The 71,500-nt window shown below is 48.6% G+C and overlaps 1 protein-coding gene across 1 annotated transcript; it reads left to right on the top strand.

The window, feature by feature from the left end:
• Positions 1 to 34,714: 34,714 nt before the first annotated feature.
• On the top strand, positions 34,715 to 62,082 carry CALB2 (calbindin 2). Its single transcript, XM_060084544.1, has 11 exons — positions 34,715 to 34,811; positions 45,895 to 45,971; positions 49,141 to 49,230; positions 50,191 to 50,271; positions 55,327 to 55,383; positions 55,976 to 56,053; positions 56,586 to 56,641; positions 56,977 to 57,016; positions 57,171 to 57,224; positions 58,005 to 58,076; positions 61,966 to 62,082. Exons 1-11 carry the CDS (start codon positions 34,715 to 34,717, stop codon positions 62,080 to 62,082), a joined length of 819 nt encoding a protein of 272 aa, XP_059940527.1.
• The last annotated feature ends 9,418 nt before the right edge of the window (positions 62,083 to 71,500 follow it).

Below are 71,500 nucleotides of genomic sequence, written 5' to 3'. Positions count from 1 at the left end.
ACAATGAATAAAGCAGCTCCAATGGTCCAGCAAGCCACATCTCTGGGGACCTTAAGTTAGCACTCCAAATATCAAAAACACTGAGTCAAAACTTCAGTCGGACACCTGGGGTTTGATCTACCTGATGCTAAATAACCAGGCAAATTCTTTTTCCCTGCAAGGCTGATAAATTGAAGAGTACTACCGAAAAGTTGGTTCATCAGTAGGAGTGCTTATGAACTGGGGCGCCCTCTACAGATGCATCTGCTTTAGAATACCAATCTGGGTGAGAACAACCCAGGAGAGGCACTGGGAAGCTTGTCTTGGCCTGAGACCACAGAAAAGTTTCCTGGAAAACATCTTGCCAAATATCTCTTCTCACAAGTTACTCAGTAAAAGAGCTGAAGATGGGCCCAGTTTGCAGCCAAAGAAGCATGACAAAAATCAGGGCAAAACAACCCAGCATTCATGACCCAAGGAAACAATCTCACTTAAGAGGAATCACAGGGTTGGGAACGTCTGCCTGGTTCAGAGTAGGGAATCTAATGACTGTCAAGTCAATGAATGAATTAATGAACTAACAGCTTCCCAGAAAAAGATACAGGAGAATGGTGAACCTGACCTATGGCCTACATATAACCCAGAGCTAGGCATACTCTTCTTTCCTCAGGATTTAGACCTAATGCATTCCACTAATGGCATGCAAAATAAGTGTAATTAATACATGGACAAACATTTACAAAACTGTAATGCTTATGTAATTTATCATACTGTATTGTTCCCTTCTATTTATGGCAAGTAATAATGGTAGTGAGATAAATTTTCCTTATAAAATAAGTTATTTAAGCAAAAATAGGGGTCAGAATTTTTTTAATATTTATTTATTTATTTATTTGGTTGCACCAGACCTTAGTTGCAGCAGGTGGGCTCCTTAGTTGTGGTATGCAAACTCTCAGTTGCAGCATGCGTGTGGGATCTTAGTTCCCTGACCAGGGATCAAACCCGGGCCCCCTGCATTGGGAGGGCAGCATCTTAACCACTACTCCACCAGGGAAGTCCCTGGATCAATTTTTTAAAACTGTGTAGATAAGAGCGCAGGTGGTACAAAGCTGTGGTAGGAACCATTATGGCAACGTAAGAACACATGACCTTTAGGAAATACTGTGTTACACATGGTGAGCAAAGAACCTAAATTCAAGATCAAGACGTGAATCTTGGCTTCTTCTTGGTCTCTCTAAACGTAGCAGCCCATCCTCTCTCCACTTTGGTGTCTACAGCCACCAAATAGGGTATGACAATGCTGGTAGCATTTACCCATTTGGTGTGACGGGCGGCGGCACCTAAGCTCAGCCGCAAAGTGGTACAGAAAACCTAAATAAGGCGGCAAATCGAGATCCCACGTCCTTCACACACAGTCCACGGAGCAGCTGTTGATGTTTACATGTTCCACACAGTTTGCCTTCGGCTGGATTCAATTCAGTGACCTAGACATGAAAGACTGGCTGTGCCCCAGTTCTAAGGTTCTGAGTTGTGTTGTCCTGTCCCTCTGCTCTTACTGTTCCTATCAAAGTGGGCTCCAAAAGCCCCAAGAGGCGGGCTTCCCTGGTGGCGCAGTGGTTGAGAGTCCGCCTGCCGATGCAGGGGACGCGGGTTCGTGCCCCTGGTCCGGGAAGATCCCACATGCCGTGGAGCGGCTGGGCCCGTGAGCCATGGCCGCTGAGCCTGCGCGTCTGGAGCCTGTGCTCCGCAACGGGAGAGGCCACAACAGTGAGAGGCCCGCGTACCGCAAAAAAAAAAAAAAAAAGCCCCAAGAGGCTTCCTATAATACCTTTCTTTCTGACTTTTTTCTTAAACGAGGTAGCTTTAAAAATGAAAGTAACACCCAGATAGCTAAATGCATGTTCATGCCTGCATCCTCTAGGTACACTTCAGTAATTTCACTAGACAGTAGGCATATTTCAGAGAAATTATTCTTAAGCAGTGATAGTTACAGGGCTAAAGTCCCAATTTGAATTTTTAAAAAGATCAAAGAGTAGCAAGGATGAAACAGTATCTCTTAAATGAGCACTGTCACTCTAGGTAATCCACAGGGTTGCTATAAAGCAAAAATTGCAAACCAACAGTGCCTAGCCTGGATCAGACCCATAGATGGGGGTGGGGGGAATGCTGGGGGCACAAAGAGGGAGGACAGGCAGGGGAGGATTTATTAGAATGAATTCCCTAAATCTTTAAATTGGGAGTTCTCACATTAAAATGTTAGTTTCCACCTTCTTTCTGACAAAATACAAATATGTGACAACACTGGGCCTTGGGACCACATTCAGGTGGAATTCAGGAGTGGCTGTCCCCTTCAGGTGGGCCATGTACTTTCCAGTAAACCCGAGTCCCTGCTTATCCTTTTGTGCTACACCCAACCCCTCTGCCTTCCTTATATTACCTGCCTGAGACCAGAGGACAGTGAAAGGTCACTGTCACCTTTCACCATAAAATTGGCCTCCTCTGTCCAAAGGTGCTCAGGAAGGCGACTAAGTTTTATGAGGGCAGGCATCCACTGTGTCCATTTTCTATTGTATCCCTAGCATGTAACACATATCAGGCACTCTGTATGTTTCTGGGATGGATGGATGGATGGATGGATGGAAGGCAGGAAGGCAGGAAAGAAGGAAAGATCTTGGGCCCCTCATTGGAAAAGAGGAACCTATTAAGCACCTCAAAGTCATCAGAAACTATTGCCTTGTTTATGTGGCTCAGGAGAAGTATGGTGGCTCCACAGCCCAACCACAGAAAGGGTTATCAGCTCACACTATATTCACTGTTCTAAAGACTCTTCCTCCTGAAGAGGAAAGAAGCAAATGAAGGAGAGAGAAGAGGGAATTTCCCAAAGATTTAAAAAAGAGTATATTGGCTAAGAACATGGACTTTGGTGTCAAAAGAACCTGGGTTTGAATCTTGGATCCGCCACTCACTAGCTGTTTGACCTTGGCTAAGTTGCTTGATTTCTCTGGCCCTCAGTTTTCTAATATTTTAAATGGGGATCATGTTTACCTTGTAGGGGTTTGTGAGTAACTGATTAGATGGTACATGGAAAGCAGTTACCAGTTAGCAACTAGTAAAGTCTCAATAAACATTGTAGGTATTGGTCCTCACTTGCTACTGAATCATTGGTTTTTTCTTTTCACTGGGTTATTCCCATAAGCATAAAACACACAGTAATAGATTTTTTTTTAAAAAAAGGATAAGGTAAGAAAATGCTCAAAGGAAAAAAAATAATTGTGATAGGGAAATGTCAAAAAGACACAGGAGCCAAATGAAAGAGCTCTCAATGGTCGAAGCTGAAACAACTTCAGCAACAAAATAAAATAGTACTAGATTATAACACAAAGTATAAAGTACAAATCCATGGGTCCATACTAATATACATGACTGAATGAATAAGTAAATAAGTAAGTAAATGAAGGAGACTAGCTAAAGGCAGAAGAATTTCAAATAATTTATGAAGATACTTTGCCCTCAAGGAGGTGAAGCATAGCATGTCTTAAGTTTAGACTGTGCAGAATGACTTCCTTTCAGAGAGTACAGCCTGGAAAGGGGGTAGAAGAGTGACTTTAGAGTAGAGAAGCCTGGAAAACACTATCTTATTCAGATTATCAAGCTGAACATCAACATGATAAGTCTTGATAGAATGTACTCTTGATGTGATATGATGAGAAGAGTACTTTCTTTTTTTAAAAAAAACATTTTTATTGGAGTATAATTGCTTTACAATGGTGTGTTAGTTTCTGCTGTATAACAAAGCGAATCAGCTACACATATAATCCCCATATCTCCTCCATCTTGCATCTCCCTTCCACCCTCCCTATCCCACCCCTCTACATGGACACAGAGCACCAAGCTGATCTCCCTGTGCTATGTGGCTGCTTCCCACTAGCTATCTATTTTACATTTGGTAGTGTGGATATGTCCATGCCACTCTCTCACTTCGTCCCAGCTTACACTTCCCCTTCCCCATGTCCTCAAGTCCATTCTCTATGTCTGCATCTTTACTCCTGTCCTGCCCCTAGGTTCTTCAGAACATTTTTTTTTTAGATTCCATATATATGTGTTAGCATACGGTATTTGTTTTTCTCTTTCTGACTTACTTCACTCTGTATGACAGTCTCTAGGTCCATCCACCTCACTACAAATAACTCAATTTCGTTTCTTTTTATGGCTAAGTAATATTCCATTGTATATATGTGCTACATCTTCTTTATTCATTTATCTGTCGATGGACACTTAGGTTGCTTCCATGTCCTGGCTATTGTAAATAGAGCTGCAATGAACATTGTGGTACATGACTCTTTTTGAAATATGGTTTTCTTAGGGTATATGCCCAGTAGTGGGATTGCTGGGTCATATAGTAGTTCTATTTTTAGTTTTTTGAGGAACCTCCATACTGTTCTCCATAGTGTCTGTATCAATTTACATTCCCACCAACAGTGCAAGAGGGTTTTTTCTCCACACCCTCTCCAGCATTTATTGTTTCTAGATTTGTTGATGATGGCCATTCTGACTGGTGTGAGATGATATCTCATTGTAGTTTTGATTTGCATTTCTCTAATAATTAATGATGTTGAGCATTCTTTCATGTGTTTGTTGGCAATCTGTATATCTTCTTTGGAGAAATGTCTATTTAGGTCTTCTGCCCATTTTTGGATTAGGTTGTTTTTTTGTTATTGAGCTGCATGAGCTGCTTGTATATTTTTGAGATTAATCCTTTGTCAGTTGCTTCGTTTGCAAATATTTTCTCCCATTCTGAGGGTTGTCTTTTCATCTTGTTTATGGTTTCCTTTGCTGTGCAAAAGCTTTTAAGTTTCATTAGGTCCCATTTGTTTATTTTTGTTTTTATTTCCATTTCTCTAGGAGGTGGGTCAAAAAGGATCTTGCTGTGATGTATGTCATGGAGTGTTCTGCCTATGTTTTCCTCTAAGAGTTTTATAGTGTCTGGCCTTACATTTAGGTCTTTAATCCATTTTGAGTTTATTTTTGTGTATGGTGTTAGGGAGTGTTCTAACTTCATTCTTTTACATGTAGCTGTCCAGTTTTCCCAGCACCACTTATTGAAGAGGCTGTCTTTTCTCTATTGTATATTCTTGCCTCCTTTGTCATAGATTAGGTGACCATATGTACGTGGATTTATCTCTCAGCTTTCTATCCTGTTGTATTGATCTATATTTCTGATTTTGTGCCAGTACCATACTGTCTTGATTACTGTAGCTTTGGAGTATAGTCTGAAGTCAGGGAACCTGATTCCTCCAGCTCCATTTTTCTTTCTGAAGATTGCTTTGGCTATTCAGGGTCTTTTGTGTTTCCATACAAACTGTGAAATTTTTGTTCTAGTTCTGTGAAACATGCCATTGGTAGTTTGACAGGGATTGCATTGAATCTGTAGATTGCTTTGGGTAGTATCATCATTTTCACAATGTTGATTCTTCCAATCCAAGAACATGGTATATCTCTCCATCTGTGTGTATTGTCTTTAATTTCTTTCATCAGTATCTTATAGTTTTCTGTATACAGGTCTTTTGTCTCCTTAGGTATGTTTATTCCTAGTTATTTTATTCTTTTTGTTGCAGAAGTAAATGGGAGTGTTTCCTTAATTTCTCTTTCAGATTTTTCATCATTAGTATATAGGAATGCAAGAGATTTCTGGAGCACTTTATTTCTGAGGTCTTCCTCCAGAAAAACCACAGCCCTAATTACGAGGGGGAAAAAAATCACACAAATCCTAATTGAGGGATATTCTACAAAATACTTGACCGGAACTCCTCAAAACTTCCAAGTTCATAAAAAAGTTTAAAAAAAGAAAACAAGGAAATGCTGAAAAACTGTCACAGCCAAGAGAAGCCTAAGGACACATTATGGTTAATGTAGTATGATATCCTGGAACAGATCCCGGAACAGAAAAAGGACATTAGGTAAAAACCAAAGAGATCTGAATAATGGATGGACTTTTGTCAACAATAATGTATCAATATTGGTTCATTAATTGTGACAAACGTATACCAATATACGTTAAGAATAGGGGAAACTGGGTGTGAAGTATATGGAAACTCTCTGTTATCTTTACCATTTTTCTAGGTATTGAAAACTATTCTAACATTAAAAGTTCAATAAAAATTAAATTCCTGTCATAATAAAATTCAGTGTTTCTCATCTCAATAAATGGAAATTCCATTTTTCCAGTTGCTCAGGCCAAAACTTTTGTTTTTTTACATATTTATTTATTTACTTTTGGCTGCGTTGCATCTTTGTTGCCGCGCGCAGGCTTTCTCTAGTTGCGGCGAGCAGGGGCTACTCTTCGTTGCGGTGCGCAGGGGCTACTCTTCATTGCGGTGCGCAGGCTTCTCATTGCAGTGGCTTCTCTTGTTGTGGAACACGGGCTCTAGGCGCGCGGGCTTCAATAGTTGTGGCTCGCGGGCTCTAGGGTACAGGCTCAGTAGTTGTGGTGCATGGGCTTAGCTGCTGCGCGACATGTGGGATCTTCCTGGACCAGAGCTTGAACCAGTGTCCCCTGCGTTAGCTGGCAGATACTTAACCACTGCACCACCAGAGAAGTCCCCAGGCCACAACTTTTAGAGCCATCATTGAGCCCATTCCCTTTTTCCCATGCCATACCCAACATCAAAGCACGCCCCCATCTCAGAGCCTTTTCATTTGATAATCCATCTGCCTGGAATGCAATTCACTCTGACCACACAGCCTCCTCCTCCATATCCTTCTAGTTTCTGTTCAAACGTCAAATTCATCAGTGAGGCCTTCCCTGAAGAGGCCTGTAAGATAAAAGCACACCCAACGACTATGCCTTATCTCCCTCAAACTGACTTACTTTTCTTCATAGAATTCATCACCAGGAGGAAGAGAAAAGCATCCTTAACAGCCAAGAATTTACCTGGTACCGTAAGCCGGGCCATGGTATTCTCTCGTTGACCATAAGGAGTTTCACAGGAAAACACCACCAGACAAGGCCACTCTGTGTCTGTGATGGGTCAAGAAAAAAACAAGCCCACTCCCTAATCATGTTTAAACACAGACAAAAATACGAACATGGTCCAAAACACAAAAAAGTCCAACCATCCCCATATTCTGGCTAATATGAGTGGTTGCTGCTGCTTTACCAACTACAGCTCTGGCTTTGCTCCATTCCTCTTGACTCCTGGATAAGAATTATGAAGATACTGTGGTAGACTGAATAATACACCCCACCCAGGTGGTCCATATCCTAATCCCAAGAACTTGTGAAAATGTCACCTCATATGGCAAAAGGGAATCTGCAGATGTGATTAAGTGGAAGATTTTCAGCTGGGGAGATAATCATGAATTATTTAGGTGGGCCCAATATAATTTCAGTGGTCCTTATAAGAGGGAGGGAGTAGGGTTAGAGTCAGTGGAGGAGATGTGATGACACCATGCTGCAGACTTTGAAAATGGAGGAAGGGGTCACAAGCCAGGGAATGCAGGCGGCCTCTAGAAGCTGGGAAAGGCAAGAAGACAGATTCTCCCTTGGAGCCTCCAGAAGGAACAACCCCTGCAGATGCCTTGACTTTTAACCCAGTGAGACTGATTGTGGACTTCTGACCTCCTAATATAATGAATATTTGTTGTGTCACTAGGTTTATGGTGATTTGTGACAACAGCAATAGGAAACTAATACAGATACCACTTGCAGAATTATCCCTACTTCCTTACAGCATTCAGTCTGGAACAAAGCTCCACTTCCTTGAACTCTCCCCCAAATCACCCAACACAGCCCCAAATCCTGTAATTGGTCCTTTATAACATCTTACTGAGAAGCCCCATGGTCCTCCAGTATACATTCTCCCTCATTGCCAAGGGCCAATAAAGCCAACCTTGCTCAACTACAGTTGTACCTCTGGTGGTCTTTGGCTGTAGGGCACTGAAAACCATCTTATGTTCCAAGTATTTAACTGTTTGTTTATTGTCTGACTAACCCAGCACTGCATCCCCCAAGCCAGGATGATAGTAGCATACAGTAAATAAATCATCAACCATGAATAATAAATTATTATTAAGGATACTCAGACAAATATGATGAAAGAGAAGCCTACTAGAGTGGTATATCAGGTAAGCTAAGCCAGTCAAATGAGTTTATGGTAGGCAAACACTTATTTGCTTAATTTTTTATTTTTGGTCATTAGAAGGGTTCATCAACCCTTCTTTTCTTAATGAAGTTCCACTAGAAAAATTCTGGCTTCGGAAAAACAGGAAAGCATAAGGTCTATACTGAGAACCTGGCTGGATTAGGGGTGAAGGTGGGGGGGGTGGGCAGGAGTGAGTGACCCAGAGACTTACTGTGGTGGTGATGTCACAGTAACCATTATTATTTATTGACCCTCTTATTACTAGGTGCCGGGCACCCTTCACATGCATTGTCTCAGGCAATACTATAAATCCAAGAGTTAGGTACAACTATTGCTCCATTCTGCTGATGAGCAAACTGAGTCTCAAAAAGATGAAGTGACTATCCTGAGGTCACACAGCTAACAGGTGACAGAGGCTGGATTTGAACCCAGATGTGCTGGATGCTGAAACTCACAGTCTCAATCACCATGCTATAGCCACCAGAGTCTAGGAAACCTGTGTGTGATGGGACAAGGGGTCAAGTAGGTCCATGCTCAGTGAGGAGAATGCCGGGAACACCCAGGTGCTGGTTTCTTAAGCTCACACTTGTCTCAACTCCAGTACAGCGGATGATTGAATGTGAGTCCTCAGAGTTTCCTGCAGAACTCTCTGGCTTGAGTCATTTGTTACCGTATTGTTCACGTACTCATTCATGCAGTTTTTATTCATTCAGTGCCTAGGATATGCTCCCAAATTATTTATAACTGGAAAATATTCCCAGTAGGTCTGCTTTGCCATGGAAATCCAGGAGTGGGCAAGATGACTGTAGCATTCCTTTCCAGCTTTGGGTTTGCTGATCTGGGGTGCTCCTGAAACGGATCAGGTGGCCAGTGAAAGCTTCTGAGTGATGGACAGGACAGATAAGCTCCAGAGCTGCATTTCAGCCCAGCAGCCCATGCATCCCAAATGCCTGGCTGGTCATAGGGCTCAGTCCTTGAACAAGGCTGGGGAGTCTTGAAATAGCCCCGTGGTGCTCCCTGGGGGGTCTCCAGGAAGCTTTGCTATGGTCCAGTTGGCATTTTCTATAAAGATCTCTTAAATCCAGGCCTTCATCCTACAGCTAAGACTCTGGGACAGCTGCCCCTGCCAAACAGTGGGGAAGAGATATTGAAGTCACACCATGGGTTGTGCCTGTTTGGTGCTGGCAGAATGATAACTCCATCTGCTGCCTGCTTTTCCTTGGGGGCCACTGCAAGGGCTGTCCTGGAGTCACAATGCTGGAGGACAGCAGCAAATTCAAGAGCTACTGTATGCAGGGCATGGCAGAAAAAGCCTTCTGTGGCTCTAACCAATTTACTCCTATTGATTTTCAGATCAAAGGGGTTTAGTTCACAAATCAAAAGATGCTTCTCACTCCCTCCTGCTAAGTCTGCAGCCTCTCCCAGAACCTCACCAGTCCTCCTTTGGCCTTGATTAGCCTGGATGCCTCTAGGTTAGAATGGCATGGATGGGGCAGGGATCTAAGGATAATCTGGGCCACATCAGTCAGTGTGCCCAGGGTGGTACTCTGAGGTCCTGGGCCATGAGGCCACGCAGCTCAGTGGCAAGTGCTGGGAGCCTGGGTCCTGACACCGTTACCACCCACTTGTTTTACAACCTTTTCCAAGTCATTTTAACTCTCTCAGGGTCTCTTTTTCCCAAAGGGGAAGAAAAGCCACGTTAGCCTGATGGTTAAGGAGCAGGGGTTTCAAAATCAAAGAGAACTGGGTTCAAATCCCAACTATGTCCTTTGTGACCTCAGGCAAGTGAGCTCACCTCTCTGAGCCTCCATTTCTGCATGTGAAAAATGGGCTTCGGGTAGTTGGGGCCTCCTAGGCCACTATGAGAATGAAGTGAGATGAGGCCTTAAAAGCGCTCAGCCTTTCCATGGCGTATCGCAAAATCCACAAACACTACCTGTGATGTTACCCTGAAACCAGGCTTTGGTAAGAATAAAACAGAACCATGAGTGTAAAAGCACTTTGAAAAGTAGAGAGTAATTATTTGGAATCACATTTTGGAGTTGGGGACTTGGGAGGGGAAGATCTCCTTCAAGAAGGGGTCCAAAGCAGGGCACTCCAGAGCAAGAAGACATGCAAGACCAGAGGAAACCACTGCAGTGCAGGACAAGTGACTTTTCAGGACTCCAGGATGATTTCTAGGTGACATTGATGCTCCCCACCTCACCCCACTGACACCCCCAGAAGTGCCTGTTCTATGCCAGCTCCTGTTATAGGTAAGAGCAGGTATAGGTAGCCATGCAGGTAACACTGCTGTTGGCAGAGCCTTCCAGCTGAGGCAGGGGCTGCTTGATGCTTATCCCAACAACCTCCTCACCTTCCTCCTTTATAACAGGATGCCAGTTGTATTGGGGCAGCAATATTTCCCAGACTCCCTGGGATCTACGTAGAGCCAGGTGACTAAGTTCTGGCCCATAAGATGTAAATGGAAATGTTGTATGGGACTTTTGGAAAGACTCTTTTTGCAGGAAGGCATTCCCACCACCCCACTTTTTTTCCCTCTGTGACCTGGCCCTACAGGTTGGCATGGATAGCTAATGGCTATGGTGCATGAGGTGACTTAGGATGGCCATGCGCTGGGAGGTGGCAAAGCCCTCATTAACAGGCCCAGACCACCACCTCTGGACTTTTTCTACATGAGAGAATGAGCCCTTGTATGTTTTAATCTGCAATTTTTTCCAGCTTTTAGATGATGGGAAGGAGTCATACTACCTTGAATTGTTTAAAATTCTGCTCAAGGGCCTAGCATCTGGGTAGGTTATCCCCACCTTGAGCCCTGACCCGAGACTCATTTCCAATGGTTTTCAAATCAGCAGGAAACAAGTTTGGGACCTGTTCATCACCTGTATTGGTAAGGTATTGACTAAGGTTCCACCTGTGCCTTGGAGCTAGGAGGAAATGGGAGCTTCTCCACTGAGGCTTCCATCGCCCAGGAAATCCTCACTCCTTACTCAACTGGGGAGGGGCAAGCAGTTAGGCTAGGTCCCAAAGAATGAGTAGAATTTCAACGAGCAAAAAAGGAGAAGGGGCACCAGACAAAGGGAATGTGGTAAGCAAATGTACAGGCAGATAATCTTTGGAGAATGATGGAGTAGCATGGGTTATAGACAGCTTTGGAAGTTATACCGGATAATTCAGGCTTTATTGTATAGAACTGTCCCTCTGAGAAGTTCAGTGAGGGATCACTACTTTTTAAAAAATTGTCTCAAGTCAGAATTGTTAAGAGTGCAATAATAATTTCATAAAAATATTTATTCTATGTATATGCATGTAATACACAGGTTATATGTAATACATATATACATAAGTTCTTAAAAGATTGGAATGAGCTAAAAATAGCTAACATACTGAACATTTATTACATTCTGGGTATTCCTCATGCATTATTTAATTTGATCCTCATGACAACTCGCCAAGAGAGGTATTATTTATTATTATTATTATTATTATTATCCCCCCCTTTGCTGATGAGAACTTTACTCACTTGCCCAAGTTCTCACCTTTAATACTTGCCAAGGCCAAGATTTGAACACTGCTGCGTCTGTTTAACTCCAAAATCTACTTCTTCACCACCAAGCTCAACTCCTTCCAAAATGATTCACACCAAAATGTCACCTGTGGTTACTGTCATATGGAGTGATCATAGGTGGCCTTTTTCTATTTTCTACTTTTCCCTATTTTCCTAGTTTTCTACTGGCAAAGTATATTGTTTTTATATTTATATTGTGAAATATTACACATCTAGAAAGACAAATTTGCAGCTTTTGTAGAATAAACACCACATAACCACTCCCCATATCTGTACCTCAGAAGCCCCACCGTGTCCTTTCCGACCATAGCCCCATCCACCTCACTAAAGATAACCATTCTCCTCACCGTCTTGTTGTTCCTCAAAAATCATCACTTAGGGCTTCCCTGGTGGCGCAGTGGTTGAGAGTCCGCCTGCCGATGCAGGGGACGCGGGTTCGTGCCCCGATCCCGGAGGATCCCACATGCCGCGGAGCGGCTGGGCCCGCGAGCCATGGCCGTGGAGCCTGTGTGTCCGGAGCCTGTGCTCCGCAACGGGAGAGGCCACGGCAGTGAGAGGCCCGCGTACAGAAAAAAAAAAAAAAAAAAAAAAAAAATCATCACTTAATCATGTATCTCTAAACCATATAGTTTTACTCTTTTTGAATTTTATATAAATAGAATAATATCCTCTGTATTCTGTTGTATCTGGCTCCTTTCACAAAACATTATGTTTTTTTCATATTTTTTCATATTTTTCATAATACGTTATTTAATAACATATGTTATTAAGAATATGTTGTTTTTATAATCTGAAGAAAAAAAACATCTGCATTACAAAATATTTTAAAGCTGGAATCACACAAGTGCCTCCAGAGCCAAATTCAGTTGATCCCTTCCCAGTGACACCTTCTAAGTAGGATTATATTGCCTTAAAAAATAGGATTTGTTCCCTTTAAAAGCCATGGCCAGAGAAAAGAGGGAGCAGGCCCATAGCTGGTCCCATTCCTCAGTTCTCTCTGCTTGTGCTCCCAGCTGCCCCTCCACCAGGCCAGCTCAGCCAGCCGCTCTAAATGGATTATCCAACTCCCTGCCATGATTTCTGAATCACTGCCTAGGTCACCAGTCACGTGTCCTTCTGCCCGGCAGGCACTGTGACTTCTGGGACAGAGGGAAGGGCTTGTGCTGCGTGTGTGGAGGTGCCTGGACTGCTCTCTTTGGGGATAACCTAAGATTCCCTTGATTGGGGAGATGTATGGAATCCCCTCCTCTTTCTTCTCCTACTCCTTCTTTCCTTTCCATTTAAAGCAATTTTTCATGGAAATTTTCAAACATATGCAAAAGTACAGAGAATAGGATTGATACAATGAACCCCCATGTAATCAATGATCAACACATGTCCAATCTTTTTTCTTCTATACCTCTCCCCATTTTTCCCCCATTCCTACTGGATTATTTTGAAGCAAATCCAAGAGCTGTCATTCGTGAATACCTTTAAATAATAAGGTCTCTTTTTAAAAGCATAGCCAAAACACAAATATCATAATTGCTTAATTTCATCAAATATCAAACTGGTCTTCAAATTTTCCAATCATTTCAGAAGTTTCTTTACAGTTGTTCTGCTCAAATTAGGATCTAAAGTTCCACACGCTGCATTTGGTTGAAACGTCCCCCTTCCAGTGTTGAATGGTATTCGGAGACTATAAACTGAGTCCCGAGCTTCTCATTGCTATGGAATTGGTCATTGTTCTAGGTTTTGGGGGCTTACAGATGTAGGAAATGCAAACAGTGTATTTTGTGTATGTTATATGTATATTTTAAAAGGGAAAATATATCATAAAACTAAACTATTTCCGAATCACATTTTAAATTACAGAATTTTTATTTGAAGTCTTAAATTTATATTTGCATCTTTTCTTTCATGCTGAAAATCTTGGTTTCTAGTAACATCGTTATTTATTTTACTGTGTGTGTGTGTGTGTGTGTGTGTGTGTGTGTGTGTGTGAGAGAGAGAGAGAGAGAGAGAGAGAGGGAGGGAGGGAGAGAGGGAGGGAGGGAGGGAGGGAGGGAGAGAGGGAGAGAGGGAGAGAGAGAGAAAAATCGTTTTGAATAATCATACTAATATTATTTCTAATGATATTTTTACTGAAAAAAGTTTAAGATCTATTTTTTAGTTATTTTGTCCTTAGGATATGTTCTACTAGGTTTGTACAGTTAAATACTGTGTTTTAAAAGTCCTATGAAGTAATTTCTCTTTGTGTGCCTCCAACTTGGTATACAATCAGGTTCCAACGTTTCATGTTTTGTTCAGTGCTCAGGGATTGTTATTTCCATCTTTCAGTTACTTTGGGGCTTTTTTCCCTTTTTCTCAGTTCATTTCGTTTTGTAATCATGTAAAATACGTACACTGTTTCGAAGTCAAATCTACAGAAAAGGTACATTCTGAAAAGTCCAGCTTTGGACCCTGTCCCCCCAACCTATTCCTTCTCCCCCATAGGTAACTAGTTTATCACTATCATCATGATTTTATTACTTCATCTGTTAATATTAAAGAATGAATTTCTAAGTGCCAAAGACTCCTTTTTAAACAGTAATCACGGAATGTTTTTTTAATGAATAGCATGGCTGTATGTTTCTTTTAAGATCTTTCGTCTGAGGATTTCTGAGTGTTCAGAGTCACTCCCAAGAAGAGAGACTCACTTTTATAAATAATGAAACAGGAAAAAGAATAAGAAATTTTCCCAAAAGCACACAGCAAATTCAACAAAGAAACATTCTCACTGGCTACTTTTTAGGTACTAATCTAGACCAGACCCACCTGAGATAGTCTGCTTCTCTAAGCCTAAAAGCACACATGTGTTTTTACAAGCTCCCTAAGTTTTTCTAAGAAGCAGCCCTGGTGGATAATACCAATATAAGCCAGTGACAGCCAATCAGGCTTTCTTTTTGTAAATCTTGAAGCAATTTTTATGGCAGGAACAGATCTTGTATCCCAGCTCAGGCCTGACTGCAAGAAACATTACCTTGTTTTTCTTTAATGTAACTTAACCTCTACTTTGATCTCTCACCCCACCAGAGAACAAATACCAAATCGTGGCCAAATTGAGGATCCCAGCTCCACTTCCCCACATACTTGCATCTACGTTCCCAGGAGTGTCTAGGGCTGGGGGTGGAGGAAGGTCCAATTCTGGCTGTCCCCCGTCCACTCAGGCCTCGGATTCAGCCATCACCCCATCCACCTTCCTCAATGGTCCACACAGAAGACGGCCCAGAAAACTCACCTGGCCCCAGGATCGGTCAGTTTCAACAACTCCTTGGCCAGCTCGGATGCTATGCCCACAGCACCAAAGTCATCCCACTGCCCCTCACATTTGGAGGTCCTGTCTGCCTAGAATTACCATGCAGCCCTTTCTTTTCTGGAGCTCCACAGGGATATGGGACACACCCCTTGATTCTGCAAACTGACTTAAGGTTCTTGCCACACCCTCCTGCCCTAACCAGGGCTTGGCCCAGGGAGCAGAGTGCAGGGTCCTCTTCCCAGTGAGCCAATAACTTCTATGCACTTGTCTCTTCTCCCTCTGACAGCCCAAGGAATCTTCCTTTAGACTGAGGCTGAAGAATCCTTGTTCTTAGTTATCCAACATTCTCTCATCCTTTTATCGGAACTTGGAGTTCATTTTGTTCCCCTAGGGCCAAGGCTTTTTTTTTTTTTTTTTTTTCTTTCCATTTTTTTTTTTATTTTACAAATTTAATCAGTTATACATATACATATGTTCCCATATCCCCTCCCTTTTGCGTCTCCCTCCCACCCTCCCTATCCCACCCCTCCAGGCTGTCACAAAGAACCGAGCTGATCTCCCTGTGCTATGCGGCTGCTTCCCACTAGCTATCTACCTTACGTTTGGTAGTGTATATATGTCCATGCCGCTCTTTCACTTTGTCACAGCTTACCCTTCCCCCTCCCCATATCCTCAAGTCCATGCTCTAGTAGGTCTGTGTCTTTTGAATGCAAAAATCCCTGAGGCAGGTCTTCTTTTGTTGTTAAATCCCTTTTCAGGGCCATCACACTGCACAGTTCAGGGAGCACCACGGAACTTATGCAGTGCACAACCTGAACAGCTGTATGCATATCCACAGCTGTATGGGTTGCAAAATATTGACCCCACAGTCGTACAGTCTGAATGGGGAGGGGAAAAAATGCCATGGGGAGATAACATTAGTTCATGTTTCAGAAATACTGCCCTGCCACTTCAGAAAGCTCCAGAAGAAGGAGGTACCCATGAGGCTGGATTGTTACTTGGAAGTTAGACTGGAACAGAATATTAAAGGTGTCTGTGAACCTTCATCCCCCTGCTTGACCAAATCCTTTCCCCAGTCTTATCACCTCGGTGTACCAAGGAAAATCTCAGCCTGCTGCATCTGAGCCCCAAACAACCTGGGATCCAAGAGGATAAGATGAGGATGCCACAAATACAATCAGTGAAAGTCCTTAAAGATCCCTTCCCAGAGGGAGGGAAGCACAGAGTCCTGGCATAATGGGGCACTTGGACAGTCAGTTCTCACGGGTGAGTTTCCAAACACTAGCACCGTTCAAAAGGAGCTCCTTAAAATTTGTCTGATCTCTGGTCTGTTCCTAGTCCCCAAGTTCTAAGATTCAGCCTGTTGCCATGGCAGCTGCTGCCCGATTGAAATGTTCACATTTATAGAAACTGGCTAAAGCATTTGAATCTGACAGGGCTGGCGCACCAAGCAGAGAATGTCACTTCCCCAGACACATAGGATGCTTTATCCAGAAACCATGGAAGTACTGGACTTGAAACTGAGCAGGACCCTTCCGGACCCTCTCTGGTATACAAGCCCCCCATGTCTTCCGTCTCTTGAAGTAAAAGGCTTCAGGCTTCCCCTGAATCTCAAAAGGCTGGCTCAAGAATTAATGATTAGGGGCTTCCCTGGTGGCGCAGTGGTTAAGAATCCGCCTGCCAACGCAGGAGACACGGGTTCGAGCCCTGGTCTGGGAGGATCCCACATGCTGCGGAGCAACTAAGCCCGTGCACCACAACTACTGAGCCTGAGCTCTAGAGCCCATGAGCCACAACTACTGAAGCCCGCGTGCCTAGAGCCCATGCTCCGCAACAAGAGAAGCCACTGCTATGAGAAGCCCGCGCACCATAACGAAGAGTAGACCCCGCTCAGCGCAACTAGAGAAAGCCTGTGTGCAGTAACAAAGACCCAACGCAGCCAAAAATAAAAATAAATAAATTTATTTTTTAAAAAAAGAATTAATGATTAGGAAAATGTGAACATGTTGTTACAAGAATAGCTGTTGGGCCAGGAAACTGGTAGTAATTTAAACAATAGATCAGCCATACAGCAGAGTCACAGGACCTTTAGTTCCTCCCTGAGGAACACAGATAACAATGTCTGATGCACGTTCCTAAGCTGTTTTTACAGAAACCAGACTCCCACCAAATGAAAACTGCTGGCCACAAGCACACAGACCCCAGACCAGTTGGGACCAGAAGGTTGATGATGCTGACTTCTGAAATATCACCCTGTTACCTCACCACCAAGCCAACAGAGGAACATCCACGAGCTGATCAGGCACCCTGCAACCCACACCCCTAATGTTGCTTTTAAAAACCCTTCCCTGAAAGCCACTGGGGAGTACAGGTCTTTTGAGGACTAGCTGCTTGTTTTCCTAGCTTGGTACCCTGCCATAAACGCTGCACTTTCCTTCACCACAGCCTGGTGTCAGTAGATTGGCTTTGCTGCCCATCAGGCAAGCAGATCCAAATCCAGGTTCAATAAGAGCCTGGGAGACAGAACCTGAGACTCCAGGCCTGGCACAAATTGCCCACGGGACTGTGAGCTGCATCCCGCCCAAGAGATGCCCCTGCTGACACTTAGTGGTGCCCATTTCATCATTAATCCATTCACTCAACAGTGCTGAACACCTTCTCTGTGTCAGGCAAGGCACTGAGGATAAATGGTGAGCACTGCAGAGTCCCTGCGTTCACCCGGGCAGTGTAGTCAGTGAGGCCAATAAGAAAACAGAGAATTACAATGCAGCGTGAGAGAAATGATGAGAACAGAAGCATGGGGGCGGGGAAGCAGCAGACTGGGGAGGGGGTAGTGGGTACTTGCCAGGCAAAACCTAAGCTGAGTCTTGAAGGCTGGGCAAGAGTTAGCTAGGATGGGGTGAGCAAATGGATAGAACGAAGGAAAGGTGCTCCAGGCAGAGAGAACAGCATATGCAAAAGCCCAGAGATAGGAGACAGCATTCAGGGCGCAGCAAGCAGTTCAATGCAGCTGCAGCGTGGAGAATGAGGCTGAAAGAGAGGAGAAATGCAGCTCAAGGAGAAAGCAAGGGCAAGAAAGGGAATGTCCCTTGGTTTTCCATGGGCTTCCAGCTGCCCAACTCCCCTTTAAAATCAAACAGCACAGGTCCATCCATGTTGCTGCAAATGGCATTATTTTGTTCTTTTTTACAGATTGTCATACTGAGTGAAGTAAGTCAGACAGAGAAAGACAAGTATTGTATGATATCACTTTTATGTGGAATCTAAAAAAAGGCTACAGATGAACTTATCTACCAAACAGAAATAGAGTTACAGATGTAGAAAATCTGTACGCCTGAAACTAACGCAAGATTGCAAATCAACTATACCCCGATAAAAATTAAAAAAAAAATTAAACAGCACAGGAAGAGATGAGTTGAGAAGTGGCTCTGCATCTGGGGAAGGAGGGACAGTGCCCCTGAGGTGAAGGGGGCTGAAAGAGGACAGAGAGGGGAACCGTGGCCACACCTTCCCGATGCCCATCAGCCCAGCCAGCCCCAACTCCTGTTCCACCAAGCGCTGCTGTCCCCCAGAGCATCGCCACTGCTCGGACCCCCTGGAACACGCCTTTTCAACTTCTCAGTCATTCCATTCAGCTCTTCTAGGAGATGAATAACAATTTATTGCACATCAACTTGGGGTGGGCACTGTACTCAGTACTTCAAATGCAAAATTCATTCATTCCAAAAATAATGTTTGTGTTCCTTCTATGCAACAGACAATATAATTCAGATACTGGGGACATGGTCGTGAACAAAACAAACTCCTAGCCCTCCAGGAACTTACAGTCTCAGGATGGGGTGGGGCTGGAAGAGAAACAAAAGCAAATAGACATGTCTTATGTCGGGACGACACAGTGGTCTAAGAAAAATAAAACCCAGGAAAGTGACAGAGAGTGACAGACAGGGGATGGTCAGAAAGGGGCCTGACCATCAGAACCAAGACCTGAGGGAACTGAGGAAGTGAATGATATGGAAATCTGGAGGAATAATGTATCACACTGAGGGAATAGCAAGTGCAAAGGTCCTGTAGTGGACATGCCACCGACACATTCCATCAGTGAGGCTGGGGGAGCAGGAGGGGACCAGGCCAGATCAATGGAAGAGATTGTTATTATCACTGATATTATCACAGATTGTTATTATCACTGTAACGTGAAAAAGTCAAGCACTCTTGTTGTTCCAACATTACAGACAAAGAAACTGAGGGTAAGAAATATGCACACGGTCTCAAACATTTTCTAGACAGAGCTGGGAATCAAACCCAGCTGCTCAATCTTTAGAACATGTGCCCTTAATTGCTCCCTTAGACTGTCTTGTCAAGAAGCTGTAGGTAACTAGAACAGATCAATAAGACTCCAACCTGCCAAAGTTACCCAAAGCCCCAGCGATTCCACGCCTAAAATTGTAGGGGATCATCAAGGACCTGAACAAAGATTTAGCTACTTTTTTATAACGGCAAAATAACTGGAAACAATACCTTTTCCCTAATAAGAAGGAATTGGTGAATAAAGAAGTTACGATACATGCATGTAAAGAGTGTCTCATGCATGGCCATTTTAAAAGACGTGGAAGAATACGCAATGACATGGAAAGATGGTCAAACTATGTCATTGAAACGAAGCCATAGGCACAGTAGGATCCCATTTTTGTAACAAATAAATAATGTGTGAATATATGCATAGGCAAAAGGCTGGAAGGAATTAAATCAAAATGTTGATAAATTGCTAACCCAGAGGGTAGGACTGTGGGTGGTTTTTCTTTTTGTTTAGCAGCATTCACTACAATGAATATAAATTATTTTTGCTCAGAAAAAGTTTACACGTACACAACCACACAGAAAGCTGGCCAGAAAGCTTCCTGGGTTGGCGGCCCCTGGGTGGCACCAATCTGGGCTCCTCTATCCCCCACCCCACTCCCTGAGGCGTGCCGGCAGCAAGGATCCGCCAGGTCCCCATCAGAATCACGTTCAGGTTGGAGACCCTCATCATGAAGCAGCTCCCTGGCCTGAGCTGGAAAATTCGGGGGCATACTGACAGCCTCACCTCATTCCTTAACAAAGCCTTCAGGATCCAAAGCTGGGGGAGGGCTCCAAGCCCGAGGGCGGACAGTGGGGGCAGCTCACGGGCCAGGGTGCCGGAGCGGCAGGGTAATTGACACTTCACTTGTCAAAAAATCTGGTGCTATTTTTAAAATCATTCCACCGCACAGTTTCACAAAGGATTCCAGGAGTCCTGCTCAAGTCCACCCAGTGCTTTAGGAAGGCAAATGAACCGATGAATGATTTAGCAGTTATCACCCAGAACTTTAGAGGAGATGCATCACCCCAGCCCCACCCCAGGGATTCGTTTGCTACTCTTCCTTCTGGAGATGGAGGGGAGTTGAGCCAACCAGAACTTTCTCACCTGCACTGTGTTTGCTTTCACCCTGCAAGACACCTGGAGCTTCGTTTACTAGGCCCTGGCTTCGGTGAACAGCTCAGCCAGTGGCCCTGCCACTCACCAGCATGTTACCCTGGGCGGGCCACCCAACCTCTCTGTACCTCAGGTTCTTTGTTTATAAAAATGAGGATATGACAGAGCACCAAGCGTCCAGGGCTGTTGTCTTTAGTCTAAAGCCAGCAAACTATAGCCCCCAGACTAAACACAGCCCACCTCCTGCTTCTTTAAATAAAGTTTTATTGGAACACAGCCAGGAACATTCATTCACAGATTGCCTGTGGGTGCTGTCGAACTAGGATGGCAGAGGTGAGTGGCTATGACAGACTATAAGGCCTACAGAGTCTAAAATATGTATTAAATATTTATTATCTGGCCCTGTTATTGCCGACCCCAGCTTAGGTTAGAGTCTCCCAGAAGTGGAACAAGGATTTGGGGGCAGTGATTTATCAAGGAAATGCTGCCAGGAGGAACCAGTAAGGGGGTGAAGGCAGCAGGATGGGGAAAGGGAGGAGGCCAAGCCAGGGCATGACGTCAGGTAAAGCCTCAGCCTGGGGACTTCCCTGGTGGTCCAGCGGTAAAGAATCTGCCTTCCAATGCAGGGCGTGAAGGTTCGATCCCTGGTCAGGGAACTAAGATCCCACAGGCCTCGGGGCAACTAAGCCCACGTGTCACAACTACTGAACTCGCGCACCTTGAGGAGAAAGCCCGCGTGCCACAAACTACAGAGCTCACACGCTCTGGAGCCCACGCCACAACTAGAGAGAGAAAACCCACACGCCACAACTAGAGAGAAGCCTGCACACCGCAACGAAAGACCCCGCAGGCTGCAAAGAAGATCCCGCATGCTGCAACTAAGACCCGACACAGCCAAAATAAATAAATAAATAAATATTTTTAAATAAATAAATAAAATTATCAAAGCCTCAGCCTGACTTGACCCTGCACGAGCAGTTCCCTTGCAGGTGAAGTGGTTCAGGCGGTCCCTCAGGAAGAGAACAGGTGTGAGCTACTACAAGCCAAGCCCACAGAAGCCATCCCAGGCGCAGGGCACTGTGTCAAGCACTTTGGGTACATTATAACGTTGACGCCTCGCCGCAGTAATAGAGGTGGGAAGTACGTGATGCCCACGTCACAGCTGGGAGTTAGAGGAGGAAATCCACGTGGGGTGCTCAGCCCATCACCCACCACAGAGGAAGAGGTGTTACTGCATCCTGGGTCTGGTCTTGTGCTGAATTCTGGGGCCGCAGAGATAAGTAAAACACGCCTAGGATCAACGTGACTGGTCACGGGGAATCTAGCACGCAACTTCCACTAGAGCTCTGCTTAGTGCTCCTCTCAGGGAGGTCGGAGGAGGTGACGCTGGGAAGGAGTCTTGAAGGAGAGATGGCAGTTGCCAGGTGGGGGAGTGAGCTTTCCAACACAGAACACAACATATGCAAGGGCTTGGCCCCGGGGAAAACACACACTCTGGCAACTGCAAGGAGTTTGGTGGGGGTGGATGAAGGCCGCGTCGGGGGCGGTGGGAGATGAGACCGGGGGCATGGAGGCCACGCAGGAAGCAGATCTTGGATGATGGAGAGTCCATGCAGATTTCAAATCGGGAGTTCTGTGGTTCTGCTGGAGTGTTAGTTTTCTGGGGCTGCCGTAACAAAACATCACAGACTGCATGGCTTACACAAGAGAAATTTGTTTTCTCAGTTCTGGAAGCCAGAAGTCCAAGATCCAGGTGTTGGCAGGGTTGGTTTCGTTCTGACCTCTCTGTGGCTTGTAGGTGGCCACCCTCTTGCTATGTCCTCACGTGGTCTTTCCTCTGAGCACCCCTGGTGTGTGTGTGTGTGTGTGTGTGTGTGTGTGTGTGTGTGTGTGTGTCTCTCTCTCTCTCTCTCTCTCTCTCTCTCTCTCTCTCTCTCTCTTTCTGGTGTCTCTTCTTAGAAAGACACCAGTCAGACTGGATTAGAGCTCACCCTAAGGGCCTCATTTTAATTTAATCACCTCTTTAAAGGTCCTATTCCCAAATGCAGTCACAGTCTGAGGTACCGAGGTTAGGACTTCAACATATGATGGGGGACGGGGTGGGGATGGGGGAGACACAGTTCAGCCCAGACCAGCAGGCATTTCAGAAAGCTCTCCCTGGTGCTGGTAGAGAGGGCAGCCTGGAGAAACCAGAGGCGGCAGGCTGGATGAAACCTATTGTAGCTCTCCAGCCACTTAGAGCCTGAAGTCACGATGGCTGAGTCCGCAGTCTGGGGGATGGCTGAGCAGCGGTGGCCAAGCTGCACTCGCCCTGCCCTCCGGCTGCGACTGACCTTCAGATCCAGGCAGCAGAGAGGAGGACAAAGGTATGCTTCTGCATAAAGGCAAGCAGCTGGTACCCAGAGCACCAGAGCCCGCAGAGCAAGTGTCAAGGCCAACACAGGCACAAAGCCAGCTGTCACCTGTCCCCCGGCCACACCATGGGGGCTTGACCTCCTAGGCAGCACCTGGGGGGATGTGATGCCCCCATTGTCCTGACTTGTTCACATACTCCATGTCCTCCCAGCACTATCTGGTCATCAAAGAAGCCTTGTACCATCCAGGTTGAGGGTTCACATCAGGAAGCATCACACCTTCTCTAACCCACCCTCGGAAGTTCCGGGGGCCACTAAGGGGGACTCACACTGCTCATTCCCAGGTGAGTCCTTCCCAAGGAAGCTACTGATCTACTATACCTTTAGGGCCAGAGCTCTACAGCTTCCTTTGTGATTAAACATTTTTCTCTCTTTATGTCTCTCTCTTTCTCTCTCTCTCTCACACACTCACACACACACACACACACACACACGATCCACAGTTCCTAAAATTCCACCACTCAAAGACTTATTCCTTCAGTTCAATCTCCTGGGAGAAGGAGGGCACAATACATTAAGTCACCAACACCTTAGGGTGAATTTATTAATCAGATTCTTCCCTCTGCCTTAGCCAGGTGTTAAGAAAGTACCAAGCATTTGAAGGGAAGGCTTATTAAAAAGAGATGGCATTGTGGAGGAAAAGCAAATGTAAGCGGGGAGAAGCAACGTTCCTTCTACCCAGTCTTGGTCAGCCTGACGCTCTGAGTCAGAAGTCAGCCAACTTTTTCTGAAAAGGGTCAGACAGTAAACATTTTTGATTTTTCTGGCCATAGAGTCTCTGCTGCAATCCCTGGACTCTGCCATCGTAGCACGAGGGCAGCCGCAGACACCAAGTAAATGAATAGGTGTGGCTGTGTCCCACTAAAACCTTACTTACGGACACTGAAATTTATCATTTTCGTAAAATATTCTCCTTCTAATCTTTTCCCAACCACTTACAATGTAAAAGCCATTCTTAGTTTGCAGGCTATGCAAACATAGGAGGTGGCTGGATTTTGCCTGAGAGTCGCAGCTCGCAGCTCCCTGTCCTTCATGAGACAGAATTTGCACCTTTCCCATCTTGTCAAACTGTCCTCTCCTCAAGGACAGGCCCTTGGCCATTCTTTGCTGCTCGCCATCCTCACCTCCCCTCTCCAGCCCTCAAGAAAAAAAAGCAGCTCCTTGTTCTGTGTGCTCTGTCCACGATCCCTGGGGATCTGCTTTCAAATGTGGAGGAGAAGACAGGGTGACAAATGGGCTGGCATGCAGGCTAGCCACCAGCAGCAGGCTGCTGCAGATTCAGGCCAGCTGACTGAGGGTGGGTTCCATCTGACCGCCCCTCCCTAGCCCACACGTGATGCATCAGGCCCCGAGGGTTCCATCTGTCACACTTCTGGGCCACTCTTTAGGCACCTCTCCCCAGTTACCAAAGGTAATTCTTATGACAACTGACTTTAGACGAACCATCCCCATTAATAAAACAACACTCACTTCGTACTGGGTACTCGGTCTGTGCAGGTGCCATATAAACCTTCTGTGGCTAATATTCCCAGAATGAGCCAGGCTCTGTCGTAAGTGCTTTGCATGTACTTGGGGCTCTCAGGAACCCACGGCTTCAGTACCAGCATTATTTTCATCTTATGGATGAGAAAACTAGGCCGAGAGGGGTTAACAACACACCCAAGACACACAGCCGGTCGGATCTATCTGACTCTAAAGCCATGTTCTCTGTCACCGGCTCCCCCAGCCCTCTCTATCTCACAGCCACACTCCAATATGGTATCACAATCCCAATTCCTCAGATGTAGAAATAGAACCCCTGAGAAGTTAACGTCTTGGTCCAAGTTCACGTAGCTAATAAATGGCGGTGCTAGAACCCTTTGTTAGAACCACTGACATGCTGGAAGTATCCTGCCCTCTTGTGAAAACACAACATTTCTAGATAGTGTCAGAAACTAGAATCCTAGACTGAGAGTGGGGCTTTCCAACAAGTGGCGAGAGAGGAACCTTAGCCTGAGCGCGTGTCTTAGGGCTGATCTAAAAGCAGAGCCCATGACAGGGATTCTGCGCAGGTGAATTATTGAGGTGAGGGCACCCAGGAGGAACCCTGAGAAGGCACAGGTTCAGCTGAAGTCTGGCCTCAGCCTGATCTCTGGGGAGCTCTGGAGCATGAATGGGCCACAGGGTCCTCTCGCCCTGAGGCAAGGGGTCAGGCTGAGATATGCTGTATCTGTCAGTCATTGGCTATGGGTTGTCCCACGGTGGGGTAGGGGAGCATCTCTGGGCAAGGTGGCAATTCTCCAGAGAACGGCGCAGCTTTGAGCCCTAGCAGTCAACCCTCACAGCAGCCGGTGGGCGTAGTACCATCGTTTGAAGGGTCCTCAGCAGGGCACAATTGGCATCTACTATGGGCAGGTGACCCTGTAGGTGCAGACCTCACTACCTGTCTCTGTGACTCCTGGAAAACCACATTCCCTTCCCTCCCCTCCCCTTTCTCCCCCGTTCCTCTCTTGCTTTTGGACCTCCTCCTTTGTCACCCTCCAGCACTGGCTGGGCTGGGCTTGGCCCGGGCTTCTGGCTCCTGTATCAGACCACCAGCAATCACAGCCAGAGCTGAAGATTCCAGGAAGCGCCCCAGTGTGGCTCCTTCCAGCCTGGGCCTGCTCCCTGCCCACCACTGCCCAGCCCCATCCTGTGTTCTGCCTGTGAAGGGATCCCCACTGACGTGATGGGGAAAGCAGGGCAGGGAAGCAGCTATGAGCCAGGCCTGGGAATTAATGAATGAGGGAGAGGACGAGAGCCAGGCAGCTCCTCCTCGCCAGACGGTGCTTCAGCCGCCAGCAGGGCAAGCAGCTGCCCTCCTGAGGGTGACCCTCGGGGGCCCGTTGCCTGGCAATTGATCGCCAGGAGTTGAGCTGGCCAGGTCCATGCAAGGGCTCATTTCTAGAGCTTTCAGAGGGTCGTAATTCTCTAAGTAGAAACATCCTCTTCCTCTCTGCTGCTCTTCATTCATTCACTTAGCAATTATTCATTGAGAACATATGGGCCACAAACTGTGCTGAGAGCCGGGAAAAAGGGATGAACAAAATAGACAAGGTCCCTACCTCCATTCTAGTGGGGGTGACAGAGAAGAACTGAGCATGGTGGGGTCACACATCACTCAGATAGATGCACACCGAAGGTACAGTTTCTTGGTCCTGTCTTCCTCAAATGCCTCCATGCTGCCAGGCAGTAGGGGGGAGGGAATGGGGGAACACACTTTAAAACTGCCAATTTATGGGACTTCCCTGGCGGTCCAGTGGTTAGGACTTCGCCTTCCAATGCAGGGGGTGTGGGTTCGATCCCTGCTCGGGGAGCTAAAATCCTACATGCCTCGCGGCCAAACAACCAAAACAGAAAACAGAAGCAATATGGTACCAAATTCAATAAAGACTTAAAAATAAATTGCCCATTTATGGTACCACCATGCTGTTTTGCTCAGAAGGGCACTTTTGAAGCATCTGGTTTCCTTTGGAGAAATCTTCCATCTTTTCCATCCTCTCCTCACCCCCTTCTCCAGCGTGGTGTCTGAGCGTGAGGGAGGGCAGTGATAATGGGATAACTAATGGTGGGGGGATGGAGGTCACTCGGAGGAACACTGGGTCCTCCCTGCTGGCCGCTGCTCCAGAGTGGCTGGCCTGTCCTCTCGCTGGCTGCACTGCTGCGATGCACCTGTCCCGTCTGGGGCACAGCAGCTGCTCCTGGGGTCCCACTCCATCCCCTTCCCTAACCAGGGCTCCCACCTCACAGCTGCTGCAGGTGTTGGCTGCTGTCACACCTGCGCCCTTCTCCAGGGATTGCCCTTGACGGAAGGAAGGTGGCCACCACCCCTGGAGATGGGCCTTGGCCAATGCCTACCTCTCCAGGGTCACCATCCCACCACACACGCCACCCACCCTATGCTCCAATCCCACTAGTCTTCTTACAGTTCCTCCACCACGGAGCATGGGGTTCAAATCCCAGGAATCCTCCCCTCCTCCCTTCTCCTGGTTAATTCTCTCTCATAACGACCTCCCTTAAACGCTAGATATTTACGGGACTCTTGTTAAAAACTGTTTGCCCTTCTATGTTCCATTATGTGGTTTGATCAATATCTGTCTCCCCCAATCGACTTTAAACTCCTGAGGGGAGGGACTATTTCTGTTTTTCTAACCAGTGTCTCCCTAAGGCCTACTACAGTGCCTGGCACAAAGCCGATGGTTATTAAATATTTTTTTGAGGGCATGAATAATTCAGTTTTAAACGAGCTTATGAATGAATGGAATGCAACCCTGACCTCTGAGCACCTCACTCCAACATCCCTGCTACATCCTGGAAAATCCTGCAAGTGGGACACTTGCTCCTCTAGGGACACTTCACCTATCCTTGGTGAAAGGATCCAAAGTCTCAGCCACCAGGAAGTCCCATTCTGGCAGGAAATGGAGCAGGTTTGTTTGCAAATCGAGCCCAGGGCTCCCTGCCAGGCCCCAAGCAGAGGCCAAGCCAGCCTCACACAGAGGCCCTGCAGGTTTGGATTCATCTGCAGTGATATTTCCCTCTGCCGGCCTTGCCTGAGCCTTAGCTTACTTGATCTCCTTCACCCCGGTCCTTTAGTGATCTTCTCTAACCTTCTGGAGAGAGGAATTATCAGCTCCCAGCTCAGCTCAGAGAAGATGAAGAGACTCTTGTAGATTCATAAAGCAAACTGGTGGACCTAGAATCCAGTTATTCTGAGATCGCACCCAGTGACAAAAAAAATAAAAGCAGCCAATATCCATCTACTCTGTGCCAGACGCTGTGCAGAGTAATTTACATGCATCATTTTACTGAATCATTACAGTTCTTCTGCGTAGGTTCTATTAGGGTTCCTGTTTCATAGGAGAAGAAACTGAGGCCTTAAGAGGTTAGAGAGAGACTAAAATTCATTCTACTTGATCAGGAATCAGCAAACTATGTCCCAGGCCAAATCTGGCCCAGTGCATGTTTTTGTAAATAAAGTTTTATTGAAACAGAGCCATGTTTGTTTACATATTGTCCTTGGCTGCTTTTGTGCTACAATGGCAGAGTTGAGTAGCTGAGACTGCCACTCCGGCCTGAAAAGCTAAAAAAATTTACTATACGGCCCTTTACAAAAAACAAATTTGCCAACCCCTGCTCTAGATAACACCCCCTCCCCCAGTTCTTTTACATTTGCACTCACTGGTCAGAGTGCTTTTTTACCCAGGTTTACAGCAAACATGTCCCACTGCCTATTTGAGTTTTCCACGTTGAGCACCCAAGACTAGAGGTGTTCATTAATGCCACTGTGCCCACAACTCCCTCTAAGGGAAACAGCCGATTCTCTGCACTGTGCCCCCCCTCCACTCCCCTCACCCCCTTCTGACTGGATCCACAGCTGATGGGATCAAGGGGTGGGTGCCATCCACAGCTGGGCAGCAACTTATGATTTGAACAGCCTGACACAAAGAGATGAACTAGACCGATCAGATCCTTCTCTTGGGATTTGGGAAAGGGAAACAAACAGAGGGGAAATGGAAGCTGTGACTCCTGAGGACACGTCAAGGCGAGGTGGCTACGACAGGCAAGGAAAGGTAGTCGTGAGGACAGGTGCTGTGGGAGAGAAGAAATTGGACAAACTGTGCAGACGGAGACAGAATCTGAGGTGGGGTGGCTTGCTGCCCTAAGGAAAAACGAAAGAGAGGAGCCTTGGCCCCTGAAGGTTTCCCAAGTCCAGGTCTCATGAGAACAACTGTCCTCTTCTTGGATTATTAGTTAGGACTTTTTGGTTACAAACGAAAGAAAATCTAATATAAATGGGCTTAAACGCCAATGGTTATATATCAACTCATGTAACTGAAAAGTCCAAGGTACTTCAGACTCAGCTTGATCCAGCAGCTCAAATGATGTTACACGTGACCCAATTTCTTGCGGTCTCTCTGTCTTGCCTTTTGTGATTGGACTGCATCCTCAGTCTCCACTCCGTGCCCTTCTCCATCTTGGGCCACTCTAGACTCTCACTCATGGTGTCAAGGTGGCTGCAGCAATTCCAGACCTCACAGCTGCATACCAGTCTGTTTGCCATACAGAGGGCATCCCTTCCAGCAGCTCCTTCCCATTCTGGAATGCGATCTCTTACTTCCTATCCTTGATTGCACTTTGGTCGGGGGGTGGGCTGCACTGACTCAATGAAACCCCTTAGCATCTGCCTTCAGTTTCCTCACCTATAATAACAACATTTGAGTGCTTCATATGTTCCAGGCCCTACATCACTCTTTACATGCTTTCCAACCCTTTTTTTTTTTTTTTTTTGCGGTACGCGGACCTCTCACTGTTGTGGCCTCTCCCGCTGCGGAGCACAGGCTCCGGATGCGCAGGCTCAGTGGCCAAGGCTCACGGGCCCAGCCGCTCTGCGGCATGTGGGATCTTCCCAGACCGGGGCACGAACCCACGTCCCCTGCATCGGCAGGCAGACTCTCAACCACTGCGCCACCAGGGAAGCCCCTTTCCAACTCTTAATGCTCACAAAGGTCATATGAGGAAGTTACTAGATCTTACCAACGAGGAGAGGAAAGCTCAGAGAGGTTGGAAGCCTTGCCAAGGGTCACACAGCCATCACATGGCAGAACTGCTGATTAGCAGCAAAACCAAGAGCTAAAAGGGGCCTGTGGGATCCTGAAGCCTGAGCTCTCAGCCTCTTCTGTGCCCCTGCCAATTGGGGGAGGGTGTCACTCAGCCCCCAGTTACTGTCATTCCACCTCCTACTGCTATCCTGGTGACCCAAAGCCTTTGCTCAGAGGGGAGTATTTTGTCCACAGATTCTCAGGCTTCAGACTGAGTTTACTCAAAAGTCCTGCTCCCACCTCTGGGTTCCTCTGGACTCTATTCTCCCTCCACCTGATTCGTTTCCATGGAAACTGCTGGGCTCCTGCATCCTTTTCATCCTTCTTTCTGGGAAGCAAAGCCAGCTCTCCAGTAGCCAGGCCTAACCATTTTAAAGAGCAAAGAGGCAGGGGCTTCCCTGGTGGCACAGTGGTTAAGAATCTGCCTGCCAATGCAGGGGACATGGGTTCAAGCCCTGGTCTGGGAAGATCCCACATGCTGCGGAGCGGCTAGGCCCTTGAGCCACAACTACTAAGCCTGCACGTCTGGAGCTTGTGCTCCGCAACGGGAGAGGCCGCGACAGTGAGAGGCCCGCGCACCGCCATGAAGAGTGGCCCCCCCTCACCACAACTAGAGAAAGCCCTCACACAGAAACAAAGACCCAACCCGGCAAAAACAAATAAATAAATAAATAAATTTATCAAAAGAAAAAAAAAAAAAAAGACCAAAGAGGCAATATCTGGAAAAAATATTTCCAGGCAGAGGGAGGAACCAAGCAGGGTTTCTGATTTTTTCTTTGATGTTCTCCAAAATAACACCAGGTGCTCTGAGCAGCTCTGCCAATTACCTCGGCCCAGTGGATACCAGCTAGCAAGTTGTCATCTGTTCTCCTGCATCTCACCACCTGACAGTCAGCAGGCTTCCCTCCCTTCTTGGGGGAGCAAGTCTGGGGTCTGAGGCAGAGGGCAAGTCTTCTTGCCAATCCTCGGTACTGGACTGCAGCCCTCATGATGCAGCTGGTGGCCTGGAGGTGCGAGAGGAAGGATGGCACCCAGTCTGCCCCTTCTGGAGAAGGAGGAAGCAGCCATCAGCCGAACTCCTAGGCATCTCAGAAGCAGTAGACGTGGTGTCATCCCTTGCCACTAGGAGGTTCCCTGCGGTTCCAGCGGTCAGGACGTGGGAGGAACTTTGTACATATTGTCCAGGCCCTTGGTACCTGGTCCACAAGGACTCCACAGACCAGAGGAGCCCAAATGTTCCCTGTCTCCCACCCCTGCCAGGTCTTGGGTGTTCATCTCTCTGAGCTTTGGTTTCCTTATCTTCAAAATAGGCCCAACTCTCGCACTGATAGGCTAGCTGTGAGGACCTAACCAAGCAAGACACAGTAAAAGCCCTCTTTTTAAGTCAACTAAAGGTATGCTTGTGGTCATCATCCTTGCTGTTGTCGTTATAAACATGTGGGGGAGATCCTGGAGGAGTAGCAGAGCCTCAGACATCCAAAAATAATTACAAAAGTCTCAATTCATTGACACATAAACATAAAAGAATTTTGTTTCTATGGTCACTGCTTTCAAATATGCTCACTGAAACTCTTTCCCATCCGTGAGCGATTTCTGCATCCGTGTTTTTCTTCTCACGTTCGGGTATTTAAACTTGGTCAGGGCCAGCTGACAACTCCAGTTTGTTCTGCTATTCAAAGCTCTCCTCCTCCCCCCACTGTAGACTGGAGTCTCAGCTGGGGGCTGAGCGTGGAGAGGAGCCGGGGGCTGGCTCTGAGACGTCTCCTCCCTCGGTGGGCAGGGGTCGGGGCAGGGAGGAGATCTTCCCACCCATCTGGTCACTTTGGGGTGTGGGAACTGCAGCTGGTCTCTGGGGAGTTCGAGGGCACCTTGCACGGTAGAGTGAAGGCTTTCTTGGAGCCATTTTCAGGTCCACCGCGGCCTCCTTCAACACCAAGGATCGACCAGCAGTATCTAGCTCTTGCTCCTCCTTTCAACTCTGTGCACCTTCCCAGAAGCCACAGCAACCTCCAAGGAAGGGCTGCAGAGAACAGGAACGGGGTGCCATCGCCCCCACCTTCCTTCTAGGCCCAGGACAGGACAGCCTGGGCCTTCAGACAGCTCTAACTCGGACACAAGTACCAGTTCTGTCTTCACAAGGGGCCCAGACTCCAGAATTCTGCTCCGGGAGCAGGCGGGCCTGCCAGTGTCCCCTTACAGCAGGCACCCCCCAAGACCTGGTGAGGTCTTCTGGAGTCTCCCCAGCAAAGTGTGGCTTCAGAGGAGCCACACACACTGCGCTCCCCAAAGACTAAGCCTCCTATGCTGCGCTTCCCAGAGACTAAGGCTCCTTCCTCTCCCCCACACAGCTTCCCCTTTCATAGCCCATGGCCTTGGTTGGAAGTAGAGGGCAGCCCAGCAGACAGGAGGTACCCGGCTCCTGGGGAGAAGTTTAACAAGTGGGATACTAAGCCCCTTTTGTGCTACTCTTTCAGAACAAGAAAATTCCTAACATTCTATATTAATAACAATATCCACCTTTTAATTAAGCACTTACAGCTGCTAGGATTCATGCTAACTAACTCCTTGACTACATTATTTTGGGTCGCCTTACACTGACTTTGTGCCACCAGTATTATTATTACCTGTATTTTGTGTGTGTGTGTGTATGGTACGCGGGCCTCTCACTGTTGTGGCCTCTCCTGTTGCAGAGCACAGGCTCCGGACGCGCAGGCTCAGCGGCCATGGCTCACGGGCCCAGCCGCTCTGCGGCATGTGGGAACTTCCCGGACCAGGGCATGAACCCACGTCCCCTGCATCGGCAGGCGGACTCTCAACCACTGCGCCACCAGGGAAGCCCTATCACCTGTATTTTTACTAAGGTTCAAAGAGGTTAAATAGCTTGGCCAAGGTCTCAAAGTAGGTTTTGTACCTGCATCTCTCCAACCGCAGAGCAGGGGCTTGTAATCCTAAACATGGCTGCTTCTGCAGGACTCAGCTTGGGAACAAAGGGATCTGCTTGGGCCCTGCAGCCCTCCCTGGGCCTGTATCTGGGAGTCAGGGATGCGTCTCCCAGAAAGAGACTCCAAGCATGCATCTAAAATGAACGATGCAGGGCTATCCCAATGCAGGCTTTGGAGACCACTGTGGTCAGCCTGCTGTCATACTCAGGACCTCTCCTAGTCAAGCCAACAACTTCCCCCATCTCAGCAGCTCGGGAAAGTAGGAAGCATGAGCTCCACTCTCTCTTCCTCGCCAGGAAAACCAAAGCAGCAAGGGGGGTACTGGCTTGGGTCTTTAGAGAGCCAGAGATGAGATCCCTCACCCCAGATCTGGACCAGGGGAGGGCACAGGAAGTGAGCCAGAAGAGCCCAGATGACAGTGTCAGAGCTGGAAGGGGCTGAGCCTGGCCCCTGAGGGGCTGGCAGCGCACTGGTTAAGAGCTTGTGTCTAGCCTTTCCCCTTGGCCTCACTCTGGGGTTAGCCCCTCTAGAAACTATTGGTTACCTCAGGGGAGGGATGCTGGCCAAGGAACTTCTTGCCACGCAAACCGCCAACCGCTGCTGCTCTTTCTCCACAAAGGGCAGCAGAAGCACGAGATCATTTAATCCTTGGAACAATTCTAAGAGGTAAATACCCACATTCGCATTTTGTAGAAGAGAACAATTGAAGCACAGATAGGTTATGTAATTTGCCCAAGGTCACACAGCTTACTCTGGGATTCAAATCCAAGCAGCCTGATTCTAGAGTGCCTGCTCTTAACCACTGAGCATTCCTGCCTCCCTAGACCCAGCGGTTTTGGTGAATTCCTCAGCCCTGGACCCTTTGCCAGCAGCATGGGGGAGGGGGATGCATACAGGCCTAGAAAGCTAGCTTCTTAATGACACCTCCTCTCTCCTAGTCTGTTCCTGCAAGGAACTCTAAACACTTTTGCTCTGGGCAGAAAAAAAACAAGTGGTTTTGGAACCTTCACTCTGTATTGCCTCTTTCGGGCTCACTATGGGCTCGTCGCTCCCCCTAAGGCACAACCTACCCCCTCTGTCTCCTCCTGGTTTTCCTCTCTCCCCTGGTGACCTCCTTTTCATTCTCACCTCCTTGCCTTTGCTCTCCTTTTGGAAGGCAGTTCAGCTAACACTCATTAGCACATGCTAATGATCATCAATTCATTTCTCACTCAGCAGGAGAGGGGAGAAAGTGGGGACAAAGCTGCCACTCTGGGGGTAACGGTCCACAAGGCCAGGACAGGCCCCCAGGCTCAGGCCCCCAGGGAGAATGGGGAGGGAGCCTAGCCCCCAGCTGGGGAGTCCTGTCTATATTCTCGGGCTGTACCCTCAGCAGCTGCTTCTGTCTTTTCTGAGACCAGCGCAGAATATTCCTAGGTCAGCCATGAGACCTTCTCTGCCCACCAGCCTAAGCAAATTCCCACAAGGTCCATGGGTGGGCGTGGCTACGACCTGGTAGAGGAGGCTTTCATTCTGCAGCTCTCCGAACGAGTGTCTGAAAGCCCCCAGAGCCTGTCCAGGGTGCCGCAGGCACCAGAGGGTGGAGGGAGGTACCCAGGTGAAGGCAATCAGTGGAAGCCCCTCCTCCACTCCCTCCCATCTGGATCTTTCCTGGGGGTCGCTGATTCCAGTCACCCCCAGTAAAGCCTAGAGAACCCTCGACTTCTCCGCAAGACTGGGCCCCATTAAGGAGCTGTGAGAGGGAGGAAACAGAGCTGGGCTGGGCAAGTCATTTGGTCCTTTGAAGTCTCAAGTCCCCTCATCGGAAAAGTGGTCCCTGGTCTTCCTGCTGTGAAAGGGTCAGACGAGAGGAGGCATGAGAAAGTCCTAGAGAACTCCGAAGTCCAGGTGCTAAAGACCTGTCAAACTTTTATTATTATTACTACTGGTGGTGTTGCTGTTACTACTGTTAGTATTATTGCTGCTGCTAGTGATGATACGTGGTGGCTGCACTCAAGATGATCAGAGAGAGGGAGAAGGCAAGGGCAGCCTCTCTCCACTTTGCACCCGAGAGCCTCTGTTTCCCTGACCAGGCGAGGAGTGGTCTCAGCACAGACGGGCGCCCCCACCCCACGAACCCCTGCGGAGCCCCGGGTCGGCCGCCGCCCCGCTGAGACCCAAGCCGATTCTCTGAGCGCGCGCGCCCCCTGCTGGCGGCGGGGCGCGGGCGCAGCCTCCGGATTGTATATAAAGGCAGCGTGGCGCGCGAGACCTGGCCGAGTGCGGGAGAGGAGCCGGCGCGCAGGGAGAGCGCAGTGCTGCCTGAGGTCTCCGAGCGGCTCGCCATGGCTGGGCCGCAACAGCAGCAACCCCCTTACCTGCACCTGGCCGAGCTGACGGCGTCCCAGTTCCTGGAGATCTGGAAGCACTTTGACGCAGACGGTCAGTAAAGCTCCCAACTTGTGTGCCCGCTTGCCCCCAGGGGACCTGCGGTGGAGGAAAGAGGGCAAGGAAGTTGCGGGCAGGGGTAAGATTGCCCCAGGGGGTGTTTTGGGTGCAGGGCCTGCTGAGGTCGGGGTCTGGAGTTTGGGAGACACCTGGCTGCCCTGATGACAACCGCCCGCAAGTTTTCTTCCCTGACAGAGACGACAGAGCCCACCGGCTTTTGCAGCCTCATTCTGGGCAAGTTGGGGCTTTCCCAGAGGGGAGGCCTGGGCTGGCAAGGCTCCCCATGACTCCCCCTGCCGTCTTATCTTCCCCGCCTTTCTCTTCAAGGTAACATCCTGCCTTCAGCTGCGGCAGCCACAGGTCTCAGACGCCCACTCATTTCTTCCCTCAAGTTCCCCTTTTGTTGAATACCAGGTTGGCCCCGTGGGGTCCTGGGGACTGGGGCAAACTGGGGGGTCCTGAAGGGACACTCTTGGCCTCCCCAGCCCGTCCGGTGGGAGGAGTGGAGAGGGCATCCAGGCAGTGAGCATCCCCTAGGTTTCCTCTGCCCACGTTCCATCCCTCACAGGCATTCAGGTCCCACTCACAGGGTGTGGTGGGAGGCAAGCTTGGGGTGCCAGCCTGACATGTTTCCTCATGGTGATAATCTTGGGTGCTTTGGGTGACTCCTTCCTTCTCTGGGTCGGGGGAGGCACAATCTTAAATGCCTCAGTGACCCACCCTCTGCTCTGTGTGGTCTTGACATTTACTCACCCAAAAATCGAGGGCTGGACTGAACGACCTTTGGAAGTTGGCTCTAAGGACTGGGATTCCAAGGGTCTATGATGGCCTGACTCAGGCATAAAGGGAGCCCACCCCCACCCCGTTTTAGAGGCTTCTGATATCACTAGAGACTTTTTCTCCACCACTCCAAAAAATTAAGTGATCTGACTTCCTTCTCAGAGGTCCTGGCTGGGGTGGGCATCCGAAACGTTCTGGCACCTCGGACCACTGGCAGGGTGTTTATCCTGGGATTGAGAGCGAGGGGCATGGAAACCAGGGGGAGGATCAGGTGGAGACTCCCTCCGTTCTTCTCCCACTCCTTCCTCACCTCGGCAGGGCGGGCATAAAGGTGGCTAAACAGAGGCCCTCGGCCCAGAGTGCTGTGGAGAGGCAGGGGTTAATGGGTATGATAACGAATGAAGTTTTGTTCCTTTGGAGCAAACTGAGAATCTGGGGGTGCAGAGGACTGGGCATGTGACACCTGGATTAGGACGGTGATCCGCCTATGAAGTACTAAAGGAGGTGGGTAGATTGTTGAATCTGTGAAATGGGGCTAAGGAGGGGTTGTATTTCCAATCCCTGGCTGGTACCATAAAACTCCCTTGGGGGAAAGGGCTATAAAAAGATTGCAGCCTCTCTGTATTCTAGGTGACACGCGCACTCCCTAAGGCTTCTCCTGCCAGTTTATCTGCACCAGAGACTTGCATGATTCAAGGAAAGTTACCAAGGGCCAAGGTTATACCACAGGCCTCCTGCCAGATGAGTCAGCTATAAACAGAGGACTCCACAGTTCTGTTCTCCCCCAGTTCTCACGGGGCCAACCAAGACTGCTCTTGATAATCATGCAAGTCCTCACATTTGTCTGAGACTTTGTACTTTTCAAAACACAATCACACCTTGAGTCCTGCACAGTGAGGCAGTGGGCAGACCATGATTCTCCTTGGGCAGATGAGGGAACAGACACAAAGTGTGACTTCTCTGAGGTCATGTAGCGAGGTGACGGCGGCACTGGTTCCTGGCCAGCGCTTAATTCCCCGACTCTGGTTTCTGGACACCTGCTTTCCCTCCTGATCCAGCCTCAGAGGTGATGGGCAGTCCCTTTAATACTAGAAAGGGGTCCTACGGCTGGAGCATAGCTAAGCTAGCATGAGGCCAAAGAGTCTTTTTTTTTTTTTTTGCGGTACGCGGGCCTCTTACTGTCGCGGCCTATCCCGTTGCGGGGCACAGGCTCCGGACGCGCAGGCTCAGCGGCCATGGCTCACGGGCCCAGCCTCTCCGCGGCACGTGGGATCCTCCCAGACCGGGGCACGAACCCGTGTCCCCTGCATCAGCAGGCGGACTCTCAACCACTGCGCCACCAGGGAAGCCTGCCAAAGAGTCTTTAAAGACCCCCAAAACCATCGTACCTCTGGTACAGTGTGAAAGGGGAGCTAGATTGCTTCTTGGTTCCTTGTCCCCCTCGGCATCCTATTGCCCTCTCTGGTCTCCACTTCAGGGAAGTCCCAAGGAGGGACCATGGACCTAACAGAGAAGGAAAGCAAAAAGGATTAGAATACCAGAGATGGCGCAGAAGGCGATTTAGGAAAATGAGGCTATAGCCAAATTGAAATTCGACTAAAGGACCCAGAATTAAGCTGTGGGTCACCTTGCTCTGGACCTTCCGTACCTGTCCCCTTCTGAACTCCCATGGCTGCCAGGGAGCTTCTCCCTCACTGCTGAGGTGCTCCCTGCCCTGGCTGGGCCTCCTCTTACTAACTCTGGCTTCTGTTTTTATCTTGGGGGTTTTACCCCGACTCTAAGAGTCCCCCTGCCGCTCACAGAGTGAAAGAGCTCCAGGAGGACTCTCCACGGCTCACCAGGTCCCCGGGGTGAGCTCTCTGGAGCCCAATTAGTCCCAGCTACCACGGAGGGGGAGCACCGACCCACCCCACCCCTCCTGGACTCTAGTAAACAGAGACTAGGAGTCTGCAGAGAAGCTGGATTCCGAGGACAGTGGGGAAGAGGCAGGGAATCTGACCCTCCTAACTCAGCCCATTTCTAGTGAGGAGGAAGAGCCGTCATCCTGGTGACTTTGCCCAAAGAATTAGATTATCTTCAAAATTATCATCAGCCTTGCGGTGGAGAAAGGAAGGAGCAGGTGTCTGAAGAGGGGGAAACTGGGACTCAAAGAGGCAACGTTCTTTTCACAAGATCACACAGCCAAGTGAGAGGGTAGGGGGACCCAGGAATCCTCTCCTAGTCCCCCCCACTCCTCCTCAGTGGTCAGCCAAGGTCATGCCCTTGGAAGCGTTCAGGTATCATCTCTCAAAAGCAGAGGAAGGGAAGACAGCAGCCGAGTGCACCCTATGAGCTAGGTTGGGGCTGGATCTCTTCCACATAACATCCCCATGCTCTGAGTGACCCTTACGTGCCCTACATGACTGAGTCCACCGTTCTGTTGTTTCCTGGTCACTTCTTGGTCAGAAACGTTCTCAGTTTGCAAGATCCAGGCTTCAGAGGGATGCCCAGCTCAGGGCTCACGCTGGCCTCTCTTTGTGGTTCTGACCACACGGCCGCCAGGCTCCTCCTCTGCTGACGATCAGTACGAGGGCCGTGGGGAGCCAAGTTCTGCCCTTGGCCTTTGCTACCCTTTGGAAGCAACTGCAAGTGTAGGGATATTTTCTCTCCCAGAGGCCAGCAGACGTTCACAGGACAACGCAGGGAATCCCACTCACTCCAAGAATCAACCTACGTGGATATACTTGTACATATACATAAAGTTATGTGAACAAGGGGGCCTAGTATCAAGTTCTTTGGGATACTGAAATTTTAAGAATGTGCTTCCCTAGGGAACAGAAAAATAAATCCTGCTAATCTCTACAGTGGAATATTATGCAACCAATGGGATTGAGATGGGGCTTTTGTACTGACATGGAAAAGTGTCCAAGATGTATTATGGAGATTTTTTAAAATTACGGCAGGACACTATTACAGTATGAGCCCATTTTTACTATTAATGAAACAAGTATGCTGGAAAATATTTGAAAGACAATAATAATAGTGGTCCTCTCTACAGAGTCGATGATGTAAAGTTGAAAGGTATTTTCTTTAACTTTACAAGTAAATTTCTGTAGTGTTTTACAAGAGCATGTGTTTCTTGTGTAATCAGCAAAACAATAAATATTCAAGAAGAAAATAATTTTATGGGCACCCCCCTCCCCCCAAAAGAAATACATATATATCTCCAGGTGTGGGCATCTGCCCAGAGTTTTCTAGGCCTTTGTCTGCCTCCAGATGGCCCTAGTGATGCCGGAGGCTCTCAAAGCCTTGCACAGGGACTGAGCCTTGTTCCATATGGGTGTGGCCCTGAGGACTCTGAAAATGAATGACAGGAAGGACCACCAAGAACTGAGGAAGGCCCTGTGCAGTCTGCCCTCCTCTCTCCTCCTACACCCAGTAGTAGTAACGGAAGCATCCTCCAAACCCATCCCCCAATCGGGACACTGGCCAGACAGAGAGTGCTCAGGCAGGCCCTCAGTCACTGAGGAGCTTGTGTCCCTGGTAGGGGAAGCAGAAGAAAGCTGAACAACAGCGCCTCTCGGAGGTGGAGAGAGGCCTGGGCAGCTTGCACTGGAATTCTAAATGACAAAAGTCTTTTGGAATACTGAAAAGAAGACCTCTATGTATAAAATAGATAACTAATGAGAACGTACTGTATAGCACAGGGAACTCTATGCAATGCTCTGTGGTGACCTAAATGGGAAGGAAATCTAAAAGAGAGGGGATATATGTATACATATAACTGATTCACTTTGCTACACAGCAGAAACTAACACAACAATAAAAATTAATAATAATAAAAGACCTGCCCCAAAAGGGTTACAGAATATCTGGTATATATTAAGCATTTACACAAATCCTACGGATGTTACTATGCAATACAGCTGTGCTGTTCATAAGATAATTACAGGATTTATAAAAATGATTGCTTCTTGGAGCAATAAAGGCAAAGGGGTCTGGTGCTGGGAGGGAGCCAAAGCTGTCTGAGGGCAGCTTTCTTTTAACCCTGTGGGCATTTCTCTGTGGGGTCCGTGTGTCCTGTTTAGGCCTGATGTCAGGATTTGGGGTTCTTTGGGAACAGCCTCCTGCCCCACCTGGGGTAAGCCCTAGGAATAAGTCCCCCATCCCACCTCCGCTTTCACCCCCAAATTCCCCACTTGTTTTGCCAACAGTGCCCTTCGGTGTGGATGTCCGCGGCATGCCAGCTGCGGACATCATCCGTGAGGCCCTCATGCCCCATGGCCCAGCCAGCCGATGGGGGAGGCAGCTGTGTCTGAGAGCTGGGGCTCCCCAGGGAGGCAGCTGCGGGGACGTTTTCACAAACAGGGACACTCCAGCCTCGCCTCGCCTCACGTGGGCGGCCACCAGTGATCCCGTGTCCCTGCCCTACTCGCCTTGTTTATTCCCCTTTGACTTCAGTGGTTTCACTACCTGAGCCCCTGAGGGAGGTTTCCAGGGCTGATGAGGCCCCTCAGGGGAATCCCTCCCAATACCCAGGGAGCCAGAATTAACAGAGCAGGCGGAGGCTCTTCAAGAACTGAGCCTTGGGCTTCCCTGGTGGCGCAGTGGTTGGGAGTCCGCCTGCCGATGCAGGGAACACGGGTTTGTGCCTCGGTCCGGAAAGATCCCACATGCCACGGAGCGGCTGGGCCCGTGAGCCGTGGCCACTGAGCCTGCGCGTCCGGAGCCTGTGCTCCGCAACGGGAGAGGCCACAGCACTGAGAGGCCTGCGTACCGCAAAAAAAATTAAAAAAAAAAAAAAAAACTGAGCCTCTCCAGCTCTGGACCTGGTGGCTGTTCTGGAGGATTGCATCAGATCCCGCCTTTGTCCCGCAGGTCCCAGCTGGGGCCTCTGGCTTAGGCCCTCTCCCCCTCCTCTCTGGCTCTCGGCTGCCTCACCTCCTCTCTCGCCCAATCTGCCCCATCCTTCTGGCCTCCTCCACACCGGGAACTGGCCCAGCATTAGGCTGCCAGATGTCCACAGGTTCGGGGGACCCAGCCCAGCTCCAGAGCCTCTGTTCCAGAAGCAGCTCTGCCCAGAAACACAGATTAAAAGTCAAGTGTCTAAACATTCATCCAGTAGCAGTTTGCACTGGGGTTTTCCCCCCAGGAGCCTCTGGGAGATGTGTGTGTGTGTGTGTGTGTGTGTGTGACTGACAAAGAGAGAAACCAAAACAAGATAGAGATATGGACAGAGATCGTCCCTGGGGTGAACAGAAGGAAAACAGGCTGTTAGCTGTGGTTCAGTTTCTTTCCTCTCAAACTCCTCTCGAACACGAGGTCGATAACACCCGTCTGTTTACCTGGTAGCGGCCTGAAGACCAGCTGGGGCCGGGAGGGGAGAGCTCTTTGTAAATGGTGAGCACCATGCAAAGTAATATTTATATTGGTGCAGAGCCTGAGGAAGTCAATTTCTTGCCGCAAAGGGTGGCGTTTGTCCCAGAGGAACTCAGGCTGGAGGGTAGAGGGCTATTGGTCCTTCCATACATTTGAACTCCGGACAGACAGCCAGGAGGCCTGGCTTCATGAACGCTTTCTTGTGCAGGTAATGAGGAGTCTAGAACTGCATAATGCCCCTCCTTGATTTCCTTAAACTCCGCAACACAGAATAATACAGATTGGTGAGCACCACGCCCTAGGCCTGTGCTTCTCAAACTTGAGCGCGCAGGAGACTGGTTCAAGCGCAGATTTCTGGGCCTCACTCCTAACAATTCTGATTCAGCTGGTCTGGGGTTGGTCCGAGAATTTGCATTTATAACAAGCTTGCAGGTGATACTGACACCGTCAGGGTGCAACCACTCTTTGAATAGTGCTAGTCTAGGCCCCTCTTGTCAAAAGAGGTGCCATCACTTGTCAAAATGAGACCCCGGTCTAACATCTCGGGCTTCACACCAGCCCCCCACCTCAACCTTGAATGTGAAGCCAAAGGTGCCGTCTCTCTAGGGAGAAGATGCTCATGTTCAAAAGCAGTGGTTGTGCTTTGAAATGTTCCTGCTCCTATGTTGTTAAAATGCAGATTCTGGTCAGCAGGTCTGGGGTGGGGCCTGGGATTCTGCCTTTCTAACAAGCTCCCAGGTAATTCCAAAGTTCCTGGTCCACAGACCACACTTTGAATGACAAGCCCTCATACTCCAGACCCACCAAATTAAAATCTCCATTTTAACACGCTCCCCAGGTAATTCTTCATACCTTAAAATTTGAGACAGGTCGCACTAAAGCAGTCCTTAATCCTTACTGCACATCAGAATCATCTGGCGAGCTCTGAAAACATGCCCACGAGACACCCTCACCCCATCAATTAAATCAGGAGCTCTGGGGGTAAGGCCCAGGCAGTGGTACACTTTGAAAAGCCTCCCAGGTGCTTCTAATACATAGCCTGGGCTGAGAATCAGGACTCTGAGGCTGCAGTCATGCTGGAACTCTTTGGGCTGAAGGGTTTACAGCCATGGATTGGTTCGGAAGACCTTAAGAGCACAGAGTGTAAAAATGATGCCTTCCATGTATGTGAGACTTTACATTTTCCAGAATGCTTTCACCACCTTCTCTTGTATGGCTGTCACAATGGTTCTATGAAGTAAAAAAAAAAAAAAAAAAAAAAAAGCATAAATAGTTATACCCATTTTAGAGATCAAGAAACTGAGGTTCAGAAAGATTGACTTGCTCGACATCGCATGGACAGTCACAGAGCTGGTGGTAGACTTATGACCCTTAATCGGGCTCCTCTTACCTGTTCAGCTCTCAGAAAATCTGTACGCACAAGTCTCAGTGAGAAACAGGCCTCTTTCCACTGTGAGGCAGGGGCATTCTTTGGTCAAGGTGTTCCAAGTGTCTGTGGTCAGATTAATTCTAAAGAAGTGTCTCACTTCAAAATTTGGGGAAACTGAGGCACCATGGTGGTGAAGAATGGTCGCAAGCCCAGAATAAGGACGGATGCGGGGTCCCCGGCTCCTCCCATCCCCCTCCCTAATATTCACAGGTTGCGGTTTGATACGGGGAAGTCAGGAGGGATGGTTGCTATGGTAACCACATCCTTATCGATGCCCATCCACATGAGATGTGCGCGGTGGCCGGTAGCCCCACCCCCCTATAAGACGGGCATAGAAAAAGCACACCACTTGCCCAGCGCTGAAGTCTTCCCCGGAAGGAGGCAGGCCAGCCTCTCCTCTCCTCCCACTTCGTGTAACAGGTGCCTCCCGCGTGATGGTTAGGGGGTTGCTCTGAGGGAAGCCAAAGGAGCGAAGACCTTCTCCTCCAGTGCTGGAGGATGCCCCGGCTGGGCCCTGCAGCCCCTGCCTATCTAATCTCTGCTCACCCTCTCCCTTCAGCTGGTAGATTCCTGCTATTCTTGTCTGGCTGCCTCACCCCCGTAGACCATTAAATGCTCTCGGGGAACAGGCCCATATCTAAACTTGGCTATAGTTCCCACAACATTGAACGGTTGTTCAGTTCAAAAAAATAAAGGCTTGTGGAATTGAACAACATTTCTGTCCCTTTGCACAGAGCAAGGTGGTACTGTAATTCCCAGTGTAGCAAGAGGGCTTTCTTCCCACAGGGGCACTGGCCCCCACTCCCTGCCTTTGCTAGTAGCTGGGGCTTCTCAGCGAGGCCTTCCCTGCCCACCCTGTCCAAGTAGCCCTCATAGATACTTCAGCCACCTCCTAATACACTCACAAAACAGACTCATACTCACTGACTCAGGTGTCCACCCAGCCCTGGCCCGGGCCCAGCTCTGAGGCCTCTGGTACTTCGAACCCCAGCACATGCTCACAATGTGAGCTCCACCCCTGCCCCCCACCCCCTGGCCCCTCCAACCCCAGCCCCTGCTCCTGGACCCAGAGCTGAGCTCAGCTTCCTGCCTGAGAAATGGAAGAATAGACAGATCACGGCAGGGAGCGGCCAGCGAGAGAAAGAGGACTTGTTCCTCCAACTCAGTGGCACTGTCAACTGGACCACTGCCTTTTTGTCTACAAAGCCCTTCCTCCCTCCCTCCCTCCCTCCTCACTCCCCCTGCTGCCACTGTCCAGCTCTCCCAAGAAGCTTTCAGAACATCCTAGAAGAAAGATGACCACTCTAGCCTAGGGGGAAAAAGGGAACTCAAGTCTCATCTCTCCCCACCACGCGCCCCCACCCCGGCCTGCAATTACAATCATATCTTTTCCCTGCAGATAAAAATCCTTAATTTATCTCACATGATTCCTCCATACACTATGTATTGTGGCATCTTCTCCACTAGAGAGCGCCACTAGGATTATTCATTCCTAATCTAAATTCTCAGGGGACACTAGTGGGGGAGGCTAGGAAGAACACACACCCCGACTCCCACATCACCCTCCAGCCTCCCAAAGCCCCAACCAAGGCCAGGCTAAATACTTCTTTTTTATTCTCTTTGTTTAGTTTGTAACTCCATTTGCCCTTGAAGCAAGCTACCATCTCCCTTTCCTGTTCAAGTTGAATATTCTCTATGGGAACCTTGCTCACTGCTTTAGATCAGATTTGGACCTTGACTTTTGGTCAGTGGTTTCCAAACCTTGCTATATACATGGAAATTACCTGGGGAGCTTTTTTAAAAATCACGATGTTTAGTTCATACCCCAAACCAATTACATCAGAATGTCTGGGGATGGGAGCCAGACATCCACATTTTTTTAAAGATTCTAGGAGATTCCCATTCACAGCAGTCTGGGGAGCACTGCCTTAGACCTGTCTGATTTCCCACCCACAAATGATTCCTCCCCATCACAGACAGACCAGGGAGCTTGGCCATGGACTCAGCTCGCCCCGGTCTCTAGGTCTTTTGGGTTCAGTGGTGAAAAACCTAAAGGACTTCTTACTACGTACGTGATCTTGCAAGTCAGGCCTTGACCTTGGGACCTGGTCCCGATAATGGCACTTTTCACCCAAATTCATTCCCGATTTTTATACAAGTTCTGGTAATTGAACTCAAACAATAGTAACATTTACACTGCACCCGTAACGGACTGAGTGACAGGCTTTACATGCAAAAATCCCATTTAATTACCCATTTTGCAGATGACATGGGTTAAATAACTTTCCCAAAGCCATACAGCTCGTAAGTACAGCAGAACCAGGATTTGAATCTACCTGCACAGACCTCAGAGCCCCCTCTCTTCATTACTGTGGAGTGGGTTGCCTCCCATATGCTTGATCCCTGTGACCACCTCTCAGGTGCCCCCATCCCTGCTTTTCTCTTGCCACTCTTCCCTTCTGCATTAGTTTCCTGGAGCTGCCGTGACAAAGTACGACAAACTGGGTGGCTTAAAACAACAGCAATGGATTTTCTTACAGTTCTGGAGGCTAGAGTCCAAAATCAAGGTGTTGGCAGGATTGGTTCCAGGTTCTGAGGGGTAATGTGTTCCATGTCCCTCTCCTGGCCTCTGGTAGTTGCTAGCAATTCACAGTGCCCCTTAGCTTGGAGATGCATCACTCCAATCCCTGCCTCTGTCTTCATGTGGCCTTCTTCCTGGTGTGTCTTTGTGTCTTCACTTGGCCTTCTTATAAGGACACCAGTCATTGGATTTAGGGCCCACCCTAATCTAGTATGACCTCATCTTAACTAATTACATATGCAAAGACCCTATTTCCAAATAAGGTCACATCCTGAGCTCCAGAGGGACATGGATTCTGGGGGGACACTTTTTTTTAATTAGAAAGTCTACCTTATTATTATTATTTTTTTGGCTGCACCGAGCGGCTTGTGGGATCTTAGTTCCCTGACCAGGGATTGAACCCGTGCCCCCTGCAGTGGAAGCACGGAGTCTGAACCGCTGGACCACAAGGGAAGTCCCTGGGGGACACTCTTCAACTCAGTACACCCTCCTACCCCAAAGACCCAAGTTCTGCCTCTGACCTCATTCACCCTACTGACCAGGGCTTGCCACCTGCTGACAAATCTCGAGGCTGATGACCTGTTGTCCCCTGTCAGATCTGCAGCTCCTGCTGCTTGCCCAGCTGGCTACGGACAGACAGCTCCCAGCTCCCTCTGCCAGCATGGCCCCCACACTGGTCCCTCCCAGTCTCTGACTACTAAATGTATATCACAAAGGCAACACCGTTATTAATCTTGGATCTCTATGGTTGCAAATGGCCAGAGGGCAGGACCCACATCCCTAACAGTCCAGGGCTGGCCCAGACACCTGCTTGACCAGTGAGGAGAACAAGTTCTCAACAAAGCCCCCCATTTCCCCACCCCCATCCACCATAAGTTTTACTACTTAGCTCTGAGGTTCATTGCTTTTTTCCTTTGCTATTTTTGCAGGAAATGGGTATATTGAAGGTAAAGAGCTAGAAAACTTTTTCCAAGAACTGGAGAAGGCAAGAAAAGGCTCTGGCATGGTAAGCCCAGACCCCTCGCCCGTTGTTTGGAATTTTCTGTCATCCTGACCATGGCTTTGAGCATTGTCTGTCTTAGGTCATACATTCCATCAGCAGCCTGACATCTCTGGTCTTGACCCTCAGAGTTTTTCTTTTATCTGGAATGATTTTAAACATTGAAATACTCCCTTAAAAGAGTACCTTACCTCACTATCTCTGGGTGTCTGGGATTGAGGGGTGTTCATGGGTACCGCGGGTTGATAAACTGCCCAAAACTGCAAAAGTTTGTGTCTGCGTCTGTGTGTATAAAAAGTATTTTTTCCTAGGGAAGAGTCCATAGCCTACCTAATATGCTCAGAGGGGTCATGACTCAAGACTGGATGCCTAGGGCTTCCCTGGTGGCGCAGTGGTTGAGAGTCCGCCTGCCGATGCAGGGGACACGGGTTCGTGCCCCGGTCAGGGAAGATCCCACATGCCGCGGAGCAGCTGGGCCCGTGAGCCATGGCCGCTGAGCCTGCGCGTCTGGAGCCTGTGCTCCGCAATGGGAGAGGCCACAACAGTGAGAGGCCCACGTACCACAAAACAAACAAACAAAAGATTGGATGCCTAGAGGGTTTCAAGTGCCTTTATTCAAGACTGGAGTTTCTCAGCCTCGGCACTAAGAACATTCGAGGTAGACAAGTCTTTGTCACGGGGGGCTGTCCATGGCATTGCAGGATCATTAGCAGCATCCCTGGCCTCTACCCATGACATGCTAGCAGCACCCCTCCAACTTGTGACAATCAAACACGCCTCCGGACATTGCTAAACGTCCCCTGCAGGGGATGCAGAATCGTCCCCACTAGAGAACCACTGTTCTAGACCAACCAAGGTTGGAACCTCAGCAAGGACCTAGAGGAAAGTGGAGGATTGCTCCAAACCAGCATCTGAGCCAGATCGTACTGGCTCATGTGTGCAGGTGTCAGACCGCCCTTCATGGCCTGAAGTGACTGCAAATCCTGTCCCAGGCCCTTAAGGCAGGCACATTGTTTCCCCACGTGCCAACCTGGCATGACTGACTTCACTAAAGCCTTTTGGGGCAACGTCTGAAATACTGAAAAGGTAAGGTGATTGGAGCTAGTCTGTTGTGATTCCCATGCCTGGTTCTCGAATATATGGAGTCAGACCAACTCCCTCCCCACCAGCTCCTGCGGGTCCTTTGGTCGGGGCGGGGGTAGTCTCTCTACTCTCCCCTGCTGCGTGTCTGTTGGCCAATCCACTGCTTATTAGCAAGTCTTCATGGAGCGCTTTGGGAGATGAGTCACAAATCCACTGGTGAACACCTGGTTCAGAGCTCGTCAGCGCGCCCTGGTGAGGAAGATGTCCAAGTGATGGGCTTAAGTGATGGAGGTGATTCATGGGTTTGTTTATCAACAGTCCCCCGTCACCCCTCATTACTAGGATAGTGAAGCCCTGATCACAGAAAACACAGGCTTCACAACTGGTTCTGGGATCGTGGGGTAGATGGAGGAATGTGTTTTTACAAAGTGCTTCAAATCTGAAATCCTTCTCTTAGTCACTCCCTTCCTCAGATGGCATCAGGGGTGATTTTCAAGTCTGTCAACAACATTCTCAACTAACATCACCCCGGACTGGATCTCAGAGCAGCTGTTCTGTGGTAGAAAAAATACTGGCCTTGGAAACAAGAGTCATGAGTTCAAATTCTGGCGATACTAGCTGGTGACCTCAGGAGAAGTCACGTCATCTCAGCCCCCGTTTGTGTGTAAAATGGACAGGCTACTAACATCATGGGGACTGTTGTGGAAAGCAAACAAGATGGCCACATTTGTGATAAGGGCCTAGGCTCATTCCAGGCACATTTGTAGATGTAACGCAATAAATATTGATAAACAAATACATATGGGCAAATTGAGACCAGTCCAAAAGGTAAAAAACAAAAGACTCTAAGAATTGGTAGAATTTTCCTTTGCCCAATCCTAGGAAACACACAACCCACTAGAAAGCCGTTAGAGAAGCGAAGAGGCTTCAGATGCCAAGATGATTCATCACTGATTAGGGATAAAGAAGAGCTCACTAATGCAAACACTTAACAAGCAGCACCCCAAGCGAAGAGAAACTCTGAGAACTTCAAGAGAACCTTAGACTTAAGTTAGGCGGTGATGGCCCAACAGAACTTTTGAAGTTCTTTGCCTTTTTAGTAGTCACATTCATCTAGTGGACTATTTAAATGACCTCTCAACTATATAGACTTTCCCATCACATTCTTCCTAGCCTAAAATCAGAGTGAAAAGCATTGTAGAATTTCCAGTTAGTCTTTAAAGAAGAAAATGAGCGATCACCTTTGCTCTGGTGGAGTGTCTAGAACTTATTGGGGGCCCCTACAATAGGTTGGGCTTATTAGAAGCTGCCTAAATGAAATGTTGGGGCCTGAGTTCTCACATCTGAGTGATGGAAATAAGTCCTCACCCTTCTGATAGACTTATGGTTTAATCCATCTCAAATCTATCTTATGGTTTAATCCATCTCAAAGGCAGACGGGCATGTTTACTTATGTGGTACAGAGCACATCCATATGTTCTGTTTCCCTTTGAAAATAATGTGATTGAGCCTCAAAGAAGAGAACACTTAGGGCTTCCCTGGTGGCGCAGTGGTTAAGAGCCGCCTGCCAATGCAGGAGACACAGGTCTGAGCCCTGGTCCAGGAGGATCCCACATGCTGTGGAGCAACTAAGCCCATGCGCCACAGGTACTGAGCCTGCACTCTAGAGCGCACGAGCCACAACTACTGAGCCCACGTGCCACAACTACTGAAGGCCGTGCTCCTGGGGCCCGTGCTCCGCAGCAGGAGAGGCCACTGCAATGGGAGGCCCATGCACCGCGGCAAAGAGCGGCCCCCGCTCGCTGCAACTGGAGAGGGCTCGCGCGCAGCAACGAAGACCCAACGCAGACAGAAATAAATAAATTAATAAATAAATAATAAATTTAAAAAAGAGAGAGAACACAGATTTGGAGGAACCCTAAAAACGGAAAGGGTGCAACCCTGATTACTCAGAGCATTGGTTCAACCTGGTTCCATGCCTGCCTATTTGGGGTGCAGAATGATTCCCCACCATTGCTGCACCAAGAGGGTGAGAGATCAACGGTTCGCGGGGGACCCAGCAGCAAAATCAGCACCCTTTGTCTTTCTGCAGGTGTCCAAGAGTGACAACTTTGGGGAGAAGATGAAAGAATTCATGCAGAAGTATGACAAGAACGCAGATGGGAAAATCGAGATGGCAGAGGTGAGTCCTAGTATCCTGCTAAGAGCTACGCGGGAAGGACCGTCGGTTGCCTGTGCCTCTCCCATGCACAAGAGTCCTTCTAGGGATCCGAGTGAGGTGGTGGTCTTGAAGCCCCGCCTTCCCCCCCCCCCGCCCCCCCGCCGCCGCACTTAGGCTTGTCAAAGAGAACAGATGGAGCTTTTCCTTTGACTCAAAAGGAACGAGGAAGCAACAAACATTGGCCCTAAGAAAGGGATGAAGACTTTTAATGCTCTCAGGGTCCAACGGGTACTATAAATGTGTGGTGAGCTCAGTTTAAGACAGAAGAGAGGGTGAAGTTTGCAGAACAGGAGTTTGCCTGTGACTCAAGCATGCTGGGAGCAAAGAGGGGAAGGCCATTGTGGGGAAGGGGGGCAGCCAACAGTGTTTGCAGCACAAGAGTACTTGCAGTTTTTTAAAAATCGGATTTGTTGTGGTATAATTTACATATAATAAGCAGTATTGATTTGAAGTGTAAAATTCCATGAGTTTAGACAGTTGTATACAGCCATGTAATCACCACCACAATCAAAATACGGCATCTCCATCACCCCCAAAATGTTCCTCTGTCTGGTCAGGCCATCCTGCACTAGCAGCCACCAATCTCAGATTAGTTTGCATTTTCTAGAATTATATATATGGAATCATCTATTAAGTATTCTTTTGAGTCTGGATACTTGGTGTTTTAAAGTGGCACCACTTTCTGTCCCTCCAGCTGCTCATACCCAAAGGTTTGGGGGGTGACCCAGAAGCGCTTCTCAGAACATCCTTCCCCTTTGAAGGGCTGCCAGCCCCTGTTCTCAAGGAAGGAAGCAAAATGGAGCAAAATGTGACTCCCGTGCTGCCTTGCCACTGGCTGTTTTCCATCCTACCAGCAGGAAAGTCTGTTTGCTTCCTGGCAGGGCTCTCCATAATGTTACTGTTGCTCTCTGATCCCCACAGCTGGCGCAGATCTTGCCGACCGAGGAGAACTTCCTTCTGTGCTTCAGGCAGCATGTGGGCTCCAGCACCGAGTTTATGGAGGTGAGACCAAGGCGCTGCCTTCTCTCTTGCACGTCGGGGCCTGCCTTTCTCTCGTGTTCAGAGCCAGGCCTACCCAATGCCTGGGAATGGTCCCTGGAAGACACTAAACCCCCTTTGAGTAGCTCAACTACTCAAAATGTGATCCATGGACCAGGAGCATCCATGTCACCACCACCTGGGTGCTTGTTAGAAATGCAGAGTCCCTGACCCACTGAATCAAAATCTACATTTTAGCAAGATCCCCAGGTGACGTGTGTGCACGTTAAAGTGTGGGGAATAAGGTGAGAGGTAAGCTTGGGTAAAGTACCTTTGGAAAATAATGTGTACACACCACTTCCCATTTGGGTATTTGCCATAGATATTTGCATATTACAAGCTCTGAGAAATCCTGCAGTAAAGAGACCTATTTCACTTGGTTTGCCTCCAGAATCTTTCATATTTTCTTCTCACTCAATAGCATTAGTGTTCCTGGAATTCAGAGTTCCAAGGAGCATTCTTGAGAAGGATGGATTTAGGTACCATTCTAAAACTGAAAAAGCCCAGTGAGAATTCCAGTTTCCAGTATCTTCCAGGTTTGGTCTTTGACTGTAGTCTGGGCTTCACTGTCCCATCTTTAAAATGGATGTTGCCATCTTTGCAGTAGCAATTCTTTGAGATCCTCATGGGAAATAGGACATCCAAACTCAAGTGCCTTTTGAGTAATATGCAACTGATAGATTGAACCATGTGAAATTGCTCATATTTAACCATTCTTTATTTACAAAAATTGGAAATTCCATACAGTTTAACCAAATATATTACTAATCCTGATGTCCAGCAAACTACCAGTTATTTTTCTGCTATTTTTCTGGGGCTCTGCACCCTAGCCATTCAATGTATGTGTCCCTCAAGGTGAAATTCAACCCATACCCCCCCACACACACAACACACACACACAGTGCCTGCTGTGATAAATAATGACTAGCCTTCAACACAACTCCAGTCGCCATTTGTCATGTTAAATCCATTTCTAGCCACCGGTAATCCCCTGTCCCTGATTCACTGCTTAAAAATGACTGGAGAGCTAGTCCAGAAACACACATGGCAGTGAGTTCCCCACACAGATAGAAAGTCAGTTAGAAATAATGGATTCTTAGGGCAGAAGATTCATTTTTTTAAGTGGTAGCTTGCCTAAGCATCAGATATGGATTTAATATTATTGTGCTTTAAAGGATTTTCTCCAGTTTTTTCACGATGGCAAAATTCCCTAAGCTGGTCATTGACATGCTGGATTCTGTTCTTAGTCCCCCCCTTGCCTGTCTAGGAGGAAAAGTCCGCATATACATAGCACTTGTCAGGGTGCTGCTTTTGTGTCAGTTTTTCTGTCTGTAGAAAAGGGAGCGTTTATACTTGATTACTCCTTTCCTGATAGGGAGGCGGCCAGAGATTGGCCTCCCTTCCACCTATGATCAGGAAAATGGGGGTGACAGCTTGCAGGGAACAGAGATGCTTAAAGAGGAGGGGAAGGAAACCCTCTCTAAATCATCAGTGGTTTCTCTCTGTGTAGTTGACATGGTTCCATATTTTACCTGCCTTTATCCTTTAAGCCCCAGCATAACTACTGAGCCAACGCCACCCCCCTCCCCAGGTTTCCCGGGACCCCATCATCCTACAGGACCATCCCCTCCTGGGGTTGTCCATTCGTTCCACCTTTATCAGCTGGAAACATGAAATGGCCCTTCTGTTGCCCTGAAAGGTTTTGTGCTGTCAGATGCTTCCATCCCACTGCCCATCACAACATTTTAATTTCTAACGTTAGTGACACCTCAGGATTTCTTTGAGATTTCACAAAGCCCAGGTATCTTGAACTCTTTTCCTTGAATGGGAAGAGAATAATGACCATACTTTGTGATGGCTGAACACAAAGTACTGGATGGGAAGAGAAGTCCAGCATGAGAGCGTAGAGCTGGGGGTGGATCCAAGGAGGGAAGGAGGGAGGGAGGGAGGGAGGGAGGGAGGTCAGACCTGCTAGGATGATCTCACTCTGAAAGCAGCTGGCTGCTTTGCTTTCTGGGAGGACTGGGGTCCCTTCAGGTTAACCTCCCCTGAGGCAATTTAGGGGGTGTCTGCCTTTTTCTCCCAGTCAAGACTCAACCTAGATGAACTAAATTCCAATACACTAAAGGCATGCAGGTGGTTGGTGAAGTCATATTTGAAAATCTGCACCTATTTCTTTGTGCTTACTCAAGGGCAGGCTTTCGGAGCATGGGAAGGAATATTTTGATGGAGCCGGGCATTTTCTTTCCCCAAAGAAAGAACTCTCCCCTAATCAAAAATCATTTACCCAAGTTGTATGTAGAATAAATCTACCTTTTTATTGGGACTTGCTCATATCTCATAACTTTTTTAAAATATCAGATCCAATTTTTTGAGCCACTACTATACCATGAGAATTACACAGCCTAGTTTGCTGGTATGGAAGAAAGATCCTAAAATATCTATACTTTCTCACACTCCTCACACTAAAAGGGGGACATGCCATCAACAGACGAATGTGTGGTACATATATATAATGAAATATTACTCAGCCATAAAAGAGGAATGAAATAATGCCATTTGCAGCTACATGGATGGAGCGAGAGATTATCATACTAAGAGAAGTAAGTCAGAAAGAGAAAGACAAATACCATATGATATCACTGATATGTGGAATCTAAAATATGACACAAATGAACTTATCTACGAAATAGAAATGGATTCACAGATATAGAGAACAGACTTGTGGCTGCCAAGGGGGAGGTGGGGTGGGGGAAGGATGGACTGGGAGTTTGGGACTAGCAGATGCAAACTATTATATATAGAATGGATAAACAACAAGGTCCTGCTGTATAGCACAGGGAACTATATTCAATATTCTGTGATAAACCATAATGGAAAAAATATATATATATGCGTGTGTGTGTGTATATATATATATATTTCTGAATCGCTTTGCTGTACACCAGAAACTAACACAACATTGTAAATCAACCACAATAAAAAATTTTTTTTAAGTGGGGGACATGATGTGGAGAAGTTGAGAAGACAGGAGATCAAATTTGGGGAAAGAATTAGCACCTGCTGACTCTCAGAAAATCAAGTGTTGCTGGTGTCTAGCTGTGCTGTTTGGAGCTGAGGGAGAAGGGAATAAAAATCAAGAAAACTTGGAAGAAAATCTAAGAACTGTGATCAGGCACCAAAATAGACCAAAGATTAGGGAAACAGGGTTCTCTGGGCCTTTTGTCACAGATACACCCACTCTCACCCCCCACCATGGTATTCCCTCCTCCCCACAAGATAGATTGGGTTAAATACTGGGGTTTCAGGACAGTTGCATTCAGGACCAGATTTTTTCAGGACCATTGTATTAGTTAACTATCGCTGTGTGACAAATTACCCCCCCAAATTTACCAGCCTAAGGCAACAAACATTTATTATCTCTCAGTTTCTGTGGTTGGAAATTTGGTAACAGCTCAGCCAAGTGGCTCTGGTTCAGAGTCAAGATGTCAGCTGGGCTGCAGTCATCTGAAGGCTTGACTGGAGCTGGAAGATGTACTTCCAAGATGGTACACTCACGTGGCTGTTGGCAAGGGGCCTCAGTTCCTCACTACATGAGCCTTTCTATAGGGCTGCTTGAGTGTCCTTATGACGTGGCATCTGGCTTCCTCCAGAGTGAGTGATCAAAGAGAACAAGAAGGAAGCCTCAATGTCTTTATGACCTAGGCTTGGAAGCCACACACTGCCATATCTGCCGTGTTCTATTCATTAGAAGTGAGTCACTAAGTTCAGTCCACATTCAAGGAGAGGGAAACTAGGGAGGTGAAGAATTGGTGGACATTTTAAAACCATTCCAACTGTTTTTCCTTGTTTCTCCTGTGTGATGTCTGCTCCTGCTCAGATGGCCAGAACAGAGAGGAAGGAGGTGGTCAGACCCGTATCACCTGCTGAAGCTCTGCTTCTCTTTGATCCCCCAGATGCTGTGGTCAGCAGGCAGTTCTCTGGTCCCTCATAGGGACCCAATTCATGTACTGAGTAACTGGGACTCGGATCAGAGCCCAGAACCAGTATGGAACAAGATCCAGTGATGGACCGATTGTCTAGGCCTAGATCACATGCCCACCTCTGGAGATGGAGCAGCCCCTCTTGAACCGTGTGGACTGAGCATGAGAGAGGGGTGGTTTCCTAAAAAAAAGGGGGGCGATGCTTTTTATCAGAAAGATGGGGGGGCCTCCCTGGTGGCGCAAGTGGTTGAGAGTCCGCCTGCCGATGCAGGGGATACGGGTTCGTGCCCCGGTCTGGGAGGATCCCATATGCCGCGGAGCGGCTGGGCCCGTGAGCCATGGCCGCTGAGCCTGCGCGTCCGGAGCCTGCACGTCCGGAGCCTGTGCTCCGCAACGGGGGAGGCCACAACAGTGAGAGGCCCGCATACCGCAAAAAAAAAAAAAAAAAAAAGAAAGATGGGGGAGTGGGCTTGGGATAGTCTAAACACACTGATTACACTACCAATTCTGTTCCACCTTCAGACAGGGCTGCCATATGCATCATGGTGGAGGGGTAGAGGATGCAGTACACTGAGGAGTAACCAAAGCCTGCTTCTGCCCTTCCAGAGGGTTCCTACCCTTGCTCCCAACTCCCACGCAGAGAATGAGAAGCTTCCAGAACAGTAAAAGGACACCCAATACACCCACAGCAAAAATGGGATCCAACAGATCACAGTGCTAGTCCTGGTAAAAAAATCTGCCTGGTTAACACCTTAGAAAGCCACAACCCTGCTTACAAGATGATCCTGAAGCCAGTTACAGTAAGGAGACCTTGTCCCAGCAGGGTCTGTTTCTTCTCTATGTGACCTTGGCCAAGACACTTTCCCTTATTTCTTCATCTGCGACATGGAAGGGACTGGTCTAGACCATCTGCATGTCCCCAACTCACTGTAATATTCTTGAATATCAAGACCCGGCCTGGCCCGTTAAAGGAAGATGGAGGGAAGCTTCTAGGTGTGGATAAATCTTTGTGAATAGGTTGACATTCCCATTGCAGGCCTGGCGGAAGTATGACACAGACAGAAGCGGCTACATCGAAGCCAACGAGCTCAAGGTAAGATGAGCCTCGGAGAGGGCATGGAGGGCACAGAGAATGGGCCTGAGACCAAAGTCGTGGTGGGTTGAAGGAACCTGGGGAGGGAGGAGAGGGTGGGTGAGGAATTTGGGTGTGTGGTCTGCTGTGGGATACTCAGGCCCGGCTCTGAATGGTTGGACATGTTCAGCCATGTGAAATCAGCAACACAGAGCTGTAGGAGTTCAACCAGTTCACATTCCTCTGCATGTCAGTGCCCAGGACAGGCATCCTCAAGGCATCCAGCAGTTTGGCCTTCTCGCTTGCACGTCTACACCTAAATTCCTCTGGACCCAAGGAGCCCCAGGCACTGCTTAGCATGTGTCCTGGGCTCTCTGAGGAGCCAGAGCCAGTTTCTCCTGCCTGGCCTATGGGGTGAGGTTACATCCAGCAGCTCCCTCCCCCTCAGGGTCACTCCACAAGCACTAAGGGATGAGGGAATTGTGAGGGCTGCAAGCTATGCAGATGACGGGCCCCGGAAAGCAGTGTTGAGTGACTGTCTGAAGGAACAGGTAAGTGAGTCAGGGACAGACAGCCTGAACTGGGAGCTCTGAAGAGGACTTTGGTATTCCAGGGATTCCTGTCTGACCTGCTGAAGAAGGCGAACCGACCATATGATGAACCTAAGCTCCAAGAGTACACCCAAACCATAGTGAGTGGCTGAAAGTATCCCTCCTCCCCAGGGGTGCAGGACATGGGCCCCAAATCAGTGGGATTTGGGGTTTGTGGGGTCGTTAGTTGGCTGATTCTTCAGGTCCAGAAGAAGTGACTCCCAGTGGCAGCCAGCAAGAGGGATGCTAGTTCATGGGCCCAGCACCCTCTCTCTTGAGGTCCCCACTCAGCCAAATGCTCCTGGGACAGTGTAAGACTGGAGCATGTTTCCATGGCAGCCTCCACAGCTCCAGGGGAGGATAAACTTGGAGAGCGTGGGCCTGTGGTGCTGGTCTGCTGTCTTCTGCGGCCCTGTCCCTGAGAAAGGGGGAGGGGAGCCATGGCCAAGCCCCTGCTATCTCCCCAGTGACCGATTCAGCCCATGCTGGTCCCTGCCACCAGGTGACCTCAGAGGACGCATGAGCATACTCCCCCATCCTCCTTCCTCTCCAGTACAGGGGATGGCAGGCCAAGGTCCCACATGAGAGAAAGTCAAAGCAAATAACCCAGGCACCACTTTCTGTCCCCAACAGCTACGGATGTTTGACTTGAACGGGGATGGCAAACTGGGCCTCTCGGAGATGTCCCGGTAAGTGCCTGCCCTCACTCACCCCAGCATCACTTTTCACAAGATCCCTGCAGATCATCCCTGTGCTACCGTCCCTATCGCCAAGATCAATCCGTGGAGAAGGTGACAGGTCAGGTGCCCTGAAGCACAAATCAAAGTTAGATCAAATCATGATCATCATCACCTCAATGTCCCGTCTCCCTCTTTTTAGACTTTCCACTGACACCTGATTATTACGTGCTCAGAGCTTGTTTCCATAACTACAGATGCTCCTTCTGCATCCCCTCCCCCCAGGTCCGGGTTGTTCTTGCTTCTGCGCTGTCTCCTAATCGCTGCTCTTAACATTCTCTTTCCAGACTCTTGCCTGTACAGGAAAACTTCCTGCTTAAATTTCAGGTAAAATAGCCTCTTTGCTTTTCTTCAATTCCTCCCTTCCCCTCATCCCTCTGAGCTCACCCTTCCTCAGCACGCACACACACACACACATACACACACACACACACACTCTGCAGGGCTTTGGCTTCTGTCTTTAATACCTTGGGCCTTCCAGGGCATGAAGCTGACCTCGGAGGAGTTCAACGCAATCTTCACATTTTACGACAAGGTAAGACAGAGGACGGTGTTGATGGAAAAGCAGGAGGCCCGTTCTAGCCCCCCCTCCCCCCCCACCCCACCAGAATGGCTCGCCTTGGTCCTTGGGCGTAAACAAGCTGTCGGAGCAGCAATCTGAGCCATGCAGTTTCTTCCTGTCCCTTTGGATTCCCTGCAGCATCTTCTGCTATGTGAGAAGATAAATGTCCTTCAGTGTGTGGCCTGTGGGACCCAAGGTTTTGGTTCCTTAAAAGTACAGGAGAGAATAGCTCATGGAAGAGGGTTATGCCTGGAACTAGAGTGTGATTACATTGTTGGTACCCAAAGAGAGGAGGTGCTCAGTACTGCTCCCCTGGTGCCAGGTCATAATCTGGCTGTCTTCCTAGGAAGTGGGGAGTGAGAGGCCCTCTGTACCAATGTCGCCCCTCCCTCAGCTGCCCCTGTGTGGGTGACTCCAGTGGTTTTCCTTAGCACTGTAGGCTTGGGGGTAAACTTTAAATAGCCTGTGTTCATCCTGACATCTTATTGTGGGATTCGACACCCAGGGAGTTAGCGAAATGCTTCTTGAACCTCACTTACAATGTCAGTGCAAATGAAAAACACCAGAAGGGAAGGTTACCAACAGTTTGCCCTGGACCCACCCGTTCCTGCAGTGACTGGTAAAGTCAGAAGTGACACGTTATTTGGGCACCTCTTTTGCTCAGAGTAAAGACCATGAGCAAAGCTAGACTCTGGCCGGGGGTCGTGGGGCCTGAGTTCTGAGGCTCCGTGCTGACCCTCTGCTCCCCGCCAGGATGGAAGTGGCTACATTGATGAGAATGAGCTGGACGCCCTCCTGAAGGATTTGTATGAGAAAAACAAGAAGGTGAGCGGCTGAGCCCGGAGGTGGGGTGCTGTCCTGGAGGTGGGATGGGGGCGGGAAGGAAGGCCGAGGAGTGTGTTTTGCTTCTCTTTGATCACCCCCTAACAAGGCAACGGCAGTTTTTTGGTTTGGTTTTTTTCTGGTTGAATTGATAGGTCGTTTGTTTTGTTTTGTTTTTTGCGGTACGCGGGCCTCTCACTGTTGTGGCCTCTCCCACTGCGGAGCACAGGCTCCGGACGCGCAGGCCCAGCGGCCATGGCTCACAGGCCCAGCCGCTGCACGGCATGTGGGATCCTCCCGGACCGGGGCACGAACCCGTGTCCCCTGCATCGGCAGGCGGACTCTCAACCACTGCGCCACCAGGAAAGCCTTTTTTTTTTTTAATACACATAAAAAAGTTTGCCATCGTAACCATTTTTAAGTACAGTTCAGTGGCATTAACTACATTCACAATGTTGTGCAACTGGCACCACCATCCAGCACTTGTTCATCTTCCCAGAATGAAACTCCGTAGCCATTAAACAATAACTCCCCCTTGCTGCCTGCCCCGGGCCACTGGCACTCATCATTCTACTTCCTCTGTGCATCTCACTGCTCTAGATACTTCATATAAGTGAGATCATACAGTATTTGTCTTTCTGTGTGTGGCTTATTTCACTCAGCGTAACATCTTCAAGGTTCATCCATGTTGTAGCACATGTCGGAAATTCCTTCCTTTTTAAGGCTCAGTAACATTCCATGGTGTGTCTATCCCACATTTTATCTGTCCATTCACAGGCAGACACTTGGGTTTCTTCCACCTGCTGGCTGATGTAAAGCAGCTACGAGGCCATGGCAGTTTTGATGTGGCCCAGTTCTTGGAAGTGCCAGCCACATGGCGAACAAAAAAGACTTTTTTACAGGAACCGGGAGATGAGTCTTGGCAGCATTTTCCTCCACCTCCTGCAAAATGTCTTTCTCTGAGAAAACGGTTTTGCTGCTTTCTTTAATTAGATGAGGAACGCTCTATAATTCCTTGCGTTGTCTAACTGCCTGGGCGGTCAGGCTAGAGCTAAATATAATGCTCAATTTCAGGGCAAAAAATTCATCACAGCCTCTGAGTCTGTCTCCCTTTCCAACTGCCTTCCGACTTCTTTATCCTGAATATCATCCTTCATTTCTTTCACCCTAAATTTATTTTTTTGCTTTACACTACCTACAATTGCTTTTTGAAAGAGGCAGAAAACAAATTATAAGCAAATACTTCCTAGGAAGAAAGGAAGTACTCACCAAGTGTTTGAACTCGGCAGACTTTTTCCTGGCACCAAACTCTAGGAGAAAATTATTTGTGCATCCTTATGTGTCCAAGGAATGTTGCTCATCGTAATGGAAAATATCTTTAACTGTAATTGTATTAATGAGGCATGATTATTCTCCATATGACCCTGCTTTATGCCTGAGGCTGATAGGCCTTGAAGGCAGGCATTAAATCTTGGGAGAGACCCGAATTTCCTGATCATCATCTAACTAGGCTCTTTCTTGATTACCACAAAAGACAACTCATATGGCTACACAGCTTGACTCGAGATGTGGAAACAAAAAAGAGTCAGGTGTTGGGGCTAGGAAACAACTCTGAAGGTTAGAGAACAAGGATATTAATAAAATTATTTACCCGGGAGCCTTCCACCTGTACTAAGCTCCAGATTTAGCACATGGGGATTGAGTGAATGAATCAGTAGAGAGAGCTGCATGCTTGTAAATAACAGCCCCTGAGTTGGGAGGGGAATGGGCATTTTTAGGTAAGCCCACATGGCAGATGCATATGCCTTTTTTTTTTTTTTTTTTTTTTGCTGTACGCGGGCCTCTCACTGCTGTGGCCCCTCCCGTTGCGGAGCACAGGCTCCGGACACACAGGCTCCGCGGCCATGGCTCGCGGGCCCAGCCGCTCCGCGGCATGTGGGATCCTCCGGGATCGGGGCACGAACCCGTGTCCCCTGCATCGGCAGGCGGACTCTCAACCACTGCGCCACCAGGGAGGCCCGCATATGCCTTTTTTAAAAAATTATTTATTATTTATTTATTTTTGGCTGTGTTGGGTCTTCGCTGCTGCATGCAGGCTTTCTCTAGTTGCGGCGAGCGGGGTCTACTCTTCATTGCCGTGCGCAGGCTTCTCATTGCAATGGCTTCTCTTGCTGCAGAGCACAGGATCTAGGCGCACGGGCTTCAGTAGTTGTGGCACGCGGGTTCAGTAGTTGTGGCGCGCAGGCTCAGTAGTTGTAGCACACGGGCTTCGTTGCTCCGTGGCATGTGGGATCTTCCCGGACCAGGGCTCAAACCCGTGTCCCCTGCATTGGCAGGCGGATTCTTTACCACTGCGCCACCAGGGAAGTCCGCATATGCCATTTTGATGGTGCCTGCCGGGACGGTGATTCGGTTTCTGAGCAGATTAATGTCTGAGGCTCCTGTGGGACAGGATGATGGGCTCAAACTTTGACATTTCCTAGCAGTCCTAAGACAGTTGCAACTTGCTGAAGCCATCCTCAGCTTCAAGCAATACTTCTAGACACAGAAAGTAAGCAGCCCCCCCGTCCATTCTGCTAAAACTCTTGATGCCACACTAAACTGGAGGGTTTTGTCAAGCTCAGGCTTGATAAATGGGGTCACTTCCTTAGCTCCTAATTGAGTGGTAGGTTGCTCAGGCACACCCTGGTGTTATGGACTAGGTGACATTTTTTCCAGAAACTTCACAACTTTAGTGAAGATGCCCCTCAAAGCTAGAGATGCTTGCAAAGTGCCTTGGGGCTGGGTGGTGGCACAAACCCAGGAATCAGTAACGTGAGGGGATGTCACCAAACGATGCAATAAAAGACTGACCTTGGAGCACTGAGGACAGGTGAGCCAAGTAAAGAATTACGCAGGGGACTAAGACTCTTTATGGCTGTAGAGTCGGTCCCATCCTTTAGCCAATACCTTAGTCTTTACACCTCAATTTTCTCATTAGCTGAATGGAGATAATGACCCATCAGCCTGGAAGGGGAACTATTTAAAAAAAAAAAAAAAAAGATCTGCCGACATGTTCAATACAAAAGGAGGAGGAGGAGGAAGAGGAAGGAGGGAGGGAAAGAAAAAGGCAGTTGTTTAGTGATTTTCCAATGTTGATGATGACTTTGCTCTATTTCAGAACTTTCGGCTATTTCCATCCAAAGCAACACAAGGCATGTGGGCTGTTGGTGTTCTGTCAATGTTGGCCTCCATTTTATATGAGACTCTGGGCATATGTTTGTGGGTCACCTGGCTTAGTGCCCCTCAAGGCCACAAGGAGCCAGTGAACAAGCAGTAGGCTGGTAGGCTTGCTGCTGGAGGAGAAAGGAGTTAGAATCCCTTGTTTCACTGGGTGAGGCTTTTAGGGAAGCGTGATCCAAGGGGCCTGAAGACAAAACCAGGGAGTTCTCCTGGCATTCTCCTCCTCACCAGCAGATTGAGTAAATGGAGGCTCACTGAGGTAGAGGAATTTAGAGAAGCTATGCGTATAGATAACGACTGTCATCAACAGCTACTGTTTGGAGTGCATGCTGTGTGTCAGGTACTGTGCTAAGTATTGTTTACATTCATTTCCTCATGTAATCATCATAACACCTCAATGAGGCAGGCTCATTACTGTACCCATTTTACAGATGAGGCAGCTGAGACTCAGAAAAGGTTGAATACTTTCCCCAAAGCAATGCAGCCAGTCAGTGAAAGGGAGAGTGTTTTTCATCCAGGGCTTTCTGACTCCCAAGGCCCATGCTTTGTGTGCCTCTAAGCTACTTGCACTGAGATGGGATAAGGGAAAGGTTCTGGCTGAATGAACAGCTGGGCCGTGTAGGTGGGGCCGTCCTCTGAGCCTCTTACCCTCTTCCTCTCTGTCTCCTAGGAAATGAACATCCAACAGCTCACCAGCTACAAAAAGAGCATCATGTCCTTGGCCGAGGCGGGGAAGCTCTACCGCAAGGACCTGGAGATTGTCCTCTGCAGTGAGCCCCCCGTGTAAAAGGGGGGATGGGGGCTGCTTCTCCACCTCCCCCCAAACCTGCCCCTGCTGCCCTGCCACTTCCACCCAGACCCGGAGATCCTGAGCATCCCTCCCGCTGCCCCTGCCATCTGCACACACACCAGCCTGCAGAGCAGGAAAGAAGAGATGGAGAAGGGGCTGCTGACGGGCCCCCTGGAGCCCCCTCCAACCCAACCCTGGCTGACCAGTCACAGCGCTCTGCATGCAGAGGGGCACCAACCGCATAGAAGGTGGGCGGGGGCACAGGTGGGGAGTCCCTCGTTCTCTTCGCTGTGATGCATGAGCTCATTCGCTGTATGATTTAGGCTTCTGTGTCCAACAGAGTGGACCCTCCCCTCTGCCTCTCCCCCATGCCACCAGCCACCCCGAACCCCCAGGTTCCATGCCCCCGCCTCGCTAGTGGTGTAGCTGTCTTCTCAGAGCTCCTTGTTCGTGGCGGGCACCGGCCCTGTCCCTGACTCAGCGTGCTCCCTTTCCCTTTGGGTTTCTTGTTTACCAAAGAAGAGTTTACAGACAATAAAAAGGAAATGTTCTCCTGTGGAAGCTCTCCCAGTTCTGGCTGAGTGGTGAACTTTCTCTCTGCCGCTAGTCCCTGACGAAGAGAGAGCCTGTTCTCGAGTGAGTGGGGAGAGTGAGGGGACCACCCAACTGGGGCACAACCACTAGAAGCAAGGGTGTGGGACCCCAGGACGCGGTACCTTCCCTTGCCACTCACTGCCTTCTCTCCATCAGCCTGTCACTTCTCTGCTCCGTGTTTGTTTCCACATTTCTGAAATCGTAACAGCAGTTATCAGTTCACTGAAAGTTTACTAAATGCCAGGTATTATGCAAAACGGTTTGCCTGCGGTAGCTCTCTTAGTCCCTTGAGAGGGGTGCTGTGATCGTCTCCAGCGTACAGATGAGGAAACTCAAGATTAAAGAGGTCAAGTAACGAGCCCCATGTCTTAGGGCCAGTTGGCGGCGCAAAGCCAGGGTATGAATCCCGAGGATTGGATCCACTTTTTTTTTTTTTTAATTGGCCACACCACACGGCTAGCAGGACCTTAGTTCCTTGACTGGGGATTGAACCCGAGCCCCCTGCAATGGAAGCTCAGAGTTCTAACCACTGGACCGCCAGGGAATTCCCTGGATCCACATTCTTTACAGTAGGGCTACCAATGGCCTGTGGCAACAGTGGGACTAGGTGATCTCCACCCAGCAGGGGGGACCTCCACCCAGGAGTTCCAGGCACCACGAACTTAACTCCTCCCCCTCGAAATGCAATTTACCCCACAGCAACATATCAGATGCCCCTTGGTATAGGGCCTGGCCTTTGGGTGCACAGAACTCTTTGGGATCCTAGAACAGAGAGATACCTGGGTTTTTTTAATGCTATCAGACACTGACTGTTTTGACATTACCTCATTTAACGCCCCAACAATCCTTGCGATGGATACGATTTTCAGAGGAAGAAACTAAAGCTCAAAGACGTTAAGTCACTTTGGAAGTGTCCATTCGATAACCAGGAACTCACCTGGAGCAACGGAGCCCCGTGGGTCGAATATACGCCTCCTTTCTTTCCCAGCCACGCCCCTTTCTGAGAGCGCCTGTCCTGTTCACCCCCTGGATGATGCAGCCAGCGAGCCACCTGACCTCCGTCTGCCTGCCCACAGCTGACGGGGCCGAGAGTGGACATCGGGTCCAGGCGGGGCCCCTAAGAGCCTCCCGGAACCTGAGGTTGCAAGCCAGGGCTGTCAGGCAGAGTGTGTGGCATTGAAGCTGGGTGGTGATGCAGCTTTGGGGGCGAGAGGCGGCACGACGGCGATCCAAAACCAAGCCCGAAGTGATGCTGAGAAGAGTAGGAACCAGGAGCCCCGGAGAGTCAGAGAGTAGTGGAGAGAAGATGCAGAGAAAAACACAGGAAAGAAGGAAGGGAGGAAGGACAGAGACTGAGAGACAGAGACAGAGACAGAGTGAGGGGAAGGGGAACCACCCAACAGCTCCCATGAGGCCCTACTGCACTGCCTGATACCGATTTCCCTGCCACCCCCATGTATCCTACCAGGGGATCTCCTGTCCACTAAGCGCAGCCCCCCACCCTATCATCCCTAGCTGGCCTCAGCCAGCATCCCCCAGGATGAGGCGCTGTAGCCCAGTCTATAGCTTCACACCTGCCCTCCCGACACACACTGCTCTGCCTGGGCTTCCCCTCAAAGCCCCCGAGACAAGATGGGGTGGAGCAGTTGCCACAGCCTGGGATCCATGCAGGGGCAGAGGTGGGTCCTTTTCTACCTGGTTGCAACTCCGGGACCCAGATTTGCTGGACAGGGAAAGGGCCTGGGAGCCCTTTCTCCCAGGCACAATCTCTATTCAGCAGAAGGGGAAACTCATGCCCTCAGGGACACTTGGTCTTTCAGAAGCCCGTTTAGTTCATTGTGAGTGCAGGTATCTGTCTATTGAGACAAAGGGAGAGGGGAGGGTGACGCTAAGGCCATCACAGTGCTGTGCCGTCCTCAGGGCTGTGCTGACTCGCGCCTGTGTTAGGAGCCCACGCCAGGGGAACAGGGGCTGGGGTGACAGGGAGCGTGGGGTGGCATCTGGGATTTATTTCACCCTCTTCCTTCTCTCTTGTCGACACTAGACTTTGTTGCTGCCTGACTCACAGGTGCGTTAGGAGCTGGTGAGCTCTAAACACAACCCTTCAGCGGAAGATCCCAGCCCAGCTCCATGCCCTTGAGTGGAATTTCCCATTCCACATAGAGCCTTGGGACCTGAGACCGAAGTCCAGAATAGAGCAGTCCCATGCAGACGCAGAGATTTCAAACTTAAAGGCAACTAACTGTCTCCTGGGTACATTCTCCGTTCACAAAATTCCCTTTGGAAAGATTACTGAAAGCCAGGCACAAACCCATCTAACTCTGTATTTTGGAGGGGGACACCTGCCTTCTACCCTAGCCTCCCAGCACCACCCCAGGAATGGCCCCGCCCCTGTGAGGTCCAGCACCTTTCTCTTGTCTTGAGTTTCTCCACACAACTCTATCAACAGCCCCACCTTCTAACACAAAGGTCAGCAGAAACAGGCTATGAAGAAAAAGGAAAAAGCCCAGGAACACCAAGTCCAGTTAGTAAGTTCTGAGGAAGAGGGCAGTGTCACACAGCTAACTCGATTAGCTGGAATTAGTTGCATCTCAGGGCCGAGAGAGCAGGCTGGTCAAATCCACAAGGTGCCACGTCACTGGGAAGAACCGGAAATGGTTTGGACCACTGCAGGTCTTTCCCCAAGCAAACTGTCAATAATATAATTTTCCTGACAACTGCTTTCTACCACAGGTTGCATGGGGAGATGGCAGGAAGACAGAGACATAGGGGATAGGCTCGGTGGCACTGAGAGGGCATGGCCCTGACCCTCGGGGAACACATGATCCCACAAGGAGCCTCCCTTTGGTGTACCTGGTGCACCCTTGAACGTGTGGCCCACACGCCCCCTTTGGCAGCAGCAACAAAGGGACTGCCCCTTCCTCTGGGAATCCCTCCCTGGCTTCCCAGTGTTTAGCTTGGGTGCCACTCCCATGGGCACCTTCGTTCAATAATAAGTATTTGTTGAGTACCTTCATGGAGCTTATACTCTAAGGTGAAAAAGACAATACATAGATTAAAATGTTCATAAAGTTGTGATACATGCTCTAAAGTTCAACAAGGGAACGAGATAGGAAGAGGGGAGGGAGGCACTATTTTAGGTTCTCTGAATCGGTGAAATTCAAGAAGAGATGTGAATGAGGTGAGGGAGTGGACCTTGCTGCCATCTTGGGGAAGGGAGTCCAGATGGAGGAAACAGCCAGTGCAAAGGCCCTGAGGTGGGAGAGTTCCTGGCATGCTCAGAACTGTGGTCACTGGGGCTGGGCAGAATGAAGGAAGGGGGTGAACAGTTGAGGAGGCTGGGGAAACAGGTGAGGCCAGGTGGAGGCCACAACAAAAAGGACTTCGGATCTTACTGTGTCAAAGAAAGCCACTGAGTGGGGGAGACCATCAGAGAAGGGACATGATTTATTTTCAAGGTCACTCTGGCTCCTGTGTCAACACTAAACTATAGGAGGCAAGGGAGAAAGCAGAGGCGCCAGTTAGGAGGCTGACGCACCAGGGCCACGGAGAAAGGCTGATGACTTGGACCAAGGAAGTGGTGGGAGGTGACAGCAAGAGCAGATTCTGGACCTGTTTCCAGGATTGAATCAAAAGGGCTTTTGCTAAAGGACAAGATACGTGACATGTGAGAAAAACAGGGGTCAAGAAATGACTCCGAGGCTGCCAGCTGGAGCAGCTGGGTGCGTGGTGGGTGCCAGTGACCAAGACGGGAGAGGAGCAGGTTTGGGGATGGGTCGGGGCGGGGGGGGGGAACTGGGATTTGGGACACGCTGCCTGGCATTTGGTGTCTGTCAGGACACCAACGGAAAACAGACTGCACATTCACATTGTGGACCTTCAACAAACATCCATGAGACAGACAAATGCTAGGTGCTGGGGACACAGCAGTGAAGAGGATAGTCCCTGGCTGCCGAGAGCTTAAAGGCTGCTGGGCCTGAGAGATGAGGAAACCAGCAACTCCGCATGGTAAGTGATAGGTCAGAAAAAAAGCACAGGAGGAGGTCCCTAGATTGGGGGTGGGGCTGAATTCCTTGGTGAGAATGCCTGGCAGTTAAAACATCAGCGTCCACAGTGGCACCAGAGCCAGAGGAAGCCAGGCTCAACTGAGTGGACTGCAAGTCCCTTGAGAGCTGAAGCTCAGAGGGGAGAAGCTCAGAGGGTAAAGCTCAAGGACCAGACAGGACCAGCTTGTGCAAGGCTGGACATCACTCTCTTTTCCCAGGCTGCTTTGCAACTCCTTTCTTCTCCTTCTGGTCCTGGCTCAACCGTCACCTCCTCAGTGAGGCCCACCCTCATTAAACTGCAACCCACTCACCCCGCACCCGATGCCCCATAACCCCTCCCCACCAGGAATATTTTTCCCCATAGCACATGACGACATGCGCTGATGTGTGTTCAGATGCTCCCCCAGCTAGAAGGTAAGTCCTCCAGGGCGGTGCTCACACTCTACTGTCCTGCCCACACCTGCTCAACCCACACACCTGGGGCACCGTTCCTTCCAGCCTCCTCCTCACCTGGCACCCCTCAGCTCCCCAGAATAGTGGCCCCAAAGATGTCTGAGCCCTAAATCCTCGGATGTAGCTAATACGTTATTTTACGTGGCAAAGGGGAATTGGGACTGTAGAAGGAATTAAGGTTGCTAATCAGCTGACTTCAGGGAGACTATCTAGGATTATCCAGGTGGGCCCAAAGTAATCACAAAGGTCCTTGGATGTGAAAGAGGCAGGCAGAACCCAGAGTCAGAATGATGCAGTAAGCGGGAAACATTTAGAAACTAGGAAAGGCGGGAAAACATTCTCCCTTAGAGCCTGCAGAAGCCCTGCAGGCCTGCCGACACCTGGTTTTTTTTCCTTTGTTTTTTGTTTTTGCGTGGTACGCGGGCCTCTCACTGCTGTGGCCTCTCCCGTTGCGGAGCACAGGCTCCGGACGCACAGGCTCAGCGGTCATGGCTCATGGACCCAGCCGCTCCACGGCATGTGGGATCTTCCTGGACCGGGGCACGAACCCGCGTCCCCTGCATCGGCAGGCGGACTCTCAACCACTGCGCCACCAGGGAAGCCCCCGACACCTCAATTTTAACCCATTTTGGACTTCTGACCTCCAGAGCTGTAAGGTAATAAATTTGTGTTGTTTTAAGCCACCAAGTTTGTGGTAAGTGCCTACAGCAGCCAACAGGAAGTGAATACAAAACGAAACATAAAACACGCCCACCTACTCGATATTTGTGTTCCTGTCACATTATGAAATATGGGTAAGTATTTCATACTTGAGTTGAGTGTTTCTGTGAGGATCCAGCGGATGCTAGTCACACACAGACGTTGCACGGTGCCCAGCACAGAGTCTCACTAATTGGCAGCCGTGGGGTTGATGTTTGCTGTGGCCATAGCGCAGGAAGCTTCCTCTGCTTTCTGCTGTGTGTTCTGTGGCTGCCCCAGGACTCACGGGGACCCAGCTGGTTCCAAATTTGGGAAGTCTCACCTTTTGGAGAAGGCGCCCACCTGGTGTACCGCATCCTCCTTCAGGGATGGGAGTCCTCCAAACCTGGCGGACACTCCAAGGAACAGTTCTGTCTGCCAGGGCCCAGGAACTGACCTCACACACTGTGCCCATGAAGGGGGTCCTAGAAACCACCCAGAAGCCTGACTCAGGGTGCTCGGTCCTCCTTACGCCTGTCCTTTGTTTCCACTCAGAGATCATAGTCAACCGGGAGAACCTGGCCAGACAGCCCCTTTGTTGGTCTCAAGTTCCCCATCTGTAGAATGGGAAGCTTGGAGTGAACGGTGTGCAAGCCTCCTTCAAAATCTTACCCCCTGACATCTCACTGAAGAGCGTTTATAAATGGCAAACAAGGGCTTCCCTGGTGGCGCAGTGGTTGAGAGTCGGCCTGCCGATGCAGGGGACACGGGTTCGTGCCCCAGTCCAGGAAGATCCCACATGCCGCCGAGCAGCTGGGCCCGTGAGCCATGGCCGCTGAGCCTGCATGTCCGGAGCCTGTGCTCCGCAACGGGAGAGGCCACAACAGTGAGAGGCCCGCGTACCGCCAAAAAAAAAAAAAAAAAAAAATGGCAAACAAACACATCGAAGACGACTGACATCATCAGCCGTTAGGGAAATGCCACTGTGAGATCCCACTGCACACCAGTGTAAACTGAGGATCATTTTTAAATGTCTTATCCCCGCTTACAAAAGCAGAATCTACTAAATTGTTGTGGATGACAGGGAGCTGAAGAAGAAAAAAGGCTTCCTCATAGAGCCAGTAAGCTGAGTGTTAAAACAACGTTACCGACAGTTTAAAACAATAACCACAATGAAATCCCCACATCCCTCCGTGCTGTGCTCTGTCATTCACTCTGGTTCCACTGCATCTTGGATTAGCAGTCTGCTCTCATGAAGCCATCTGCTTCTGGACCAAAAAGAGTCCTGGAAATCCTGACTCGATCCACGTTTATGGTCTGAAGCTGCTTAACTGACGTCAGCTCAGAAGCCTGCACCCAAGAGTCTATTCTTTATATAAAGTATGAACGGTGTGAAGCACCTGGTACAGTCTTTAATCACAAGGCTCTAAGACTGTCCTTTTTAATTGACGACACACGCTGCACCCTGCAGCTTAGAGCAGAGCCTTCAGGCAAACACCAGACTAAACGAAAACACCTCTAAGATGACACAGACTTCATGGCTGTGGTTAATTGATTACTCTAACCAATAAGGTCAAAATGGAGGAGTAAACTTCTCTCTCAGGCTACAGAACAGAACGATTTCATGAGACTTTAGATGAGCCTTTCCCCTGAGGGTAAAAATATATGGGCAGTGAGGCACTGACAAATCACAAGGAGCTTCCATAAACCACACGATTTCTAAAATACTTACATTAACATTTCATCTGTATAAGCATAACCTCAGGAAGGCCAAAAATGTTCTCTGATCTGACAAGTCTTCTTGTGCAAATCTTATAAGAGTAACACATCAAACAAACCTAATTCTTTCTGGCACTCTCTTTTGATAAGATGCAAAAACAAATCTTTGTGATTTTCCAGGGCTCCTCTGAGAAATCTCAAAGAACATAGTAGGTGTAAAAGATATCTTGAAAGTTTTCTCTTTTTTTTCTATATTTATTAAATTATTTGAAAAGGGAGAATCTAAAGAGTTACCAGAAGGGATATAGACACTTGATTAATAAATGATCATGGGTGCCTGAGAAACAATCCTTGGTTACCCACTTAATTAACATTTAAAAGTAAACAGACCCAAGAGTGTGGAAGGCATACATCCACATAAAAATTTGCACACAACTGTTCACAGCAGCATTGTTCATAATAGCCAAAAAGTGGAAACAAGCCAAATGCCCAACAACTGATGAATGGATAAATAAAATGTGGTGTATCCACATACTGGAATATTAATCACTCATAAAACGGAATGAAGTACTGATACATGCTACAACATGGACGAACCTCAAAAACGTTATACTAAGAAGTTACACAGAAAAGGCCCCATACTGTATAATTCTATTCACATGAAATGTCCAGAACAGACAAATCCATTGAGACCAAAAGTAGACTAATGGTTGTCAGGGGCTGGGGCAGCGGTTCAGGGGCCGGGGTGGCAGGGGGCGGTATTGAGGAGTGACTGCTAATGGGGACGGGGTTTCATTCTGAAAATGTTCTGGAGGAACCTCCCTGGAGGTCCAGTGATTAAGATTTCGCCTTCCAGTGCAGGGGGTGCAGGTTCGATCCCTGGTCAGGGAGCTAAGATCGCACATGCCTCACAGCCAAAAAGCAAAACAAAACAGGAGCAATATTGTAACAAATTCTATAAAGACTTTTTTAAAAATGGACCACAGCTCCATCTGCTCCTGACTTACCTATTCAGATATAAATTTACTATGTTTACACCAAAAAAAAAAAAAAAAAGGTCCGCATCAAAAAAAGTCCTTAAAAAAAAAAAAAGAAAATGTTCTGGAATTAGGCAGAATTAGATAGTGGTGATAGTGGTAATGGTCGCACAACCTAATAACATACTAAAAACCACTGACCTATACTCTCTACAAAGGTGAATAATATCTTAACTTTCTTTTTAAATGCCTATGCAGGCACTGATTGTGAAAAAATTAAGTAAAATAAACAGAATCATACACATAGCTTGCTCATAAGTGAGGAGTTTCTATTTTTTGTGGTGTAAAATGGTCTATTCTAGGACGCAACGAATTCAACATAAAGCACCAGAAAGTTTTCTGGTGGGATACAGAATCTCTGCTGTCGAGAATAACCTTCTGTATTGTAGGCAATGGTATTAATCAGTAAACCAAGGAGGCAAGCCCACCCAACCTGAGCAAACTTTGCTAAAACAGAATATATTTCACCGTTTCTTTTCAGACAAAGATATTATAAAGTAATACAAATAAAATTCACTTTCACTTTCCAAACCTTGTCCTTCACGGTGCCCTTTCACTTTCTGGAACAGACTGATACTTTACTGTAGGACAGAGAGTCTGCGGGGTCAAAACTATTTTCATAATAATGATAAAATGTTATTTATGTTAACATACAATGTGTTCATCACTGCTATTTTCAAATGACTCAATAAATAAGTAATTTTTTTAATGTCTCCATTTTGATTTCAAATGCGGTAAGTAGTATCGATAGTTTTAACCCACATAAACAAAAGCTCTTTGTGTAATCTCAAATGAGTTTTAAGAATGTAGAGGGGAAAACCACATCTTAAAACAGTGTTGAGTGCAAAAGGAAACAGATTAAGAAATGGCGTAACAATACCACCTATG

Source organism: Mesoplodon densirostris, chromosome 19 (assembly GCF_025265405.1).
Source record: "Mesoplodon densirostris isolate mMesDen1 chromosome 19, mMesDen1 primary haplotype, whole genome shotgun sequence".
Lineage (NCBI taxonomy): Eukaryota > Metazoa > Chordata > Mammalia > Artiodactyla > Ziphiidae > Mesoplodon > Mesoplodon densirostris.
The sequence above is the reverse complement of the archived record's forward strand: the minus strand, read 5'-3'. Positions and strand labels throughout refer to the sequence as shown.

What these genes read in the sequence shown, in the direction of transcription:
- CALB2 (XM_060084544.1), top strand. Translation starts at nt 34,715, where the DNA reads ATGGCTGGGCCGCAACAGCAGCAACCCCCTTACCTGCACCTGGCCGAG. An exon ending in AAGAGTACACCCAAACCATA is followed by an intron (nt 56,054 to 56,585) that starts GTGAGTGGCTGA and finishes TGTCCCCAACAG; the next exon opens with CTACGGATGTTTGACTTGAA. An exon ending in GGCCTCTCGGAGATGTCCCG is followed by an intron (nt 56,642 to 56,976) that starts GTAAGTGCCTGC and finishes TTCTCTTTCCAG; the next exon opens with ACTCTTGCCTGTACAGGAAA.